Here is a 67,238-nt window from a genome sequence, read left to right on the forward strand (position 1 = left end):
TGAATCTGGATTGGGCAAATCTGATTCTCAGTATCACTCAATCTTATTTATTGAACATTTACTCTGGGTCAGACACTGTACTAAGTGCTTGGGAAAGTACAATATTACTATCACTAGCAGATGTGATCCCTGTCCTCACAGAGCTAATAATCTAGCAAGGAAGGGAATCAGTAAAATAAATTACAGGTCGAGGAAGCAACAGAATTTTATGATATGTATACAAGTGCTACTAGGGAGCAGATAGAGAGTATCCAAGTGTTTAAGGAATTTGAAAGGGCTGAAGTAGTAATAGGGGAGGGAACAAGATGGGAAAATGAGAGAGAACTTCAGCTATCAATCAGTGTTCTCCCATCCAATCAGGAGCTCCACACAAGAGAAGATATATTACTACCCAGCTTCACTGCCTTCACGGAACAGCTGACGTCTCTAATACTCTCAAGGCAAGCAGTATGAAATTGAGACAGAAAATCCAGAGAAGCAGCATGGCCTAGAGGAAAGGGGCCTAGTCTGGGAGTCAGAGGACTTGGGTTCTAATCCTGGCTCTGAGACGTGTCTGCTATGTGACCTTGGGCAAGTCGCAACTTCTCTATGCCTTAGTTACCTCATCTGTAAAATGAGGATTAAGACTGTGAGCCCAATGTGAGACAGGGACTGTATCCGACCTGATCTTCTTCTATCTACCCCAGAATTTCATACAGTGCCTGGCACATAGTAATAGCTTAACAAATGCCATAAAAAAAACAGGTTTCAATCCCCATTTCACTGGATTGAAAACAAGGATGGAAGTAGAATGCCATTTAAGGAACAGGCAGGATCTGATCAGATGCATTTAGCTCTTATCCTGTTGCCATAGACCCAGTATAAACACACAATATCAAATCACCCACTTACCTTCCTCTCCCCCTTTTCCCCCAAACCTCAGACTTGGGCCAGTTTCCTAGAATTCTCAACTTGTTTTTTTAAAATTGTGCTCCCTGGGACATTTCCTCTGAGGATCATAACGTAAATGAAAATAGAAAAACCAGGAAAGAGATAAAACACCAAAGTGAAAGGATAACGTTCTCAGGCTCTGAGTTTTTTTTAATGGTATTTGTTAAGGGCTTACTCTGTGCCAGACACTACATTAAGCGTTGAGGTAGCTACAAACTAATCAGGTTGCACCTAATCCAGGTCCCACGAGAGGCTCCCAGTCTTAATCCCCATTTTAAAGATGAGGTAGCTCAGCTGCCTGTAGCATTCCCCACCTCCCAACCCTTTGTCTTGCCCCAAAAGTTAGGGCCACTGTCCCAGGAAAGAATTATCTCTGTGATTGAGAAGAAACTCTGCCCACCTGTCCAGCCAGCTGCAGAGTTAGTTCAACATGGCTAGCTCTTTAAGGAATGACACCTCTTTCCCTATTTGGTTCTCCAGAGGGACATTAATATTCCCCAAAAGCCTTCCCCTCATCTGCAGCATTGAGAGATCCATCTACTTTGATCTTGGCCTCAGAAATAGGAGGATTGAGAGACAAGAGCTCAAAGGATAAGAGGAAACTCAATATGCGAAGGTTGCACTCTCACATCATATAATAAGTAATGAAAATCTCTTCCCTTTGTTGCTATTATATAAAAAAAAGTGTAATATCTTTATGGGATTGGGGCTCCTCAATACTTTGCAAATGAGTAGCCTGAGCCATTCAGATTTCCTTATGCCTTCAGAGAGACTGGTAAGACTGGCTCATAAAGGGTTTTGATCTGGCAAGTACTTTATTCATGTGTATAAAAGAACTGCAGATCAACAGAGCAAATGAACAACCCAAAATAGCACTTTTCAAAAAATCTTCAGCAACCTGAGAATTAAGAAACTTACTTGGCTTTAACCTGTGGCTTTTTTCAGCGCTGGGTTGAGCAAAAATCATCTGAGAGTCATGACACTGCCAATCCCATCAGCTAGTGTAGACAGAGCGGACAGGTGGACATTAGATGGCGGGGATGAAAAAGTCAATTTTGTCTAGAGACTCTGAAATGGCTGTGATACCTGGAAACCTTTCATCCTGTCAAAGTCAGCTTTTCTGCCACCTCTCTACAAAGATCAACATAGCCCTCTCTGTGCCAGTTTTGGTTTTCAAGACCACCACTCTTCATTTCCATCGCCTTTATCTTTTCCAGCAGCCCCGCCGCTATGCCAACGTAAGTGCCAGTATCGGATCATACCGTTAGCTCCAGCTTTCGTATCTCAGAGGAGAGAACCCTTTCGAAAGCCCCTGGGCTGGACTTGGAATGAGGTGGGTAAAACAAAGGAGAACTGGTAACATCAGAGAATCTTTCAATGGAAAGACTTAGCTATTTTCTGTTCCGTGGCCCTAAACCTTCGGCCACTGGTCTGTCGGTGATATGTGCTGAATATCTACAGTAGACAAAACACTGTGCTGAGCACATGGGGGAGTTGAACAGAAGCAAACTACATGGCCCGTGCCTTCAAGGAGGTTACAGTCAAAGGGTGCGGGGATAGAGAGGGAGGCATGTGGAGACACATAATGTTGATCTAAGTATCGATATAGACATTAGTGTTGAGTTTGGGTACGATGTATATGGTTAAGGTAGGCTGTACGACAGCTCATTTTGGAGTGGTGCAAATTCATCGGGAAGACTTCCTGGAAAGGCTAGGTTTTGGGGAGGACCCGTTTCAAGATTGGGAAAATTTCCCTGGTCTAGTATCCAGCCAACCCAACCTTGAAGGCAGCAATAATCACCCAATCACCCACCTCGCACCACCTCAGATCATCCCTGTGATTCCCAAACTGAGTTGGGAAACATTTTGCGAAACACTTTGATCTCTTCATTGTTTGTTTTTTTTTTCAAACTCCCAGGCTGTTTGGCTTCAGAGTCCCATAAAGTCTGAGAGAATTTGATTTCAAAATGGACAAGATAGGGTCAGCTGACTATGACAGGTCAGGAAAGGTATTTCTATTTTAGCAGAAACAACAACAATGAAACGCCCCCAGGCCCTTTCCTACACCATAGTGTGGTTTTTGTGGGAAGATCTCGGTTCTCCCACAGGCCTGTGGCTATGAATGTTTCACTTCATTTTTCAAAAATTAAAACTAAAGTTCCATCTCCTTTCACCAGAAAGTATTTGTCCGTCAGAACCAGGTCATCCCATAAATGGATAGTAACAATTTCACTCTCCATTCCCGATTGGAGAAGAGGGTCACTTAAATGAGTTCATGGGGTGGTTCCTGGTTGACAGGCTTCCGTTCTAGGATGGCCCGGGCACAGATGGTACCTGGGTGGCACTGGGGAAGGGAGTCCTGCTTAAGGGTTTGGGGCTGGCTTTCCACTGAGGCCTGTCCGTCTTTCCCTATGGGAGACTCTGTCATAAAATAGTAACTGCCTGTGGAATTCTTGAAGTCAATCAGCTCTTTTATTGGCTTCCCAATTTCATGGGAATTTAGCTAGGACTTGGATTTTCTTTTCCCCTGGGACTTCAATCTGGGTGCAAGAAATAAAAACTCAGTAGTTTGCAGCCCGATCCATATCCGCGTTCATCAAGGTAGTTACTGTGTCTCAGATTCCTTCACCTCCAGCAATATGGCCTGTGGAGTGATGAGTGTTAGGTGTCCGTATCTGCATTAGCGGTATACAGCCTACTAATGGCGGCCTGAATATCACTAGATCTGGATGCTGCTTAATTACCCTGTCACTGCAGCGACTTCCTTCAAGTCTGTATTGAAATTTCCCTGGACTCCTAAACTCAATTCACATAAACTGAGCTGCTTTGGCAACCTCGAAGAAATGGAGTCCTTGTAAAAATCAGACGTAGGAGCAAGGAAGTTGGCAATTTTTTTCATTAGTTTCCTAGGGCTCATTGTTCCTATTCAAGAAACTTTATAGCTACAGTCACCTACAGCTAGGAGCTGATGTTTATGGCCATGCTATCATAGTTATATAAAGTGCTTTCTTTTTTGTTACTAACAAACAGAAATCTTTGGATGCCACTTAAGAAAATTGATTCAGGATCTAAAAATGAATTCTTAATCAGATTTTACCGGTCAGCTTTCTCATGAAGAGCTATAAGCTGCTGGCTAGGAAAATGAAAAAAAAAAAATCCCGTTCTCTATTTCATATATCAGACAGAGTAACATGAACCTTAGACGAACAACAGGGAAGTAACTCTGAAAGTATGAAGAGCTATTTCCGAAGAGTTTGGACTTGCTGAAAAATGTATTTGTGTGTTTATTAGACTGGAGAGCTGCAGGATATAGTGCTGGAATTTAACCTAAACAAACAATCCCTGCCATGAGAGTTGACTATCAAACGTAAAAGGAGCATAGATTCGCAACTCGGTCACACACAAGGTCTCGTACTACATCCGGAGCCATGCAGCTCGACCGAACTTTATTGACTGCGGAAGGTGGGAGGAGGGGGAAGATATAGGTGATGGGCGAGAGACACCCCTCCCTGAGGTGCAGTCCTAAACAGAGTTTGCATCAGAATGTTAGGGGGAGATCTGGGTGATGGAGATAGAGGCAGCCTGGTATTTGGAAAGAACATGGGACTGGGAGCCAGAAGACCCAGCTCCTATTCACAGTTCTGCCACTGTCTGCTTTGTGACCTTTGGCAAGTCACTGAACCTCTCTGTGCCTCAGTTTCTTTATCTGTAAAATGGAGATAAAATATATGTTCTCCCTACCAGTTCGATAGTGAGTCCCGTAAGGGATGAGGAATGTGTCTAATCTGATTCTCTTGCATCTACCCAAGTGCTCAGCACAGTCTGCATAGCAAAGCCCTTAATAAATACAATAATTCATAAAATCACTGGAGATTCACTGACTGAGACAGAGAGAGTGGAAGAGAGGTAGAGGGAAAGACAGAGAGAAAAAGAGAGAGACCAAAAAGGAGAGTGATGAAAGGAGAGGGAGCAAGAGAAGCTTACATTTTATGTCATAGTAATAATAATAGTAATTTTGGTATTTGTTAAGCACTTGCGATGTACCAAGCACTGTTCCAAGCGCTGGGTAGATACAAGGTAATCAAATTGCCCCACAGGGGGCTCACAGTCTTAATCCCCATTTTACAGATGAGGGAACTGAGGCACAGAGAAGTTAAGTGACTTGCCCAAAGTCACACATCTGATAAGTGGTGGAGCCGGGATTAGAACCCACGACCTCTGACTCCCAAGCCCGGGCTCTTTTCACTGAGCCATGCTGCTTCTCGTCATCATTTCTGCAAACTCACGTGTGTCAACTGAATTCAGTACCAAATTTCCAATACAAAGTACGGATCTCAGCAATCGCATTGAAACTCAATGCCTGGGAGAGTCTTTGTGATAGGCCAAAGGAAGGGTCATTTTTATCTGCCTCTGCCCATTTGACTGTAATGGTCTTGTAGTCAGGGATTATATCTCTTACATCTATTTCACTCACCCATACACTTAGTACACCGTTCTGCACACAATAGGTGATCAATAAATGCTACCGATTAAAACGGACATCTGAAGATCAACAGCCAACACATCCCGGCTATTGGCTGACTCCATCCCCGATCCCAGTAGTCCACAAAAGGATGAATTTATTTGGGGTGATCACCCATCCTGATTTTAGACACTCTGATCTCATCAACCCATTCGGCTCTCAAGGCTGTGTTAGCAAACACGGTGAGTACAATGCTGCCATTAGGATCTAAGGTTGCTGTTGTGTTCCTGGCCTCTACACCTTGAGATTTCCATCTAAAATGATGTTTGCAATTTTGCATTTTCCTTCCCCATTAGAAAAGAAACTCCTTGAGGGGAGATCAGGGTCCTTGTTGGTTTTCTGGGTCTTTAGAGGAGCCCAGATCTTCTCACAGGGAGGAACCAAGCCCAGTTGGTGTCTACCAACTGGACTGTATTGCATTTTCTAGGCATTTAGTACTCTTCACACAGTAAGCACTCAATAGCTGCCACTGATTGATCGATTAAGTCGAGGGGTCAACAAATTCCAGCCACCAGAATTTAGAATATACATGTTGACTACCACGATGAATGAAAACCTTGTTAAGGAATTGAGTGAGGGTAAGGCTGGGACTGTGGCTGGGGCTAAGGGTAGGGGTAGGAATGAAGTTGGGACTTGGTGTCGATTGGTTCTGTCAAAAGTTGGGTTGCCAACGACTCTATATTAGACAAATGATTTGCCTTCAGTCGACTGTTCGTCGGTGATTTTCTACTTTCCCTTACTTGGTCGTGGTTCTACACACTGCAGGGGCTTCATTGCATATATTGCTTATTGATTGACTGACTAATTAAGTTAAAATACATGTAAAAACTCAAAAGTCTCAGGACCTTTAACCTTAGATATGTTGATGAATATATTTGGTCCCCCTGGGACTTGTTTTGACTTTCTTAATTTCCAAGAGGTTTTAACTCCGTCAGGAGGCAGACCCACTCCAAACATCAAACAGTCCACAGGAGTGACCTTCCATCCCTCTTCTTCTGTTGTGGCGATCACAAACAGAGCCCAGGATAATCTCACGGACAGGGTTGGAGTTAGGGGTCTGCAAGATTTTGGTTGACTTTGTTCCTCTGGTTGGGGAGGGAGCTGGGGGGTTGAGGAAGAGAAGACCCCTGAGGTGGGTTCCTTCATTCATTCATTCAATCGCATTTATTGAGCACTTACGGTGTGCAAAGCACTGTACTAAACACTTGGGAGTGTACAATATAACAATTAACAGGCACAATCGCTGCCCACAACGAGCTTACAGTCTAGAGGGGGAGGCCGACATTAATATAAATAAATTGCATAAATGCGTATGAGTGCTGTGTGGCTGGGAGACAGGATGATTAACGGGCAAGTCAGGGTGACACAGAAGGGAGTGGGAGAAGAGGAAAGGAGGGCTTAGTTAGGGAAGGACTCTTGGAGGAGATGTGCCTTCAATAAGGCTTTGAAGGAGGGTTGATTGATTGACTGATTAATTGATCCTTACCATCCCCCCTCTCTTCACTCAACACTAATCCTGTTCTGTCCCCGCACCTCAGGGCTTTGGGCATTCTAGGAAAGGGTGATGTGAAGTAACTTATGGCACACTCACAAGGGAAATGAGGCTAAATAATAATCAATCAATGGTATTTATTGAGCACTTGATATGTGCAGAGCACTGTACTAGAAAACTCGCTTGAGAGAGTACAACACAACAGAATTAGCAGTCACGTTCCCTGCCCTTGTCAAGCTTACAGTCTAGAGACGAGTTAACACCCTAGAAATGAGTTTACAGTCTGGATGTGTGGGGCAGTTTCAGGGTGAGGGATGTGAGACCAGGCTGATGGGGCGGGGGGAGGGAGGAGAAGAACAGGAGGGAATTGTTGGGAAATAAATGTGAGGATAGGATCGTAAGGGTAGTGATCTCCTCATCTTCCCTGACTAATCCTTCAACTCTCCACCCTATTTTTCTGTTTTCCTGCATTGTCTTAGTCCGACCTTAAGGACTTAGGTTCTCACCCTCACCCCCTGCACTTATGTCCATATCCTTATTCTGAGTTGCTTCCCCTACCTGTAATTTATCTTCATGTCTTTCTCCCCAGACAGATTACAAATTCCTTGAGGACGGGGACTGAGACTACCTACTCCCCTGTAGTCCCCCAAGTGCTTAGTAGAGTGCTCTGCGCAAAGTAATCACTCAATAAATACCACTGAGGGATTGACTGATTGAGCTCCCTTTTCCTACCTTCGACTTCTTGCTCACACCCTATCTGTTATCCTGAACCTCTCTTCTCTTTCACAGTTCTCCGCATCTTCAAAGCCCTTCTGAAATCACGTCTTTTCCAGGAACCTTTCCGGGATCAATTTCTCTTCCCCCCGGGCTATATCTCTCCAAACACCTCAACAACTCCCCCACAATTTAAGCACTAACTCATATAACAATAATGATTATTATGGTATTTGTTAAGTATTTTCTATGAGCTAGACACCTTACTAGGTGCTGGGGTGGATACAGCAAATTGGGTTGGATACAGTCCCTGTCCCACATGGGGATAACAGTCTTGATCTCCTTTTACAGATGAGGTAACCGAGGCACAGATAAGTGAAGTGACGGGCCCAAGGTCACACAGCACACCAATGGTGAAGCCAGGATTGGAACCCATGACCTTCTGAAACCCAGGCCTGTGCCCTACCCACTATCCACATTTACTTCTATTGCTGGTTCCTATCTGTAAATTATTTCCTTCTAGGTCCTCCAGCTAAGTTGTAAAATCTCTGATGGTAGGAATCCTGTCTACTAAATCTTTTGTACTCTCCCAGGTGTTTAATAATGTTGGTATTTGTTTAACGCTTACTACGTGCAGAGCACTGTTCTAAGCGCTCGGGTAGATACAGGGGAATCAGGTTGTCCCACGTGAGGCTCACAGGTAATCCCCATTTTACAGATGAGGTAACTGAGGCACAGAGAAGTGAAGTGACTTGCCCACAGTCACACAGCTGACAAGTGGCAGAGGTAGGATTCGAACCCATGACCTCGGACTCCCAAGCCCGGGCTCTTTCCACTGAGCCACGCTGCTTCTCTATAGTGTTCTGCACAAAAGAGGTGCTCAAAATATATTAATGATTAATCACTGGGGGAATCAGCATGGCTTAGTGGATAGAGCATGGGCCTGGGAGTCAGAAGGACCTGGGCTCTAAGCCCAGCTCTTCCACTTGCCAGCCTTGTGACCTTAGGCAAGTCACTTCAATTCTGTATGCCTCGGTTATCTCATCCGTACAATGGGGATTCAGCTATTTCCCGGTAATGATTTGGGGTCCTATCAGGTCCCAGGATCCCTGACAAAGCTAAGTCAACTCTACAGAATTAGCAAACAAGTTCCCTGCCCATAGCGAGTTTAGAATCCAGATCCTTCTGACTCCCAGGCCTATGTTCTATCCACTAGGCTTTGCTGCTTCTCAAGCCCCTTCTGAAGCCACCGGCTACAGGTTCTGCTCTCCACGCATCCGGCTCACATTCACGCTCTTGAGCCCGGCCTGGGCTGAACCTGTGGGTTCCCAAGATCCCTGCGTTACAGTGGTGCGGAGAGGGAACTTTGGGTGGGAGGCAACCTTATCCCCTGCCCGGATTGGGGCCTAGAAGTCCTCAGGGAGAGGAGAGAGATGTGCTGCATTAGTCCTCTGGGAGAGAACCAGCTCCAACGGCTTGGCTGGCAGCAGAAAATTGGGCTCGCGTGGCTAATCTGGACAGGCTTTCTACCCCAGATTGGGCCAGCCAAACCTTCGAAGAGTCGTTGATGGAGCCCTCCGTCCCCTCTGGGTGAGGCAGCGGGGACCAGGGCTGCCTCCTACCCTGAGGTTGACAGGCAACAAGACAAAAGTTTGGAGGAAGGGGGAAATTAGAGCTGTCAGGGCCGGGCCGTTGGGAAGGATGAATCACATCTCTCTAGAGCGGGATCATTTGGACAGAGGCGCTGGCCCGGGCCCTCGGCAGCCCGGTTTTGAGTGATGGGAGCTCACCCGCAGCTGGGGCCAGAGCCCGGGCTACAGCAGTGCCAACGGCTTGGAGGGGCTGTTTCCCCCAGCAGCCTGCTCACCGACTATTAATCCCCGAGATGGAGCCCAGAGTGCGCGAGGAGCAGAGGTCGGGAACGGAGGGCGGGGAATTTCCCTCCGACGCCTTTCCCGGAGGGAGGGCTGGCAGGGTTTCTCCCAGGACCGGCCAGATATCCCAGGAGAGAAGATCATTTGGCATTGGAAGCCCGCCGGACTCCATGCCTGCTGGGGGCATGAAAATGCAAACCCACTCGTGCAAACGAACACACGTATCCATCCAGACACACGTATATGCGCACATTTACACAATCTTCCACGTACACAGTTCCATATCGTATTGCAAGGTCCTTGAGTGCAGGGATTATCAGTCAGTCAGTCGTACTTACTGAGCGCTTCCGGTGGGCAGAGCACTGCTCTAGGTGCTTGGGAGAGTACGATATAAAGGACTCATTCCCTACTCACGGCAAGCTTAGTCTAGAGGGTTTGTGTCTACGAACTCTAGTATATTGAATTCTCCCAAGCGCTTTATACAGTGTTCTGCATTCAGTAAGAACTCAATAAATATTACTGGTTGATTGATATGCAGGCACAATCACACGATCATTTCATAATCATTCATTTGGGGGATTCAATCATATTTATTGAGGGCTTACTGTGTGCGGAGCACAGTACAAGCGTTGGGGAAAGTACGATACACATTCACATATATTGCAAGCTCTTTTAGAGCAAGGAATTTGTCTGCCAACTCTGTTGTATTATAATAATAATAATAATAATGTTGGTATTTGTTCAGCGCTTACTATGTGCAAAGCACTGTTCTAAGCGCTGGGGTAGATACAGGGTCATCAGGTTGTCCCACGTGAGGTTCACAGTTAATCCCCATTTTACAGATGAGGTAACTGAGGCACAGAGAAGTTAAGTGACTTGCCCTCAGTCACACAGCTGACAAGTGGCAGAGCTGGGATTCGAACTCATGACCTCTGACTCCCAAGCTCAGGCTCTTTCCACTAAGCCACGCTGCTTCTGCATATTGTATAGTTGCTTAATAATTACCATGGTTGCATTGATTTGCACTCACAGAAACATTCACAGATATAGGGAAACAGCTTGGCATAGGGGTTCGAGCATGGGACTGGGAAACAGAAGGTCATGGATTCTAATCCCGACTCTTCCACCTGTCTGCTGTGTGACCTTAGGCAAGTCACTTCACTTCTCTGCTCCTCAGTTACCTCATCTGTAAAGTGGGGAGTGAGACCGTGAGCCCCACAATGGGACAGGGACTGTGTCCGCCCCTATTTGCTTGTTTCCACCCCAGTGCTTATGAAAGTGCTTGGCACGTAGTTAGTACTTAACAAATAATGATAATAATAACAATGTTGGTATCTGTTAAGCACTTACTATGAGCCTAGCACTGTTCTAAGCACTGGGGTAGACACAGGGTAATCAGGTTGTCCCACGTGAGGCTCAAAGTGTTAATCCCCATTTTACAGATGAGGTAACTGAGGCACAGACCATCCTTATTATTATTACTATAATTACAGTCTGCCCTCATTTAAACAAGCATATACCCATACTGACCCAAACACAGACACACACAAACAAACATACACACACACACACACACACAGAGACAATCTCTCAAGTTAATCCTTTGGACCCTGAAAACATAGATAAAAGTTGATATTTGAATTCAATTCTAGAAAGAGAAAAAAGATGGAAACTGGTTTGCTAATGTCACACATCATCTGGGATCTTCAGCATGTGAAATATATCACCCAGAAGACAAGAATGAAACTTTTAGGGAGTTTTGTTCCACTCTCTGGATTAGATGACCAGAAGTCTCTAATGGTGAATGACAGTTAGAAGACATGATCGCAATAACCACTTCCCTTCATAAAGTCTTCCCAGATTTCTCTCTCAGCTCTAGTTCTTCCAGGCTCTCATTTTGCCCTTAATACTTCTGGATATATGTGTATATATAAATATATATACACATATATATGTATGTATATATATATATATACCAAGTTAGAATTGGTTGCATAGCTACATGTATCCATCTCTAAGTTCGTATTTATATGTTTTCAATCATATTTAATGAGCACTTACTATTTACAGAGCACAGTACTAAGCACTTGAGAGAGTACAATACAACAGAGTTTCATTTTCTACACCTGATTCATCTCGCTAATAAACTTGTACAGTATTTAATCCCCATTTTACAGAAGAGGAAACTGAGCATCGGGAAGTTAAGAGACTTGTCCAAGGTTAACCCAGTAAGCAAGTAGCTAGACCGGGATTAGAATCCAGGTCCTCTGATTGCTAGGCCCCTGCTTCTTCTACATTATGTCCGAACATGCTAAGAATACAGATAAAATGACACTGCTGCTGATGATGTTGAGGGAATCTTGTCAGGAACAACAGGAGGGCCTAGGTTCTACCTCTTCAGGACCAAGACCCTGTCCAGAGGAAGTGTTTATAATGCTAGTGGCTCATTCATTCAATCGTATTTATTGAGCGCTTACTGTGTGCAGAGCACTGTATTAAGCGCTTGGAAAATACAGTTCAGCAATAGAGAGACAATCCCCGCCCACGTAAGGCTTCCGCTTACATTCTCTCATCTCCTTAACTGCAGCAAGCAGTTTCCAGCTCCTCCACTTGTCTGCCGTTTGACCTAGGGTAAGTCACTTCTCTTTGCCTCAGTTACCTCATCTGTAAAATGGGGATTAAGATTTTGTGCCCTTTGGGGGGCAGGAACTGTGTCCAACCTGATTAATAATAACTGTGGTAGTCGTTGAACGCTTACTATAAGCCAGACGCTGTACGTGTTTAGCACATTCATAAGAAGCAGAGGCAGGCAGCCGAAGAGCCCGAAACGAAGTCCACGTTCGCCAGTTTCGGGCAGAACCGTCAGTGGAATACTGGTGCCCTCATCCCCAGACCAACACTCCATCAGCTAGACCGATGGCAGGGGAAGAGTAGGCCCTTGTGAGTTAATTGTGGAAGCTTTCTGGGGGAGGTGGAATTTGAGAAGAGTTACCCTTGAGAACCTGGCCCGAAACGATGTCAGAGCGACGTTCATGAATTCTCACGATTGCTCAGTTCTCCCTAGCACCAGAACTGTTGACAAATGTTCAGGGCACTGATTTGCTGGGGGTCATCATATTCTCTTGCTTGAATATACCATAAGTGGAGGAATTTTTTTATAGTTGTGCATTCTAAGTCCAGGATGACGTGTATAAAATAAGGAATTCAACATCGTTGAATCAAGGGGGAGAGAAAATTGAGCATATGGTTTTGAACCAGGACCATATTCCTGATTTGGGGCAGAGATGTTATCATGAATGGGCTTCAATACTACTCACCTGTTTTTTTAAAAAATCAGCTTAAATATGTCCCTGAAAGTGGGGGGAGGGGGGGAAGCAGCATAACTTAGTGGGAAGGAGCACGGCTTAGAAGTCAGAGGACCTGGGTTCTGCCCCTTGACAGCTGTGTGACCTTGGACAAGTCTCTTAACTCCTTTGGGCCTCAGTTTCCTCATCTGTAAAGTGGAAGTTCAATACCCGTTCTCCCTCCAACTTAGATTCCATCGCCCAGTCGATAATTGATAATTACTGAGCACTTACCATGTGCAAAGCACTGTATTAAGTGCTTGGCAGAGTATAACAGTTAGCAGACGTGTTGCCTGACCACAACGAGCTTACAGTCTAGAGAGAGAGACCGACCTCAATTTAAATTAGAAATTTATAATATATAATTTAAAGAAATGATTTAATTAAAAGCTCCATGAGGGAGAGGGACTGTGTCTGACCTGATTATGTTTCATTTACCACAAGGCTTAGTATAGTGCTTGAAACACAGTAAGCGCTTAACAATTACCACATTTCATTACTAATTATTATTAATATTATTGGAAGGAGCTGTAGATTCAGCTTGCTAAGTGACTTGGTGACAGAGACAACTCTTTGATGTGTTGACTGAAGTAAGATGATTTCCTGCTCCCTCGAACTCCTCCCCTACTCCCTCTCTCCTTCCTCCCGCTCTTCCTCTGTCCCCCGGAGCGACAGATCAGTGCTTGTGATTCCTGACAGGAATCTCTTCCAAAGGGAAGATGCCGCCAATTTTCAAAATCCGATATTTGACTTGTCTTTTGTCCTGTCTTTCAAAGAATCCATACTTCTGATTCAGCCTTTCTTTGTCCTGATTAAGTTGTAATCATCCTGGAGCAGACCAGACTCGGAAGCCCCCTCGCCCCCCACCTCCCCGGCCTCCACAGAGACCGTGTTTGTTTCAGACCCAAATGCGGCTTTGTGCTCGCTCGCAATCGCGAAAGGGCTCCGGTGATCAATGGCGAGACCGATCAAAGCCGCCCCGATAGGCAGCGCCACTTGCCGCTCGTTGATATAAAAGGTGTTTTATTTCTCATCCTCTTTTTGTCACTGAAAGAATGCTTCCTACGTGCGGATTAATTAAAGTGTAAACATTAAATATTGATTGATGCATTATCAGCATGGAGCAGCAGCCTCCACTCAGATTGATTCCTGCGGTGATTTATTGTCATATTTGAGGAGTCATTTCACGTGATAACAAAGAGAAATCGCCTGTGCCCTCTGTCTCTCCGACACCGTTTCCCTCCTTCCCCTCTCCACCTCCTCTTATTCTTCTAGGTCCAATAACTAAAACATCTTCATCTTACCTGTCTGCAGAAGAGGGCAGAACTGGATGATTTCTTTTTTCCTGGGCAATTACCAAATCAATTAACAGTTTAGCACCGGGAATAACAAATCTCCCCTCTTCTTCGGGGTATTTAGGGCTAAGGCAACACGACCAATTAGTCAGGTCTTCGGAGGTGGAGCTGAAGACACTTCAAGCTTAAGACAAATAGATGAGGAATTCCGTAGAGTGTAGAGCTGACTAGCTCATAATAATAATAATGATAATTATCGTACTTGTTAAGCACTTACTATGTGCAGAACACTGTTCTAAGAGCTGGGGTAGATACAAGTTAATCAGGTTGGACACAGTACCTGTCCCTCCCATGGAGCTCACAGACTTAATCCCCATTTTACAGATGAGGTAACTGCGGCAAAGACAAGAGAAATGACTTACCCGAGGTCACACAGCAGACACGTGGCAGAGCTGGAATTTAATAATGTTGGTATTTGTTAAGCGCTTACTATGTGCAGAGCACTGTTCTAAGCGCTGGGATAAACACAGGGGAATCAGGTTGTCCCACGTGGGGCTCACAGTCTTAATCCCCATTTTACAGATGAGGGAACTGAGGCACAGAGAAGTTAAGTGACTTGCCCACAGTCACACAGCTGACAAGTGGCAGAGCTGGGATTCGAACTCATGAGCCCTGACTCCAAAGCCCGTGCTCTTTCCACTGCGCCACGCTGCTTCTCAACATTTATAATGTTGGTATTTGTTAAGCGCTTACTATGTGCAGAGCACTGTTCTAAGCGCTGGGGTAGATACAGGGTGATCAGATTGTCCCACGTGGGGCTCACAGTTTTAATCCCCATTTTACAGATGAGGGAACTGAGGCTCAGAGAAGCTAAGTGATTTGCCCTCAGTCACACGGCTGACAAGTGGCGGAGCCAGGATTCGAACCCCTGACCTCTGACTTCCAAGCCCGGACTCTTTCCGCTGGGCTACGCTGATTCTCCAATTCAAACCCATGTCCCTCTGACTCCCAGGCCCTTGCACTATCCACTAAGCCATGCTGCTGCTTACTAACATCAAGTGTCCCGGTCACCGAAATGGGCCACGAAAGAGAGAGGTAGACCTTTGAGGGCCCGTTAGAATCAATCCATAATATTTATTTAATTAATCATATTTATCGACTGCTTACTGTGTGCAGAGCCCTGTACTAAGCACTCAGGAGAGTACAGTATAACAGAGTGGGTTGACACGTTCCCTGACCACAGCAAACTTACAATCTAGAGGCTCTGGGAAGGCAGTGTTGCACAGTGGGAGAGCTGCAGCCCTGGAAATCAGCGGTCCCCGATTCTAATCCCCTCTCTGCCACCTGTCTACCGTGTGGCCTCGGGCAAGTCACATAACCTCCTCAAGCCTTAGTTCCCCATCTGTAAAATGGGGATAATAAGATCTAAACCCTTCTTCACACGGAAACTGTTGGGAGCAAAGTAAAGTAGCTAATATCAGGTGCTTTGGCAATAAAAGCACTAAATAGAACTTCTTTCCCACTCTAGACTGTTCTCCCCTTCTAGACCGTGACCTCACGGTAGGATTGTGTCTACCAACTCTGTAATATTGTACTCTCCCAAGCGTTTAGAACTCTGCTCTGCACCCAGTAAGCCCTCAATAAATACGATTGATTCGTTGACTGATTGGTTCACAGCTCTGTACTAAGTGTTCGGGAAAATCCAGGACAATAGAGTTGGTAGGCAAGATCCCTGCCCACAAGGAGCTGACAGTTTACGGGAAGTAGTGGGTTTTGAGCACCACTGTATAGTCGGAGAGGGCCCGCCTTTAGTGGTCAGGATGTCACGGGGCCCGGTGCTGACGGGCACCCTGACCCCTCCCTGAAGTGCCATGTGACCGATCGTCCAGCTGCGGCCCCGAAGAGTGGCAGGCTCCCCTTTGGTCATGTGCATACTCCGGATTGTGGTCAGAGGGCTAAAATAAGTCTATAGGCCACTTGAACTTCTGAGGTCCCGGTACCCAAAGAGGACAGGAGGAGGGAGAAGGAAGGGGAAGCTGGACTGAGTTACCAGCTTTCTAACCTCGTCCAACTGTCCAGTTTGGGCCAGTGCCAGACGGGGACTTCACATCGCAACGGTGGCTCGTGGCGGTAGATTGGCACGGTGCACCCCCAGATGACCTTCAAGTTATCTGGCACCTCAAATAGCTCCTTACAAATGAGTTGCCATCTTCATAGTTGGACACACTTGCACCCAGAGAGTGTGGAGCGATGAAAGAGAGTGTGCGCTTGCGACTAAAGATCCATTAACTCGACCGAGTGTTAATGGGAACAGTAGCTAAATTCCTCAGTTCTCAATGTTTCTAACGAGGTCGGAAGTAAGCCTGCCAGACCCTTCTCAGTCTTTTTCGTGGGTTCCTCCTCTGTTTCCCACCCCCTCACTGTGGGAGTCCCTCAGGGCTCAGTTCTGGGTCCCCTTCTAGTCTCCATCTGCACCCACTCCTTTGGAGAACTCATCCACTCCCACGGCTTCAACGACCATCTCTAGATGGACGTCTCCCAAGTGTACCTCACCAGCCCTGACCTCTCTCCTTCTTTGAAATCTCACATTTCCTCCTGCCTCCAGGATACCGCTACATGGTTGTCTCACTGGCACCTCGAATTCAACATATCCCAAACGGAATTTCTCATTATCACCTCAGCAAGTCCTCTCTTCCACTTAACTTTCCCCTGACAGAAGGCAACGTCACCAATCCTCCCCATCTCTCAAACCCGTAACTTGGGCATCATCTTTCATTCCTCCCTTCCTTTCTTTCAACCCCCATATTTAGTCTGTCACTAAATCCTGTCAGTTGTTCCACCACAATTAATTTGAAGTTCTGCTCCTTCCTCTCCATCCAGACATCCTCCACCAAGGTCTAAGCACTTGTAATATTCTGGAATGACTGCTACATCAATCTCCTTACTGATTTCTCAGTCTCCCCTTTACAACCAATCAATTAATCAATGGCATTTATTGAGCACTTATTGTGTACAGGGCACTGTACTTAACTCTTGGGAGATTTCAGTTTCTCAGAGTTGGTAGATACGTTCCCTGTCCACACTGAGCTTACAGTCTTGATGGGGAGACAGACATTAATATAAACGGGCTGTCTCTCCAGACCATACTTCTCTCTCTGACTGGATAATTTTTCTAAAATGCCATAGCACCCATCTATCCAGTCCTCAAACGCTTCCATTGGCTGTCCAATCTTCACTACATGAAGCTGAAATTTCTGATTGACTGCTTGTAAGTACTCATTCAGCTCTCTCCCTACTACTTATTCACTGTCTTCTCCCTGCTCTACTTTGTTCATACTCTTCCCAGCTCTGCCACTTGTCAGCTGTGTGACTGTGGGCAAGTCACTTCACTTCTCTGTGCCTCAGTTACCTCATCTGTAAAATGGGGATTAAGACTGTGAGCCCCACGTGGGACAACCTGATTCCCCTGGGTCTACCCCAGCGCTTAGAACAGTGCTCTGCACATAGTAAGCGCTTAACAAATACCAACATTATTATCTTCATTCCCAGTAGTCTTTATTCTCCCCTTTCAGAGGCATTCGAAATGCCTTCTCTAGCAGCAGAGGATAGATCACAGGCTTGGAGTCGGAAAGTCACGGATTCTAATCCCAGCTCTGCCACTCGTCTGCTGTTTGACCATGGGCAAGTCACTTCACTTCTCTGCGTCTCAGTTAACGCATCTGTAAAATGGGGATTAAGACTATGAGCCCGGGTGGGACAGGGACTGTGTCCAACTCAATTTTCTTGTATCCTCCTCAGCAAGGCACAGTGCCTGGCACATAGTAAGCTTTTAACAAATACCATTATTATTATTATTATTATTAAGCAGCTGTAGAGTGAATGTGTAAGGATGAACTGGAGTGGAAAAACTACTCTCTAACGCCTTCGTCAGGCCCATCCTGGGCCAGGGTGAGCTCTGAGTGTGTGCTCCTCCATCCCCTCGCCTTCTCCCACCCCGACAGCAAATGGAGCTTTTATTCCGGAACCTCTCAATGTCAGAAGAGTGATGGATTCCCATATTAATCTATAAGGGATGGAAGTGTCACCCAGCTCACATCCTTTAGACGAGATACGCTCTGGGGGTTCTCTGCTGGTTTGATTTTGGTGATGTTTTCCCTTTTCTCCCCACCCCAAATGAAGTTCACGTCAGTCCACACACTAATGTGCAAACTACATTGCTTCTCATCTCCAACATTCAGCACATGTCAGATTCCTCGCCTGCACCCGGGAAATATGGACTTGAATAACGCCTCTGCATGTGTGGTAAGCTACGGCGATAATAATAATAACAAAAACCATAGTGATAGATGCATTTGTTAAGTACTTACTGTGTGCCGAGCATTGGGGTGGATACAAGTTAATCAGGTTGGACTCGGTCCCTTTCGCACATGGGGTTCACAGTCTAAGTAGGAGGGAGAGAGGTACATTATACTAGCTGTACAAAAATAATAACCTAAAAATAATATTCCCCAGGGAATCAGAAACTTTTACTCTGGCATAAGCATCTCTTAATAATAATCCTTGGAGTTGATTTAACACATTTTAAAAAGTCATCTTGATTATCTAATTATATCATCAAATCATCCCAGTAATGTAGGGAAAAGCAGGGATTATTATCCCCATTTCACAGCTGAGGAAACCGTGACTTTCCTGAAGCCACCCCTTAGACCACCGGGAGAACTGAGAGCGAGACTAGAACTCAGGTGTCCTGTCTCCCAGCCACAGGTTATTTCCCTTAGGAAACAGGGCAATTTCTAAGGTACTTGTTGAGCCGGCTTCCTTCTAGTACGTTCCATTTAAATCAAGAGCAAACGAAACATTGCCCCATTTCGCTTTAAGACAGCAACAGTCCTGAAGACACGTTCCCCTTCCTTAATGCTGAGCGGCACCTGGTCTTCTCAAACCATAAATGAGGGACAGGGCGAGAGGTGAGAGACCGTCCGAGCAATGCAGGGGGTTGAGACTGTAACAGCCAGCAGTAATGTCGGATACAGTTTCACCCAGGAGGTTTCTCCCTACCGATGCAGCCGTAGACCGGACAACACACCTCCCCCAATCATTCCTAGGAAGAAAAGTGATCATCGTGTTCTCCCCGAAGCTGAGGGTTTCACTAATTCCAACACAGCAAGCTGCCGTCGGCTCCTTCCAGCAGCCAATTACTGTCTGGTCTTGGAGAGCGGCAGGTCTTCATTCAGAGCAAAAATGACTGATGCTTTTTCGGTTTTTTTCGGTGATAAGTTATAGGGTTAGGCATTTTTCCTGAGCTGGAGCCAGAAGACAACTTGAAAATACAAATTGTATATATCCCCTGATTGTGGCTTCAATCCTTTCACGTGCTTGCAGAGGGCTTCAGAAATGAATACCTTGAATAGGAAATGGCGATATTTTTTCTTACAAAAATGGCATCCATTTTTGAGGCAACAATTACAAGTTGCCTGGGACTGTTAGTGTGTTATTTCCTGAAATTGTAGGTAATTGATTGAGAAAAGGTAGAAAAATAGTTTTGAAGTTAGTTAAATGCATATCATCTTTATAACTACTCAAATCATGTTATTTTATAATTCCTCTAAATTAAATATCTTTGAGAATAAATGCAAATTAAGGAACAATAAATTATAAGTTCTCAACTGACCAGGGCCTGATTATATATATTATAATTAACCCCTCTTTTCTTCACATAGTATTTATCTTAATAATCATCCTATGTCCATTAGCATATCTTAAAGGGTTTCGCGATTCTAAGTACAGTCTCGAATATAGGAATTATGTTCTGTACCAAAGGAGCAACACCAAAGGGAAACCAAATGGAATTAATTTTAGAAGGTTTTTTTTTTTGGTGGGGGGGTGTAAATCAAAGACACTGGAAATCCGATTCTTCGTTTAGAAGCCCGACTTTACATTGTTTACTCTTAATCTCATATCAGGTGTTTCTAGTCAAAAAAGTGTTTCCTGACTGTTGTATGCCTTTCCTCTCAGTATCCTTAGGAATACCATCTCTGCTCTTTGCAGACTGGTCAAGGACTCTGAAATTTCCTCTCCAGAAAACATTTGCCTTGCGGGTACCAAATTTCTTGTCAGATAGTCTTCAAAAAAAAAAATAGCTAAATGTGGAACAGGAAGAAGTTCTTTAATAGGAAGTGGGATGACCTAGGGCAGCCGAAATACATTTTCATCTTTGTCAACTGTGTTATAATAGAAATTAAAATTTCTGGGACCTGTCATCTGCTTCAACTACCTAAGCCATAAATAAGACGTGGCAAACTGGAGCTGAGCCCACGGTATCTTAAGGGCTAGTTATCTGTAGCCTTTTTTTAATTTATGGCTTTTTTTATCTGCTAATGACACAGAAGAGTTCAGGGGGTACAGCCTGTCAGGAACACAAATAAACGGTATGAATGGTTTTCCCTGCTTCGTTCCATTTATTTCTCGGCGCGGTGTCAGAGTTGCATCAAGCTCTTCCTGGGCTTGAAATCCTCTGGGGTCACAGTGTTTAAGTCGTTTGATGCAGCAAGTAATCCCAGCCCTGGCCATTAGAGCTGCATTTTCTAACTGTCCCTTGGTAATTGTTGTGAGGACTTAGACAAGTAAGACTATCCAAAGGCATCACTAAGGTCAAACTGTGGTAGAAAGTGGCCTGATTTTTATCCTGGAGATTGATGTTGGAATCACCTTTATTTCGATTCAGCAGCTGGGGTTATAAAATGTACTAGCAAACACCGATAACATGTTAGATCAGGCTACGGGCGAACTAGCGCTGTATTTTATACGCCCTGTATGTGGAGTTTTGCCTAATACGACGATAAATCAGGGCCCAGATGGGGCTGTTTGGTAAATTTTAATGAATGCTCCAAGTGCTAAAAAGCACAGGGGTTCCTGACTGAAGCCATGTTTGTCCACCAGCTCTGGAAAGAGTTTGGCTACATCTTAGGATGCAGTTTTTGTCTGCAGACACAAACTTGTCGGAATTCGGGACCAACGGCCCCGTCCTGCTGCAATGAGCACAAAGGGGATCTCTCTCTCTGGTCTATCCTGATTTTCAAGCATGAGAAAGGGATGGACAGACCAGCTTTGTTGTTGAATTCTACTATCCCAAGCGCTTAGTACAGGGCTCTGCCCACGGTAAGCACTCAATAAATACCATTGATCGATCGATTGATTCTGCAATAACTCAAGTGGTGGGGATTTTTCCAGAAGGGACTCTGTCAGGTAAGACAAGAACAGGCTCTCCTTGAGAGCCGAATTGCTGAGAAGAACCCACCATCACAAAACAGTTCAATTGGCCCCCTTCTACCGGCAGACCACCTTTAGTGGTAACCCACTTCCTTTTCTGGGAAAACTCTGCCCATTCAGGGGCAGCCAAGCAGAATCTCAGATAAAGACAGAAAGCAGAACCCTTCACAAACACCTTGGGCACTTACAGTCACTCACTCATAGCCCTCTGAAACATATCAGTTAACATACTCTATTCTTTAAGCACTTTCTTTTTTCTCCTATCTGTGAATTAAGCACTTTTTCATACACCTACTCTCTTTTTTCTTATTTGTGCATTAATAATAGTAATAAACAAAACACTTATCAAGCATTTTATAAGCGGCAAAGCACTGTTTTAAGCATGGGGCAGTCACAAAAATAGTCCTATCGGACACAGTCCCTGACCCACACAGGACTAACAGCCTGAAAGGTAGGGAAAGTATTTATCAACTAATCAGTGGTATTTATTGAATGTTTACTGTGTGCAGAGCTCAGTACTAAGTGCTTGGGAGAGTACAATACCACAGAGTTAGTAGACATGATCCCTGCTTACAGACTAACGGGGGGGACAGAAGTGAAAATAAGTTACAGATAGAGGAAATGGCAGAGGTAAGTTCATTTGAGAGATGAGGAAATTGGAATGTGTAAATTCATTTTTTCCCATCTCACAGATGAGGAAATTGAGATCTAGGGAGATTAAATGAATTGTCAAAGATCACCTAGCAAGTCAGTGGAAGTTCTGGGGACTAGGAACCAAGGTTTCCTGGCTCCCAGAGCTGTGTTCTTTCCCATAGACCCTAATGACTCCCTATTTATTTTGTGCTTGTCTCTTCATCAGACTGTTAGGACCTGGAGTGAAAGCAATGTGTATTTTACATCAGTTGTACTTTCCCAAGTCCTCAGTAGAGTGCTCTGCATGCAATAATATCTATTGAAAAAAAAGCAAAACAACAGTATTCATTCTAAACGGATACTATTTCTGAAGGTTGGCAGAGCTGGAGATGATTTCAGCCTCCTAGGAAGCTTCTGGAAATCTAACTTCCAAAGAGTCTGTAAGACCTGCCATTAATAATAATAATAATAATAATAATAATGATGTTGGTTTTGTTAAGCACTTACTATGTGCAGAGCACTGTTCTAAGCGCTGGGGTAGATACAGGGTAATCAGGTTGTCCCACATGAGGCTCACAGTCTGAATCCCCATTTTACAGATGAGGTAACTGAGGCACAGAGAAGTTAAGTGACTTTCCCACAGTCACACAGCTAAGTGGCAGAGCTGGGATTCGAACCCATGACCTCTGACTCCCAAGCCTGTGCTCATCAATCCCAGCTCTTTCATCATCATAGGCAACTATTCACTGAGGGATTCCCATTTAGCAAATGTGATTAAGAAGATGCTGCTCTTACCCAATAACAATTTGCTTGCTATGTACCAAGCACTGTACTAAGCACTGGGGTATACACAAGACAATCAGGTAGGACATAGTCCCTTTCCCACACGGGGCTCACAGTCTAGCTAGGAGGGAGAAACAAGTATTGAATCCCCATTTTAAGATGAGGGAAGTTTGGCACAGAAAATTTAGCTGACTTACCCAAGGTCCCACAGAGAGCAAGTGGCTGGATCGGGATTAGAACCCAGGTCCTCAGACTCCCATGAGACTATTGAAAGTGACACGTACTGTACAGTAACTGATCATCAAAAACAGCCTTCTCCTTCACATCCCAATTCTGTGCCCTTACTTGCTTGATTCATCGACCAGAACCAAACACTGTGTTGGGGGGAGGTGGGGGAGAAGAAGGATAGCCCTCAGAACATCTTATTCAACAACATCCTCACCCCTCAGTCCACTCTCTTTCCACCTCACCCTTCCTCCTCTACCAAAAAAAAAACAATAAAAGGTCAGAGGAGAAAGTCATGTGCAGAGCTAGAAATGTACATACTCTCCAAGGAAGAGGTGAACTCTGTCTACCTTAAATTAATAATGTTGGTATTTAAGTGCTTACTATGTGCAGAGCACTGTTCTAAGAGCTGGGGTAGATACAGGGTCATCAGGTTGTCCCATGTGAGGCTCACAGTCTTAATCCCCATTTTATAGATGAGGGAACTGAGGCACAGGGTTAGCCATGTTCTTGTCCCAGCTTCCAGTTCAGTGTATGAAGAAGTGCTCGACATTGCAAATAATAGTAATAATGATGATGGTATCATTAACCAAATATGCAAAGTGTATATCCTGGATGAATCACCCATTCTATGCAGGACAGAGTTCACTTTGCCTTGGTAAGAAGTACAGAATAAGACAGAGAAAGGATTACTTGGGATGGGATAGAAAAATGGGTTAAAAAATAGAGAGCATATAGTAAATTGATTATCAATCAATGACATTTATTGAGCTTACTATGTGCAGAACATTTTACTGAGCACTTGGGAGAGTACTATACTTTTGAGCTGATAGACACAATCCCTTCCCACAAGAAGCTTACAGTCTAGAAGAAACCGCCATTCCTGTTCTGGAAGCTGAATGGGGAATTTTGAGTCTCACGATCCAGGTTCAGAAGTATCAGCAATGTTCTGCCCTTGCATCATGGCTGGCAATTTCTCCTGCCTTTAGCTCAACACCTATCAATTTCTGCACTCTTCCAAAAAGGTCCTTGTGAGCAGCAAATGTGTCTACCAACTGGTGTACTGTACTCTCCCAAGTGCTTAGTACAGTGCTCTGCACACAGTGAACATCGAATAAATAGCATTGGTCGGTGGTTAGACTGCCCTCCTGCGCTAGTAAACATAGAATCCATAAGCAAAGTTGTTGGTTTGAAGGTTTCTCCAGTAGAGTGAAGATGCGGGAAGAAGAAGACACTAGAGAGACCCGAGAGGCCGGGAAAACGGTTCTGTGATTTGGTAAAAATATTTATGCTCCTCTTTGCAAGGTGAAATGGTTAAGCCTCCTCATTTCGCTGTAGACAAATCGTAACGAATGGCAGGATGGAAGCCGATGGTCTCATGGTTCGTTCCTAAGGAAGGGAAGGTGTGTGAGGAGGAGGAGATGAGGGGTGGTCTTTGATGTTAATCATAATAATACCTGAAGCAAGAGTAGAATTCTTATTCTAGCAAAGCCCTTTCACATCAGTGATTTCAGTTTTACCTTCACAGCATCTCTGTGGAAAAGGGTTAGACAAGGAAGTAGCATGGCCTAGTGGATAGAGCATGGCCCTGGGCATCAGAAAGACCAGGTTTCTGATCCTGGTTCTGCCACTTGTCAGCTGAATGACTTGAGGCAAGTCACTTCACTTCTCTGTGCCTCAGTTTCCTCATCTGTAAAATGGGGATTAAGACTGTGAGCCCCAGGTGGGACATGGACTGTAACCAACGTGGTTAGCTTGTATCTACCCCAGCACTTAGTGAAGTGCCTGGCACATAGTAAGCAATTACCAAATGCCCTTAAAAAAACCTTATTTTTGACATTTTACAGATGTGAAAACTCAGGTAGGGAGAGGTTAAGTGCCTTGCCCAAAGCCACCCACCTGACCAGCCACAGAGCCAGGATTAGAATTTTGGTCTCAACTCCCATATCTGTGCTCTTTCCACTAGACCACCTTCTTGATAATTAATGAGCAAGCTCAGCAAAGGGGGTGATTCAAAAAGTCATCTAACAAAATATAGGCAGCTCAAGAGATTGAGCTGGACAGGTCAATCCTGGGAAACAGGACCTGAGTCTAAGCTATCTAACCTGACTAGGCCTACATAGTCACTGATTTGATTCACAGAAATCCTTAGAGAGTTTTTGTTTATAATCAGGTTTTTCCAACATAAATCTTCAAGTACACCGGTGTTGAGGATCCCCAGCTGAAAGATCCATCCCTTGACACTGCCCCCCTAAGACATCTGACCCAATTCTCCCTCCCCGATCCCAAAGGTGTCACCCCAGGAATTGGTGGGACCCTCCGGGAAGAGCATGAGGAGAAATGAGTGAAATGGCCTTGGAAAACTCAGCGCCCTTGGGAAGAGCCTGCTAAGAGGGAGGGTCCGGCCTGTTATCTCTGTCATTCTCCCTCCCCCGCTCTCACAGGCAGGTGCATCTGGGAGGAAACTTCAGTGGGATGTGTGGGCTGGGGAAATAGGGAGGGAAACTGGGGTAATTTTGTCAGGCTCTGGTGAAAGGGGAGGCAGGTTTTCAACAAACCTTAGCGTCTTCTGCCTGCAGCTGCTGCCCTCCTCAGTTCCGTCTCCCACAGCCTTTGTCTTCTTTCAATATCCCCCCTTCTCTTCAACAGGCAGGTGTCGAAGGTTGTGGCATTACACAAGCCACAGGAGGACATCAAAGCAGTCCCTTCACAGAAAGTGCCATTTGGAGAGGGAGCACAGGGAAGATCCGAAAAATCCCAGAAAATGAAAAGACTCCTGAAGACGATCTCCTCTAATCCCCCAGCATCTGACAGGATTCGTGTCTCCCCGGGTAGATTGGAAGATCCTCGAAGGCAGGGCTCATGTCTACTAATAATTCTATTTTGCTCTCCCCAGTGTCAAGTGCTCTGCACACAGTAGGCATTCCAATACGACTGATCGACTGACCGATTGAAAGCACATCAGACTATCTGTGACGTGGTTGGGGAGCTGGGAAACGGTGAGTCTTCTTGAAGAAGAGAGGGCTGGACACGGTTCTTTCCAGGAAGAGATCCTACCTGTTCACCCCTTGAGGGAGAGACCGGAAGGGAGAATGGGCAAAACACACTGGTATAATGAATCCCTGCCCAGGATTTAGAGATTAGGGCCCCATGAGGCTCCTTGGGGTGTGAGGGGCCTGTTTGGCCGGGGGTGGGGGAGCGGCACTCTCTAGCTAGATCTCCCCACTTTGCCTGGCTGCTGTTAACCAGCTTGCAAGTCCCCTCCCTCTTCACAGCCATGTGCTCCAGGGACAAAATGCCAAATCTGGTCAAAAAGGGCAAAGTGAGGAGGGAACTTGCAGTCGAAGCTTGTACCCAGAGAAGATCTGTGGGGATTTTAGAGAGGTCTTTCTAGGGGGACCCCCCCCCCCCAACCTTCTGGTTACTTTGAGGTGTCCAGAGAGGGAGATCCAGGAAAAGAAGTCACGCTTTCTGTGTCCCTGATTTTTGCCTGTCTGTGCTAATGATACAGGTGTGTGTTGGGGGCAGGCTGTGCTCTTCAGGCCAACTGGGACCTCCTGCCTCCCAGGCCCAGGGGAAAGAACAACACAGGGGAAGGAAAGAACCGGGGAGAAGGAAGGTGGGTGGAACAGAAGGAATTAGAAGAGAAATGGGATGAGCTTCTTGAACACCTAAATTTCCCGCCCTTGGCCTGCTCCCCTTCCCCACCCACCTTCCTCGGAAAGTTAAGCCGGAGAGCAGAAGTCTGCTCCGAGTGTCCATCCAGAGGTTAGTAATAATACTGGTGGTATTTGTCAAGTGCTTACTATGTGCAAAACACCGTTCTAAGTGCTGGGGGGATACAAGGTGATCAGGTTGTCCCACGTGGAGCTCACGGTTTTAATCCCCATTTTACAGATGAGGTAACTGAGGCACACAGAAGTTAAGTGACTTGCCCCAAGTCACACAGCTGGCAAGCGGCAGGGCCGGGATTAGAACCCATGGCCTCTGACTCCCAAGCCCACGCTCTTTCCACTGAGCCACGCTGCTTCTAGTACAGTGCATAGCTTTAGTGCAGTACCTGGCACGTAGTAAGCGCTTAACAAATACCACAATTATTATAATTATTAGGACTGGAGCCCCCTTGGCCCATCTGGCCTATTCTCCGCTGTCATTCACACGGGGAAAGAGTGAACAGGTGCATGGAGTCTGCTCTGTTTCTGTCTGGGCACTGAATGCCCAATATTTTGCAAAGGCATTGAGTTTTCCATTCTGAAACGAGCTTCTCCAGTTGGCTACGTGTAGAAGTGTTGGTTCCCCTCTGGAAACAGGTCCACCGGGAAAGTCTTGGCAGGCAAGGAGCGCACCACGGAACGAAACGTCGAGCGCTGGAGAAGAGCTCCATGTGCCCCGGGAAGTGCCAAATGCCTTCGCAGTCGGGTCGAGCCAGGGGACCTCTAGCCCCAGCGCCCCCGCCCTGAGCCCAGATCCCTGCACCCTCAGACCCGGCCCAGCTCCGTGCGCCCTTGCGTGCCTTTTGGTACGTTCCAAATTGGTGCAGAGGATGCCCTATTCGAAAGTAGGAAGCAGGTCCAAATGGAAGTGAATTCACTCTGGCTCTCCCCATTCTCCTCTCTATAGTCGGATGCTCAGGGTGCTTGCTGCAAGAAGACAGATGTTGGCATTCACGCTTACTTCATTTTAGTTGTCATCACCAAAAATAAAGAATGAGGCCCATTTGCTTATCTCTGACCATGTCCCATAATCTGGGAAAGACAACGATTTGACTCCAGGACTTTTGAGCCAGAAACAGGAAAGTAATGAAATGTGACATCTGCATTCCTCCCGAAGTGTTTAAGACATTGCTCCACCCAAGTCAGTGCTCAATAAATACCATGAATTGTATTGTAAATACAATTTGTATTTGTATTTATTGATTTGTAAATATTTTGGGGAGCTCTGCTTAAACTGTGGGCCAGCAGTATCCCATTTTCCTTCTGTTTGTTTCCTTATTTAACATAATTAATAATAATTATGGTATTTGTTAAGCATTTAGTATGTGCCAGGCACTATTCTAACCACTGGGGTAGATACAAGGTAGTCAGGTCATCCCACCTGGGGTTAATGGTCTTTATCTCCATTTTACAAATGAGGTAACTGAGGCCCAGAGAAGTGAAGCAGCGTGGCTCAGTGGAAAGAGCACGGGCTTTGGAGTCAGAGGTCATGAGTTCGAATCCCAGCTCTGCCACTTGTCAGCTGTGTGACTGTGGGCAAGTCACTTCACTTCTCTGTGCCTCAGTTACCTCATCTGTAAAATGGGGATGAAGACTGTGAGCCCCACGTGGGACAACCTGATTCCCCTGTCTCTACCCCAGCGCTTAGAACAGTGCTCGGCACACAGTAAGCGCTTAACAAATACCGACATTATTATTATTGAAGTAACTTGTCCAAGCTCACAGAGCAGACAAGTGGCGGAGTAGGGATTTGAACCCATGACCTTCTGACTCCCAGGCCCGTGCTCTATCCACTCTGCCATGCTGCTCTGAGAAAGGGGCAGGTCGCTGATAAACTGGGGCAGTTGTCTTCCCTTTTTTGTTCTGTCGTATTTTACTCTCCCGAGCATTTTGTTACAGTATTCTACACAGAGAAAGCATTCAGAGCCAACCCACAAATTCACTTGCTACCATCAGTACTGCTTAATCCCCGGGCTGTGGGGAAGAAGTTTCCATCTCCTATGCTCACTTGTCAACTACCTCTCGAGCTGCAGAGGGTAAACCAACAACACTTGGACCTGCAGAAAGATCGCCCATAGGGTAAGCCCTTCGTGTATTTAGTACTGCCTATGTTGCTCTTCACGGGTCACAGAGGGGAAGGAGACAGAGAAAAACAAGATCCTGAAAAACCTTTGAGGATGGAAGGAGGGAATAGAACACTGGAAGATAAGGAAAGACAACTTCCGAAAAAAGCCGGGTTGGAGTGTTGGCTCCGAGTGACTTGCTGTGGGACGCTGAGGAAGCCAATTGGTCTCTGCTCCTCAGTTTCTCTATCTGTGAAATGGGCATGATTCCGCAATTTTGGGGATGACGCCTGTGTTCCGTTGAGGTATCTCCCTCTAAAAACCCAGCTTCACCTCCTCTCTGATCCTCTAATCAGATCACGACACTCCCTGCCTGATCCCACTAATCAACCTGTGACAGTGGTGTTCCATGACATTTTTGAATTAGTGTCACATAAAGCTGTTCATACTGGCATTGGGAGGATTTGAGTGTGGAAATGACAGCTTTTTGTGCAAATCTGAAGTAGGAACAAAGCATTCTTTTTTTTTCCTTTATATCAAACGCTCCATCCCATCTCTCCAGTGCAAATAAATGTGTTTTTCCCCCATACAGGCTATTGCACTGCTGCAGAATCACTGAATGAGTTCCTCAGAGAAGATTGGCCAGGTGTGTGGCTGTTGAATCCCACTTAAAAACGTTTTGTAATTTTGCCTTCCCTCTGGGCTAACCTTATAATAGCAATTGCGGTATTTGTTAAGTGTATACCATGTGCCTAGCACCGCTGTAAACTCTAAGGTTGAGGTAATCAATCAATGGTATTTATTGGGTGCTTATTTTGTGCAGAGCACTTTACTGAGCACTTGAGAGAATACAACAAAGTTAGTAGACATATTCCCTGCCCACAGTGAGCTTATGATCTAGAGGGGGGAGACACACATTAATATAAATAAATTATAGATATTCATTCATTGATTCAATAGTATTTATTGTGCACTTACTGTGTGCAGAGCACTGTATAAAGTGCTTGGGAGAGTACAATATAATTCTAAACAGACACATTCCCTGCCCACAATGAGTTTACTGTCTGGGGGTGGGGAAACAGATTAATCTAAATAAATTCATTAAAGATATGTACATACGTACTGCGAGGGGGATGAACCAAGGGAGCAAGTCAGGGAGATGCAGAAGGGAGTGGGAGAAGAGGAAAGGGGGGGCTTAATCAGGGAGGGCCTCTTGGAGGAAATGGGCCTTCAATAAGGCTTTGAATGGAGGCAGAGTAATTGTCTGTAGAATTTGAGAAAGGAGGGTGTGCCAGGCCAGAGGCAGGACACAGGCAAGGGGTCGGAGAGATAAATGAGATCGAGGCACAGTGAGAGGGTTGTGTACAGAAAGGTTGTGGGGCTGAGGGTGGGGTGAATGCCAAGTGTCCAAAGGGTATAAATCCAAGTCTTTTGGGGGTGGATATTGTATCTCTTAAGAGCTTACAACGTGCCAGTCACTGTTCCAAGTTCTGGGGTAGATTCAAGTCAGTCATGTTGGCCATAGTCTATGTCCCACATGGGGCTCATAGTCAATCTCCATTTCACAAAAGAGGTAATTGAGGCCCAGAGAAGTGAAGTGACTTGTCCAAGGTCACAAACAGACACGTGGTGGAGTTGGGATTAGAAACCAGGTCCTTCTGACTCCCAGGCCCATACTCCTTCCACTAAGCCGTGCTGCTTCTCTAGGGAAAGTTTATAGAAGACAGTGCGACATAAGTATATCAGACACAGTCCTATTCCAAACGAAGTCCATGGTCTAAGGGAGAGTGAGAACAGGTATTTAGTCCCCATTTTACAGACGAGGAAACTGAGAGAAAGAGAAGTTACTCGTTCCAAGTACTGAACGGAGGTTCCAATCAGACACAATCAGTAGAACACGGGAATGGCAAATGGCAGATTTAGGAATCCTTAACCTTGGACAGAGGTAAGGATGCATTAATCTTTTAAGAGCTTTCCCAGCCTGAGGATCCAGTGGGATCCAATGAGAAACAGCATGGAGTAGTGGATAGAGCTCAGCCTGGGAGTCAGAAGGTCCTGGGTTCTAGTCCTGGCTCCACCACTTGTCTGCTGTGTAACCTCAGGCAAGTCACTTCACTTCTCCGGGCCTCAGTTACCTCATCTGTGAAATGGGGATTGAGATTTTGAGCCCCACATGAAACAGGGGCAGTGTCCAGCTTGTATCCAACCCAGCACTTAGTGCAGTGCCCGGCACATAGTGAGCATTTATAATAATAATGATAATTATGGTATTTGTTAAGTGCTTACTATGTGTCAAGCACTGTTCTAAGCACTGAGGTAGATAGCTTGTCAGTCAATGCTTGTCAGCTGTGTGAATTTGGGCAAGTCACTTAACTTTTCTGTACCTCAGTTTCCTCATCTCTAAAAGAGGGATTAAGACTGTGAAGCCCATGTGGGACAACCTGATCACCTTGTATCTCCCCCAATGCTTAGAACAGTGTTTTGCACAAAGTAAGCCCTTAACAAATACCATCATTATTGTTACTAGTAATCAGGTTGTCCCACATGGGGCTCACAGACTTAATCCCCATTGTACAGATGAGGTAAATGAGGCACAGAGAAGTGAAGTTACTTGTCCAAGGTCACAAAGCAGACAAGTGGCAGAGCCAGGATTAGAACCCAAGTCCTCTGACTCCCAAGCCCATGCTCTTGCCAGTTGGCTACGCCTAACAAATACCATCGTTATCAAAATCTTCTGGAGATTTTATGGGATGCCTTATTTTCATATTTTGAAGATATCACTTTCCTATAAAATCCCATATTCCTCTGGCAAGAAGAGGAGATGATACACGGTGAGTGGTAGTCAGGAGAGAGCCACAGCTATAGTCTGCAGGTGTTCTTCACAGGGGAAAGTTGGAGAGAAGGGAGACTCCCAGCTGGTAAGAGTTTATAAGTCTATCCTGGATAAATCCCATAGGGAACGGTGACAATTCATCCCTTAGATAACTGCATTTCATTTTGGGAAGCCTCAGCCTTGAAGCTCATTCTCCGGGATTTTCCCTACAGATTTTCCCCTGGATGAAAATATCTCAGGAAAATACTCAAAGTGCAACTTTCACTTTCTAAAAAAGCAATACAGATTGGTACTCCCTCCTCCCCACTCCCATCCCTCTTTACCCACCAAACCTGACTTCTTCCAGAGATAATAAAGTTCGTATAACTTCTCCGGGGACAGCAAACTCTCAGGGACTGCCCCAGAGTGAATAATCCACTCACAGTTCAACAAAGGATACTAGATTGAGATTATTAAGAATTCTCATGCCATGTCAGAATAATAGCTCATCTAAGCCTGAGGAAAAGAAATATGTTCCAAGAGGAGAAGTGGACATTCCCCTAACCCACAAAGGTACAAGATAATGAATAATTTTAGATAATTGCATTAGTATAGACCATTGCTTTTCAACCTTTTTCATTTAGAGCTTCACTCAGATGGGACACTAGGGTGGGAGGCTTGTTCTCCGCCCAATATTCCTGAAATTGCTCCAGGGGGGAGAAGTGAACAGCCATAGACCCAAAATGGAATACTAAAACAGCACTAGTGGGGCCAGAGCCAACTAACAGTAAACAAGCCCTTCCTTTCCACTAAAGGGAGCTAACTGTTATCTAAAGCCAAGCAGTAAGCAAACAGATGGCTCCTCTGGCTTCCTTAGTAAAGCAAACATTACAAGTGTTTTAACTAGGGGGTTAAAGCCAATACCACCAGAAGCCCATGAAGTATCTGAACCGGTATCGGGACCTCTAACTGACTAGCCTCGAGTCTCCAAAGACAGCCAAGAAGAGCTTATCGATCAGATTTTCGAATGCTTACTGTGTCCAGAACACTGTACTAAGTGCTCTGGAGAGTACAACATAACAAGAGACACATTCCCTGCCCATGAAGAGCTCACAGTCTAGAGGGGGAGATGGACATTAATATAAATGAATTACAGATATGTACGGAAGTGCTGTGGGCCTGAAATGGGTGGAGGGAGGGTTGAATAAAAGGAGCAAATCAGGACAACGCAGAAGGGAGTGGGAGGAACAGAAATGAGGACTTTTTCCAGGAAGGCTTCCTGGAGGAGATGCACCCGCAATAAGACTTTGAAAATAAGAAGAGTAATTTTCCGCTGGATATGAAGAGAGAGGGAGGATGTTCCAGGCCAGAGGCAGGATGCGGGTGAGAGGTCGGCACTGAGGCAGATGACATCGAGGTACGGTGAGTAGGTTGGCATTAGAGAAGAAATGTGTGCAGTCTGGGTTGTAGTAGAATAGTAGCCAGGTGAGGTAGGAGGGTGTAAGGTGATTGAATGCTTAGCAGACAAGGGTGAGGAGTTTTTATTTGGTGCAGAGGTGGATGAGCAACCACTGGAAACATGAACTAAACATTTTTGTAGAAAAATAGTCCAGTCAGCAGAGTGGAGTATGGCCTGGAGTGGGAAAAGATAGGAGGCAGGGAGGTCAGGAAGGAGCCTCTTACCATAATCAGTGTGGGCTAGGATAAGTGCTTATATTTACATAGTAGTAGTTTGGATAAAGAGGAAAGGGCAGATTTTAGCAATGTTGTGATGGTTGAACTGACAGGGTTTAGTGATAGATTAAGAATGTGGGTTGAATAAGAGAGATGAGTCAAAGATAATGCTAAGGTTATGGGCTCGTGAGACAGAAGGATGCTAGTGCCGTCTATAGCGATGGGAAAGTCGGGGAGGAGAAGGTTTGGGTAGAAAGATAAGTTCTGTTTTGGACATGTTAAGTTTGAGGTGACAGCAGGACATTAAAATAGAGATGTGTTGAAGGCAGGAGGAAATGCGAGACTGCAGAGAGGAAGAGATCAGAGCTGGAGATGTAGATATGGGAATCATCCTCATAGAGGTGGTAGTTGAAGCCATGGGAGTGAACGAGTTCTCCAAGGGAGTGAGTGTAGATGGAGAATAGAAGGGGACCCAAAACTAAACCTTGGGGGACACCCACAGTTGGGGGGGGGGAAGGCAGAGGAGAAGCCCACGAAAGACTGAGAATGAGCAGCCAGAGAGATAGCAAAACTAGGAGAGGACAGTGTCAATGAAGTCAAGGTTGGCTAATGTTTCCAGAAGAAGGAGACGGTCAACAGTAATGAAGCCTGCTTACGTTCCCTGTTACAGGACTGTTAGTCAATCGGTCAATGGATCCACTGATCCATGGTGCTTTCCGAGAACCTAATAGAATAGAATATTGCACTGAATTAAGTGATTGGGAGATTACAAAGCCATAACGTTAGTAGACAGAGTCCTCACCCTCAAAGAGTTTCGAAGGACTTTATCAGAAGACCGAAACAGAGTATGGTGGGGAGCAGGGTAATGGTATAATCGATAGAGCACGGGCCTGGGAGTCAGAAGGTCATAGGTCTCATCTCGGCTCAGCCACGTGTCTGCTCTGTGACCTTGGACAAGTCACTTCACTTCTCTATGCCTCTGTTACCTCATCTGTAAAATGGGGATTGAGACTGTGAGCCCCACATGGGACAGGGACTGTGACCAACCCGATTTGCCTGTACCCGTCCCAGTACTTAGGACAGTGGCTCACACATAGTAAGCACTTAAATACCATTATCATTATTATTACCTCCATGGCCAGTGAGGCATTCCTGACTTGACTGCCTCCCATTGGAGCGGAGTCTTTTTTGTTTTAATCCTGCAGGGCAGAGGGTAGAAAGCTCTTTCCAAATGAATCAATCATATTTCTTGACCGCTTACTGTGTGTAGAGCACTGAAATAAATATTTGGGAGGCTAGGTAGCTCTTACCAATCAATTAATCATCTTTATTGAGCTCTTACTGCGTGCAGAGCACAAATAAATGTTGGGGAGAGTACAACAGAGTTAGTAGATGTTACCTGTCCACAACAAGCTCACAGTCTTGTCCAATGTCTGGTAAAATGAGGCAGAATCATTCTGAAAGAACATTTCAGATCCCTGCAGCCAGCGGGAGCCGGTGAGAGATTAGAGGTTTACTCCTAATCCCAGCCAAAAACAGCGAAAGGATTTCCTACTTCTATGGAAACTGTGTGTTCCAGGCTTCTGGGTCTTTCTCATGGAACTGTCCATGTGGCCCTTCTAGCCAAACTCCACAATATATCCTTTACCTTCCCGAATTGCTTCTGAGTCGAGAAACCACGCGGTTTAGATTCTGTACAGCAGTGGCTTTAGCTCCCAGCCATTCCACCTTATCGTTTCATCCTTGATCACTGATCTGGGTGAACCTGACCACATTTATACCCAAGAGGAAATGAAAAAAAACCCACCAACTTTTTCCTTCCAACTATTTCTATATCTCCTTCTTTATTATAGAAAGAGTCTGATTTTAATTCTACTTTCACTTCTTCAAATATCCTCCCATTCGCTTCTTGGTAAGCATTTTCCAGGCACGCTCATAAATTGCAACTAAAGATATAATGGCTTCTTTCGCTTCAGGCTAGGGATTAAACGTTTTAATAGTGTAGCAAACTTATCAACAAAATTTTTTTTAACCATGAAAAGATTTTATCCTCCTGGCTTGTGACTTGGAGAATTTTACAAGTGGGGTCAAGAACTTGTCATAGATTTTGAGACTTGAATTTGAATCTTGCTGACAGCCACCAAAAGCTCCTATAATACTCACTACATTATGCTCTGAAAACACACACATTATTGTGATCGCTCTCACCGTTCCACTGAGCCGTTCAATATCGTCCTGGCCCCGGAAAGGTTTTTAATGCAGATATTAAATATATTCATATCACCACTTCAGGGAGGCTGTTAGTCGTGTCTTTTTTTCTCTGGGGTCTTCAAAACTATTTGCTGCTGACATACACTATTAAAAATAAACCTGCCCTAAGGAGCTAGTCATTTTAAATATTATTAAGACTAATGTTATCATTTAAGTAGTGGCAGTGATTTTGCAACTGCAGAGATGCCAGGTAGTGATGGAAACAAGATAGCAAGGGATAATCTTGAATGAAAATCATTTTATTGGCTATAATATTTCACTTGCACATTTATTTAAGACTTCTATATTGAACCACTATTGATGCCTTCTGCAAGACCTAAATATCAATGTGATGAGTAAATACCATTCCATAGCAGCAACCATAAGCGGTACTGGATCTGGATAAACAAACAGATAAACATGCCCTAACAGAACTCCTTTTCTTCCCTCCCAAACCCTGTCCTCCCGCTGTCTTTACAATCACTGTAGATGGCACCACCATCCCGATCCCTGTCTCACAAGCCCGTAATCTTGATGTTATCCTCAGCTCGTTTCTCTCATTCAATGCTCATACTCAATCTGTCACCAACTCCTCTCGGTTCAAGCTTCCCCAAATTGCTAAAATCCACCCTTTCCTCTCCATCCCAACCGCTACCGTGTTAATCCAAGCACTTACCCTATCCTGCCTTGATTAATACACCAGCCTCCTTGCTGATCTCCCTGCCTCCTGTCTCTCCCCACTCCTGTTCTTACTTCACTCTGCTGCCCAGATCATTTTTCTAACAAAAATGGTCAGTCCACGTATTCCCACTTCGTGAGCCTCCAGTGGCTGTCCATCCACCTCTCCATCAAACCGAAACTCATTCCAATAGGCTTTAAAACATTCAATCACCTTGATCCTTCCTTTCCTACCCCCCTGATTCCCTATTACAACCTAGGCCTATTCACTCTTCCTCAATCTCAGCTATCTCACTACTGACCTCTTACACACAGCCTACCTCTGGCCTGGATCAACCACTCCCTTCAGCTCCGACAGACTATCGCTCTTCCCACCTTCAATACCTTATTGAAGGCACATCTCCTCCAAGAAGCATTCCCCTACTAAGCCCTTCTTTCCTCTGCTCCCACTCCCTTCTGTGTCACCTTTGCACTTGGATTTGTGCCCTTATTCACCCCAACCTCCTCTCAAAGCACTTATGTACATGTCCATAATTTATTTATGTATATTAATGCCTATACTCCCCCCCCCCCAGATTGTAAGCTCACTGTGGGCAGGGAATATGTTTACCAACTCTGTTTGCTCTCCAATGGCTTCTTCCCCACTGCTTTCAAACATTTCCATGTCTCCCCGGTCCTAAAAAACCCTCCCTTGACCCCATGTCTCCCAGAAACCACCCTCTCAAAAGTCACAAATGAACTATTTCCTGCCAAATCCAACAGCCTCTACTCCATCCTAATCCTTCTCGACCTCTCAGTTGACTTTGACACTATCAACCATCCCCTCCTCCTGGAAACATTGCCCAACCTCGGCTTCACTGACAATGACCTCTCCTGGTTCTCCTCCTATCTCTCTGGCCATTCCTCAATCTCTTTTGTGGGCTCCTCCTCTGCCTCCCACCAACCTCTTACCTGCATCCTGCCTCTGGCCCGGAACACCCTCCCTCCTCAAATGTGACAGACAATTACTCTCCAGGTCCTTGAAAACCTTACTGAAAGCACATCTCTTCCAAGAGGCCTTTCCTGACTAAGCCCTCTTTTCCTTTACTTCCACTCCCTTCTGCTTCACCCTGACCTGCCCTCTTTATGCATCCCCAGTCCCAGTCCCGCAGCACTTATATACATATCCATAACTTATTTATTTATATTAATGTCTGTCTCCCCTTCTAGACTGTAAACTCATTGTGAGCCGTGAATGTGTCTGTGATATCATACTCTCCCAAGCACTTATTACAGTACTCTACAAATAAGTAGAAGCAGCGTGGCTCAGTGGAAAGAGCACGGCCTTGGGAGTCAGAGGTCATAGGTTCAAATCCTGGCTCCGCCACTTGTCAGTTGTGTGACTGTGGGCAAGTCATAACTTCTCTGTGCCTCAGTTACCTCATCTATAAATTGGGGATAAAGACTGTGAGCCTCACGTGGGACAACCTGATTACCCTGCATCTACCCCAGCACTTAGAACAGTGCTCTGCACATAGTAAGCGCTTAATAAATACCAACATTATTATTATTATTATAAGTGCTAAAAAAAATACCGGTGATGACGATGATGGCTCCTTTGTACTTTCCCAAATTCATGCTTAAATGGCATTGATTGCTTGTTGGATTGAAATCTCCCTAACAGTGTGTGTGAATAGCTACAAGAGAAGACTGCCAAGGCATATTGTATTCTCCCAAGGGCTCAGAACAATGCTCCGCACCTTATTAAGTGTTCAATAAATACCACTCAATGATTAATTGATTGTTATTCATGGTAGAAATTTGGCAGGAGGGAGTGCCTGCTATATTGGCACAGATGACCTTTTGCAGGAATATTAGTGGTGATTCTGGAGTGGTTTGGGTGGGGGTTTTTTTGCCAATAATGGCCTTCATCCATCCATTCATCAGTAATAATGATTGAACACCTCTGTGCAGAGCACAGTATTAGATACTTGGGAGAGTACAAAAGAAGTAAAGGAAATGGACCCTGCTTTCAAGTTGATTACAATCTAATGGGGTAGTCAAGCAGACATAAATTGTTTACATACAGTGGGAGGAAGAGGAAAAATGTAAATACTGTTATCAGCAAGAGTGCTGCTGGAAAATCAAATATGGAAAAAATGTGAGTGGAAAAATGAATAAATAAATGGAGTACCAACTTCCTCTCAGGCCAACAGAATTACTGTGCCTCATTCTTGTTTCTCTCACCACCAACCTCTTGTTCAGACCCTCCCTTTTGCCTGCAACTCCCTCCCCCTTCACCTCCAACAGACTATTCTCCCTCTTCAACACTCTTCTGAAAATATATTGATCTTTCATCTACCCCAACACCTTTCACAAATAACCCCTCAGCACTTCCGAGTCACTTATACACTTGAGTATTGTAGCATTTATACTCCATTTCTCCCCCTTTAATGTATTTCACATTTTATTTTTCCCCTCTAAATTCCAGGTTCCTTGGGGGTCAAGGATCATGTCTACTAACCCTGATGTACCCTCCCAAATGTACAGCACAGTCATCTGACACAGTAAGCTCTGAATAGATATAATTAATGATTGAATTCAAAAACAGATACCTGCGTAAGTGCCGAGAGTGGCTGTTGGGGTGATATGACTGGGGCAGTGGAAATGGGATGAGTACCCCTCCTTGGAGAAGGTGTGTTTTGGGGTGGACTTTGAAGATGGAAGGAGCTGAATCCAACAGATTTGAAGTGGAGAGGTCTTTCCTTCACGAATGTGTCAGGGTCTCAGGAATGAACCTGCAATCTCAGAGGTCTCCAAAGCCCCCCAGGTATTACACCTTTCGGCAAGCACCATGGAGCCAAAGGAGTGATGAGTGTGGGAAGAAGAGGCCTTGAAAAGTTCCTGGAAAATGAAAAAGGAAAAAGAAACTTCCTGCAAAAGGGCAAGAGCCCTTTGCATTTGCATTTTCTCTTTGCATTTTGCATTTTCTCTTTTAGAGAACTGGCATGACCTACTGGAAAGAGCATGGGCCTGGCAGTTAGAGGACCTGGGTTCTCTAATCCTGGATCTGCCACCTGCCTGTGTGATCTTGGGCCAGTTAACTTCTCTGTGTCTGTTTCCTCATCTGTAAAATGGGGATTAAATGCTCTTCCTCCTACTTAAACTGCAAGCATGAAGAGAAGAGGGATAGGGATTGTTTGTCACCTGATTATCTTTTATCCACCCTTGTGCTCGGTATAGTGCTTGGCATATAGTAATCACTTAACAATACCATCATTATCATTATGATTTAACTCCTCCAAAGGGATTATTAACACCTTCCACAGAAGTGCTGGTGTAGATAAGGCCAGGAGGGTCCATCTAACACCAAACAGTTGCTGATGGATTACATTTTCACCAGGAAGAAGCCCTAATTCTATTATCTGGAGTCCACTCATACTCAATATCTGAATAATTGAGGTTCAAACCTAGCCTGATTTAGACCAATGTTTCTGGCCAAAAAATAAGTAACCCTCCAAAAGTCACGATATTCAACAGCATTTTCAGTGCTTGAACTATATAGTTTGCATGTGAAACCCAGTCTCAAAGTGCAAAAGATAGAGGAACTTTAAGTTCGTTGTGGGCAGGGAATGCCTCTGTTTATTGTTGAATTGTACTCTCCTAAGTGCTTAGTACAGTGCTCTGCACACAGTAAGCACTCAAATACAGTTGAATGAATTAACTTCTTAGTACTTCACCAGCACTTGGACCAATGATAGGCTCTGTGCTGGGCAAATGAAACATAGATTCGAAGAATCCCAAAGTTAAAAGGAACTCTAATTCAGAAATGCTATGTGGTCTGAGGTTAGGTGATAAGTAGGGAGTTGCTTGCTACCCAGACTCTGAACGTACCCTCTAGGCAAGCCTCCAATGACCAGTCTCCAAGCTCCAGCTCCAAAGTCCGGTCTTCGTGCCCCACACTCCAACGGCATCCTCCATATCCACTCTTTGAATCCAGCCTCCAAAACCAATTTCCACTATGTTAAGCACTTGGGAAAGTACAGTTGAACAAGAAACCCAGTCCCTGCCCTCAAGGAGTCTACAATCTCCCCCTAGTCCTTGATATGGGCAACCTGCCCGTTGAGAGGAGGAAAGAAGGCACCTTTGTATCTCCGTCCTCAACCTCCTGGCTCCAGGAAAGGCTTCAGCAGAGTAATGGTTAATTAAAAGAGCATGTTTTTAAAAAAAAGTGATTAAAATACGTTTTTAAAAGCTTATATAAAAGTGCCCGATCATGGAAACAAAGGACATGAAAAGAGGCCATTGAAGTTAGTCCAGTGGTAGCATGCTGAACGTGGATCATATGTGTTTGATTATGCTGCTCAGATGGTTTGATTAGGTTTGGCAAACTAAAAACTTGTCTCATTACTAGTCATTTTTACCTGCTGCATTTGCATATATATATATGATATCTGTTATACTAATTATATCTATTTTCACAGGTATAGACAGACATACCCCAGAGTTGTGGCGCCCATTAGCAGATCAAGCAAGCATGTGCAGCTGTGTTTTGATTAGAGGAAAGGTTTCCTGGCACCCGAGAACTAAAATCACCTTTTAGGGTATGACAGGCGCATCCAAGCATCTCGCAAGTGAAAATCAGGGGTTTCTTCCAGGAAGGAATGAGAACAACGACCACAAAGAATTAAAAGTAGAATAACCTTTAATGGTTGCAACTGTGAAAACTCAATCACAGTTATTCCTGCCACTGGCGAGGGGCCATCATCTGCTCGAGCCGGGGAGCAACGAGACCTGCCTTGAGTCCGGTAGATCCTGAGGTCACAGTCCACCCAACCCCAGGATCCAGGTTGGAGAAGCGGTTGGAAACCCCAAGGAGGACCCCTCATCCCCCCCTCTGGCCCGGACCTCCCCCGGCTCTGCATATCTGATAGATCACCATTCTCTCCATCTTCAAAGCCCTACTAAAAACACAGCTCCTCCAAGAAGCTTTCCCCGACTAACCTCTCACTGAGAAGTAGCGTGGTCAAATAGAAAGGACACAGACCTGGTAGTCAGGGGACCTCATCCCACCTCCGCCACCTACTACTACAGGACCTTATGCAAGTCACTTAGTTTCTCTGTGCCTCAGTTCCCTCATTTGCAAAATTAAGATCCAAACCTGTTATCCCTCCTGGATAGACTGTGAGGCTCATAAGGGACATAATTATCTTGCATCTACCATAGGGTTTAGAACAGTGTTTTTTCACATAGTAAGCACTTAACAAATACCACAATTATTATTTCTCCTCCCCTCCACCCCTTCTGAATCATTTAAGAACTTGGGTCTGTACCCTTTAGGCACTTGGTTACTCTACCCCACCCCCAGAACACATACATCCTTAAACTTGGCTGCCTCCCCTACCTGTAATTTATTTTAACATCCATCTTCTCCACTAAACTGTAAGCAACTTGAAGGTACCAACTCTCAAGAGCTGTTCTCCTCAGTATTCTCTACAGTGCCTTCCACCCCCATAAGCCTTCAATAAATAACACTGATTGATTGATTGATTGATTGATTGAACCTGAAATTTCTCCGGACTGGGCTAGCCCGATTTACCACTCAACAGAGGGTAATGGTTTTGGGAAAGGTTAGGGGTGTGATGGAAATGGAAGCAACCAGGCTGAAGGAGAATTTGAGAGAGAAAAAAATACTGTCGCTATGGGGATTTCAGCACATTTGGGCATTAAATGAAAAACATGTAATTTACCTGCAATGAAATCTACAAATGAGCTTTATTTTTGAGGCAAATAGTCGGATACTCGGAGAAGCCGCGTGGCTTAGTGGAAAGAGCACGGGCGTGGGAGTCAGAGGTCGTGGGTTCTAATCCCGGCTCCCCCACTTATCATCTGTGTGACATTGGGCACTTAACTTCTCTGTGCCTCAGTTACCTCATCTGTAAAATGGAGATAAAGACTGTTAGCTCCATGTGGGACAACCTGATTACCTTGCATTTACCCCAACACTTACAACAGTGCTTGGCACATAGTAAGTACTTAACCAATATCGTCATTATTCTTTATACTTGTTTGGTAGTAGGGCTGCAGCTTCTTGTAGATACTCCCTCTCCTAAACTTGGTCATGAACTTATTCCCAAGTGCTTCTCTAATAGCAATAGGGATAGTATTTATTTTATTTTTTAATGGCATTTGCTTAGTGCTTACTGTGAGCCAGGCACCGTACTAAGCAGTGGGGTAGATTCGAGACAATTCGGTTCGACACCATCCGTGTCCCACAAGGGGCTCATAGCCCTACTTTGCAGATGTGGCAACTGAGGTTCAGAGAGATAAAGTGACTTGCCCCTAGTCACACAGCAGACGTGGCAGAGCCTGGATTAGAACCTACGTTCGGCCTGTTCTCTTACCACTAGGCCATGCTATTTCACTAAGCATTTATTATGTACAAAGCACAGAAAGAATTATATGGATGAGCTATACCTACAATACCTGGACCCCACTGGTGTCAAAGGGAAATCTGCACCAGAGGCCACTAGAAGGAAAGAATGTGCTGAATTGCTACAAAGGGATTTGAATAGGCAAATATTTATATGAGGAGAGAATCTTAGAGACATGGACACCACATTTCAATATTCTTCCCAATGCAGCTTCTGCTGCTGAAGATGAGACCCTTCAAAATACACACCCTCCCACCATACAGCCACATAGCACTTGTCCCAACTATGGAAAGCAGTGCATCCTAGTCAAAAGAAATTCCGCCTGGGAGTCAGAGGACACGGATTCAAATCCGGGCTCTTCCACTTGCCTGCCATTTGACTCTAGCCAAGTCGTTTCACTTCTCTGTGCCTCAGTTTTCTCAGTTGTAAAATAGGGATTCATCACCAGTTCTTGCTCCTACGTAGACGACGACCCCCATGTGTCTAACACGATTAACCTGTATCTACCCCAGCGCTTAAAATAGTGTCTGACACGCAGTCAGCACTTAACAAATACCATTAAAAAAAGAAAACTATTGAAGAAGTCCCTGAAATGGTGGACTGACGACTAAGGATAATAATAATAATAGTAACAATGACCATGATATTTCTTAAGGATATTTTAGGTCTTGAATATCTAGCTCATCTGTTCATGTAGTCCTACATGTCATCTCCCATTAAATCCATTGGTAGTAGAGTTCAGAGTTGATGCTATCAATGGTGAAACAGCGTCTGAGAGTGTGTTTTTGGAGGAGAAATCACTTGCATACGGTTCCCATGAAAATACAGTAGTGTTCTCTATCTCACCCCTCATCAGTCAAGTGAGAATTAGAGTGTGTTCTGTCATTAGACTGTAAGCTCCTTGTAGGCAGGAATCGTGTCTGCCAAATCTATTGTGTTGTACTTTTCTAAGCACTTAGCACTGTCAGTCTCTCACCTAAGCTTCCTACCCAAAGCAGCAAACACTGAACAATGGCTGAGTAAATCCAGAATTCATCTGAAAGCACTTCAAGTTGTAATAACATTAGCGGGGGTCACCTTGGGTCAGAGCTTTGGTCCATATGGTCTGATAGTCTGCCTCCAGTACAGACAACAGGATGTTTAGAGGAACAGTATTATTGTTTATAATTATTATAAGCAATAATAACAATAATGATGATTGTGGTGTTTGTTAAGCACTTACTATGTGCCAGACACTGTACTAAGCACTGGGGTAGACACAAGATAATCAGGTTGGTCACCATCCCTGTCCCTCATGGGGCTCACTATTCTCTGTGATTAGTCAGTTAGAGCTGTACTGACTAATACCGCTAGCAATTACTTCTATAGGCCATTTCAGATTGAAAGAGTGTAGTGGGTTGTGCCATGGCCTAGTTTTAAGCAGTGTAGCCTAGTGGAAAGAGCAGGGGCCGGTGGCTCAGAGGACCTGGGTTCTAATCGTGCCTCTAACACTTGTCTGCTGTGGACCTGTCACTTAATTTTTCTATGCTTCACTCTTCCGATCTGTAAAATGAGGATTTAATATCATATATCATTTAATATCATATACTATCCTGTGAGGGATTCTTTCTGACCGGATTATCCTGTGTCTCTTCCAGAGCTTGGTGCAAACCTTGGCACGTAGTAAGCTTTTCACAGATTCAACAATTATTATCATTAGCCTACTTGATGCAACCATCTAGTGGGTGCAACAAGGAACGAGGAAGTTCCAGAAACCGGTCTAGGGATAAGAGGTACAGTGGCATCTTGATGACTGCAATCTCAAAGTGGATAACTCAGACATGCCGAAGCAGCCCCCGAAAAGTTCCCTCCAGCTGGGGGATGTTGGGAAGTGAAAGCACACTGGTTCTCCAAGCTGCAGTTACCACTCTGAACTAAGGAAAGGAGATTGTGTTCAGAAGGGAAAAGAAAGCTCTATCCTCCATCCTCCCATCCTACCCCCTGATCTTGAAAGGTCCTTGAGAGCGGTGTCTAGATCTATTTCTTTCCTGGATACCTTGATGAGTTTGGTGGGATCCCAATCTTCCAGCAGACTCTCTTTGGAACGGTCGTGCTCGATGAATACCGTTGATAGATTGATTACTTGATGGATTGATTGATGGCCCCTTCCAATTCCCCGTCCTTCCTCTCGGTGTCCTCCACCCAGTTCATACACACACATAAACACACATGCACACACAGACATATTTACCCACTCACGCACATACACACACATTTACGTGCTTACACGCACCCTTACGTAATACACACATATACATCCAGAAACATACACTCACTCACACACACACACAAAAACATGCATATACTCCCACTCATAAACACATACACACACACGCATTCTCCCTCCCCCATCTCTCTTGGATCAGCAGATTCCTTTATCACCATTTCTCTGATCTGACGATTTCAGATCATTCCTTCATCACATTTTCACTTAACCTTTTGGCCCCAGCACAGGCCTGGCCTCCGATCGCATATCACCCAGGGGACCTCGGCCCTTTCCCCACCTCCCTCTCCGCTCTGTTCTTCTGGGCTTAGGTTGCTGATCCTCTCCCGGCAATCTGCCCGACTACATGAAGGGAGATGTAGATCTTTTTATAACAGTTGTTTTACATTGATTCTAACCTCTCTCACCTCGCATTATAAATTTCCTCAGCAGAAAAAGCAACTCAGAGGTCATAGGATGAGGGGGTGGAATGACCCATCCCTCACCTAGAGGGAACTAGTGTGGTCTAGTGGAAAGTGGAAAGAGCCTGGGAGCCAGAGGACCTGGGTTTTAATATTGTCTCTGCGACTTGTCTGCTGTGTGACCTTGGGAAAGTCACTTCACTTCTCTGGACTTCAGTTAGCTCATCTGTAAAATGAGGATTAAATCCTCTTCCCTCCTACTTAAATTGTGCACCCCATGTGGGACAGGGACTGTGACCAATCTATCTTGTATCTACCCTAGCACTTAGTACAGTGCCTGGCACATAGTAACAGCTTAACAAATACCACTTAAAAAAAAAAAACTGTGTCACGGCACTAACCTCCTGAGCAAAGGGCTTGTTATACTCTCTTCTTCTCTGGATTTGTCATATGAGGTGAGGTCCACACTCCCTTCTTCTGCTGCAAGAGTCCTTGGCACTATTCCCCTTTGTAGAAAAATGAGTGAATTATCCTCAAACTTCTTGTTCAGCACACTATTTCTTTTGTTTTGTTCTGTGTTGCCTTGCTGTCTGTCTCCCCTGTTTCGACTGTGAGCCCGTTATTGGGCAGGGATTGTCTCTATCTGTTGCCAAATTGTTCATTCCAAGGGCTTAGTACAGTGCTCTGCACATAGTAAGCGTTCAATAAATACTATTGAATGAATGAATGCTTCTTGGGAGAGTACAATAGAGTTGATAGACATAATCCAGGCACACAAGGGGTTTACAGACTAGAGGACATCAGGTAGGACATCTATTCATAATAATAATAATTGCGGTATTTGTTAACCACCTACTAGGTGCCAGACACTGTTCTAAGCGCTGCAATCGATACAAATTAATTGGGTTGGACACAGTCCCTGTCCCATATAGATCTCACAGTCTTGATCCCCATTTTACAAGCTGAGGGACTGAGGCACAAAGAAGTTAAGCGATTTGCCCAAGGTCACACAGCTGGCAAGTGGCCAAGACGGGATTAGAACCCAGGTCTTTATGAGTCCCAGGCCCGGACTTTTTCCACTAGGTCATGTTGCTTTTTTAGGCCATGCTGCTTTTTTAGGCCATGCTGCTTCTGTGGTATTTAGTGCCTATGTAGAATACTGTACTGAGCACTGTGAGGATACAGTATAGGTACAATTCCTTTTAGCCATTGGCATCTGAGCAATGATCACCCCAAGTCTCTAGGGACCAGAAAAAGTGCCCAACTTCACTTTTATGGACAAAGTGGTCAAGATAGTCACACTCCGTCAATCAACGGTATTTACTGAATGCTTACTTTGGGGAGACCACTGTACTAAGTGCTTGAGAGAGTACAGTGTACTAGAATTGGTAGACATGATCACTGACTGCAAAGAGCCTTTACTCTTCACCGAAGGACCATCATTAAAATCAAATACAGATAAGTGAAATAATAGAGCATAAGGCTATGTACAGAAATACTTTGGGACTGAAATGAGTAACAGTCTTAAAGGATGCACAGTCAAGTGCATAGTCAACATAGAGGGGAGGGCGGATTGGGGAAATCGCTGCTGATTGTAGCCTCACCTTCGGCACCATCTTCAAACTGAAGGACAACTCTACAATGACTACTCACTATTGCCTCGGGAGGGACTATTTTAATAGCATTTTTCTTAGTGGGCTCTCTATCTTTGGAAAATAACACTTCTCTAAGAATAGGAAGTATAAGGAGGATAGTGCAGGCTCCTAGAACAGAAAGGGCCAATCCATTAAGACATTTTTGTTCAGATAACCAGTGATTCTATGAGTCCCCAGGTGGAATGCATAAAAATCTTATTTATAAAAGAATAGCAATGTCCTTGTGCCTCAAAACCCAGCTTCAGTGCATGGCTCCAAAGTTGGTTCTGGTATCTTTCTTTCACTTCCTTCCAAGAGACAAGGGAAGGAAGGGGGGAAATCAACTTTTAGAATGTTCCTGGAACAATATGGAAGTAGAAATATTCACCTTGCCTTTTAACATTTGAAATGTCAATTTTACATGGCAAATATTGTAGCGTAAAGAGTCCTAGGCCTGGAAGATAGACCGCCTGGGTTCTAATTCTGGCTCTGCCGCTTGCCTGCTGTGTGACTTTGGGCTAGTCACTTAACTTCTCATTGCCTCTGTTTCCTCTTCTGGAAAATGGAAATCCAATACCTGCTCTCCCTCCTACTTAGACTGCGAGCCCCATGTGAAACAGGGACTAAGTCCACTCTCTCTTGTATCTAGCTCTGTACAGTGCTTTGGTACAAAATAAATGCTTAACAAATACCACAATCATTATTTTTATCAGATATCTGCAAAGCCATTCAGTGGTAATATTCTCTGTTGCTTGAACTGGGATCTTGGGGAAGACTGTCCTTTCCAGGGAAATTTCCTGATAACCAAATGACATTTATCCCGGAATTTTCCCATGAGATCTCAGATTTCCCAATCACTTATGTGGGTATTATCCACCAAGGTGGATTATCTACATCAACTCTTTCACTCTCTCACCTGTTGGGGGATCCCCTTCCTTCTGATCTTCACCCCACAGTGGGGCATTTCCAGCACACAATAGTGACCTCTTCAGGCCCCACTTACTTGGAGCTGGTTCTTATTATGTGTAAGCACTGTTCTAAGTGCTGGGCTAGATACAAATTAATCAGTTTGGACACAGTTCCTGTCCCACACGGGGCTCACGGTCTAAGTAGAAGGGAGAAGAGGTATTTCATCTCCATTTTACAGCTGAGGACACTGACACCTAGAAAAGTTAACTGACTTCCCCTAGATCATACAGCAAGCAATTGGCAGAGCCGAGATTAGAACCCAGGTCCTCTGCCTCCCAGACCTGTGCTCTTTTCGCTAGGTCTTGATGTTTCATCGGCATCATCGTCAACATCACCGTATTCATTGAGTGCTCATTCTGAGCAGAGACCGAATCTCCCAGGCCACGTTTTAAGCCACACAATATTCTTTCCTATACGCCTGCTGCCCTAAAAATAAAATTCAGATTTCCTAAGAAATGAGTGACAAGCTGAGGGACTCCATCGTGACAGGTGCACACACAAACCCAACGCCCATCAATCGGTGGTACTCACTGAGCACTTACTGTGAGCGGAGCCCGGCCCCAAGCATTTGGAAGAGTATATTCAACCCCATCATCCAACCAGGTCCTAGGACTACCTCCCCTGTTTGGCATTATCCATTGTCCTGTATTATCTGTACAATTTCTTCCCCCCATTAGCAGGGATCACTGGGAACTGATTGAACTGTGCCTCGTCTGACTGAGCAGACTCCCCAGACCAGGTAGCCTCCGAGACCCGTGACTGACTCCCTCTAATAACGGAGAACAGAAACTGCCAACCTCCACTCAGATCCACCCCCATGGATCCCCTCGTACTGGTAACAGCGGCAGGATTTGGGCGAACTTCCACTTTCTAAAAGAACTTGAGAAAAGTTTCCCTTTGGGGAGCTGGAGGGGAGTCTGAGTATTATATTCTTCAGCGTGGGCTGGCAGCTGGTTGTGTCTCATCTGTGTTATAAACTCTTATGTACATACCGTAAAGATGTCCACTTCACGCTCTGAGAAGCAGATTCATTGATCCCCGTGATATATTCTCCTCCTTGGCAAAATCCTAGGGCTCGCCACATCTCTCTTTGTTTGCTCTGGTTTGGGTGTCTGCTTGTAAATCTTGGTCGTTGCATGCCAATGAGAGCGAGGTCCGACGTGGATTATTTATTAATAGGGTTCACCGGCGTTCTCCTGGAGATTGATTGCTCCCGACGAGATTTAACCGAGACCCTATAAGTCAGTGGAAAAGTGAAAACCAGCCCAAAATGTGAATGGGCCATCCCAACGTCACAGGTTGGGTTGGGGGGCGGGGGAGGAAGGGCGTGCCCAGCAAGAAGGACATTTCTTGCCTGCCTGTCCTCACAGTTTACCAAGAATGTGTTTGGGGGGGCATTGCGTGGAGAAGGCAGTGATTACTCCTGGCACAGAATATTAGGATGAAGCAGTTACAGTCCCTTCCCCCTTCCAAGTGGCTGTAAGATGTCGGCTCTCACATTGGCCAGTTTCGCTCGACTTTTTATTTTTCTTCTCTCGCTCCAGGGAGGCGAAGGAAGCGGGCGATCAATAGAGTGTCTTGCCTGAAGTTGCCTGCAGCGGGTCCTCTCTCAGACTGGACACTGATTCTAACTATCAATAGCAATAAGGGGTCATCTCAGACAGAATTAAGGCTCTTTCTTCTGGGTGGCTGTCTGGCCATTGCTGATAAACATCTTGGCCACGGGGATGGTGGCAAATAAACCATGTGGAGTCTGAAAATTTTCCCCAGTCATGGTTCCTATTGATATTCCCTTCTCCCGTTCAGGATATGTAATATGGCTAATTGACATAGGTTGGACCAGAAGAAGCATCATTAGATTTTATTCAAATGAGTTTTGTCGCTAGAGGGGAATTCTACAAGCTCCCGTTGGCTCTTTCAGGGGACAAAAAAAGCCACGGATAGCCGTTCCAAATTGAATTACTTGAAGGGAGCTGAGGCCCATCTTGTCCTTTTGGGTTTGGGGAGAGGAGATAAAGACGATCTGCCAAACTAGCTTCCTAAAAAGCTATTTTTTCTGCCTTTTTAAAAATAGTTTGAAAGCCAAAGTCGAGGGGGAAGTGAATCTTCCCAGTCTCCACAAGGAGAATTTCCATTTATCTTAACGCTCATCTCCGTGGGGGGTTCAGTCTGCGAGAGGTCGGTGATGAGAACCCGCCCTGAAATAGCTGACAAACGGCACGAACACACAGGGGACATTTTTCTGTTGTTGTTGCAAATCCTGACAGAAAAAAAACCAAGCAAACAAAAAACCCCATTCCATTTCCTCACAACAAAAGGGAGGGGGCAGGGTGGTGACTGGCCACAGTTTTGACTGCAAACATCCACCGAAAGAGTCTTTTTGAAATCGTTGCCTTGAAAGTCAGGCCAGGAGCATAACAGGTGGCGTCTCTTGACCTGAGGGACAGTCTTCCTTCAGAAAGAGGAGCCCGCAAGCCAACAGGGTAGCATAGAGATATGCAAATGGCTTTGCAGGAGGGCATTATCATGCCTATTCCATTTTATATATTTTTTCTGGTATTTGGAAAAGTGCTTACTATGTGCCAGGGACTGTGCTAAGTGCTAGGGTAGATGCATACTTAGATACACGTATTCTTATATGGTTCCATGAAGAGCCAGTGGACATAAAGTCTCTGGCTAAGAAGACAATCGTTCCCTGAAGAATTGTTTTCAACAGACTCAGGGATTGAAACTGCTCCTCTCCCTCTCTTCTTCCACTTTTTCCAGCTGATTAGCCTATCTCAATAAATTGCTATATCATGCAAGCATTCGATTCTCCACCCACCTCCCTAATGCCGTATCCTCCGCTTTGGCTCCTATAGAGTCAGTTCTTCTATTTAGTAGTTGTAATCTGACTGTCCTGGAACTCACTGATTAGCAGCTGTCTCTCTCCCCTCCTAGACCGTATGCTCCTTATGGGCAACAAACATGTCTAACAAATCTGTTACATCGTTCTCTCCCAAGTGCATAGGACGGTGCTCTGCTCACAGGATGCAGTCAGTTAATACAATTACTTGATTGGTTGATTGCTGCTCAGGAGTGCAAGGGAATCTGGGGAAGCCCCCATGGCCTAGTGGAAAGAACGTGGCCCTCGGAGTCAGAGGAACTGGGTTCCAGTTCTAACGCGGCCACTCATCTGCTGTGTGACCGTGGGCAAGGCAGTTAACTTCCCTCTGCCTCAGTTCACTCATCTGTAAAATGGAGATTCCATGTCTTTTCTCCCTGTTACTTAGACCGTGAGCCCCATGAGGGACTTGATTATCTTGTCTTTACCCCAGCACTTGGTACAGTGTTTGACACATAGTAAGTACTTAATAAATACCGTTATTATTATTATCACCATTATTTCCAGACTGACAGTGGGGTGAAAAGCCAGGTCCATAATCAGTTCCACATCCCTTTCTGGTCCTTAATATTCTACAGACCTCCAGTCTCCGCACCCTTTCAGAGGAAAACGGCCCAAGATGAATACACGATCCCGAAGGGCTTCCCAAACACCCGTCTCATCAGGGTTAATGGGTCAAAACAGTCCCCATTAAAAAGGACTCTAAAGGCTGCTCTCCTCATCCTCTAAAAGGCTCAATCAAGTCTCCCACCTCAGTTACCTCGCTCATGCTCTTCCCCCTTCCTAGAACTTGCACCCCACCAAGTCCACAAGACCAAAGTTTTCCCCATGACCAAAAGTCCTCTAAAATGCCACTTCCTTCAGAAAGTCCCCCCTAATCCATTCATGACACTCCAGTCGCATCAGAGCATCACAGCCATCCTTTCCTCTTGCAAATTTCAAATCCCATCCTCGGCACTCATGAACAGATGGATATTTTGATTTATTAATATATTACATTTATAGAATTGTCCATATAGTCAGTTTTTTAGTCAGCTGCTTTGTCCCACTGTGTTTGTCCTGCTCCCTGCTTTAGCCTTGTTCTTCACTAAGTATACATCATTCCTGTCTGTCTTTCTCATTAAATTGAAAGCTTCCTGAGGGCGGGAAATGGGTATCTCGCTACTCTTGCACTCTCCCAAGTACTTAGTACAGTGCCGAGCACTCCACAGGTGCTCGATAAATTAGATGGATCGATTCACTGATTGTCAATCTCCAGGAAACTGAACCGCGGGATTCAACTCACCATCGACAACCTGCCACGAATCCAGAATTGACAGTGCCTCTATATCCCTATTGCAGCAGGGAGGGCAGAAAACAAAATAGATCAAGTCAGGTTTAATCCTCCAACCACCAAGGGGAACAGTAGAAGCCTTGTTGCAACACTGTGATCTAGTGGAAAGAACACGAGGCTGGGAATCAGGAGACCTGGGTTCTCATCCCGGACCTACCACTTGCCTGCTGTGTAAACTTGGGCAAGTCACTTAACTTCTCTGGGCCTCGGTTTCCACATCTGCACAAATGAGGAAAAGATACCTGTTCTCCCTCCCCGATGAGAAAAGGACTGAATCTTTTATGCCTCTAGCATATCTACTCCAGGGCTTGACATGCAGTAGGTGCCAGCGCTCTGCACACAGTAAGCACTTAGTAAATATTAATATTTGATTAACAAATACTATTATTGCTGTGATTAAAGTAAGGTTGGGAAGATGCACTAAGCTGCAGTTGTCCATCACTTTCAGAGGAAGCTGAAGTGAGATGAAATTGGCCGGTGTAAATAGGCATTTGGTTAGTGCCAGTATCTTGGCTATGATGCAAGAGAGCTTTAGGACCAAAACTGCCAAAGCCAGTCCTAGCCCAAATGTCCCCTAGCACGGACACTTTAAAAAACCAACTGAGAACATTAAAAACCAATTTTCATCCAATGGATTGTGCAAGCTAAATATCCCGAGTGTGTGACTGTGGCTGAACGGCAGAGGAGGCATATCCTGACCGGCATCCGTGCGGGAGAGGAATCGGTGAACCCAGACGTCAAATCACCTGCAGCTCCACCGAGCGGGTGCCTCCGCACCCAGCTGGATCTGTTCAGCCGTGTCGCGGGGCTGGTTCGGCCACAGAATTTGCCCTCAGAGTAGTCCCCGACCACAGGTCGGCAAATGCGAGTCCTTTTGAACTGGCAATCCTATTTAATGGCTTGTAGTAGGAGGAAGAAAGGGAGATTAGAGAACTTGAAAGTTTTGTTAATATAGAGAAACCACTCTTAAGGACTGACTGTATGTCCCCTGTGGGCAGGGATCGCATCTACCAACTCTCTTGTGAGCGGTCCACTACTAACGCTCAATGTTGAAATCCAGCTGGATAAAAGGACCAATCATCAAAGAGCCTACTTTGATGTGGGAGACGCCTTCTCTCCACACAGGCCCAGTGCTTCTCCAACTGGGGCTAAACTTTATCTACCTCTGCACCTCATGGACTGAAGTCATTCCCAGTTCTCCAACTCTCCCCACACCTCGAGAATAACGCCTAACCCCCAACCCTTCAGTCTAACACAGCGGAAGGAAAATAAAAACGAAAATGCTCAGCTCTCGGTTTAAGCTGTCCACGTCAGTTTTCCAGAGCTGCCCGGTGAATTTAAAATAAATAAAATAGACAACATAAACTTGGATTTGATCAAACTGAAGGAATGCACATTGGCAGCCAATAGCCATTTGCGGTATATTGACAGCTAACAGTTACAACTCCTTTAGTTGATTCTGAAAGAGAGCCAGAATTGGCAACTGGGAAAGGCTCAGAAAGATGCAGAAAAGAAGAGAGGATTGAAATGACTTCGAGGATGGTCACACCCAAGGATGGGATGCTACTGTTGCACTGCGAGATTGTAAACTCCTTGAGGGTAGGGATTAGGTCTACACTGCTGCTAGTAGTAGTAATAATAATATTGATAAATGATAATTAAGTGCCTAGTCTGGGAGAAGCTATGTGCTAAGCACTGGGGTAGATATGAGATAATCAAGTCAGACACAGTCCCTGTCCCCCATGGGGATCATCTGTTGCACTTTCCCAAGTGTTTACTGCAACATTCTGCACCCAGTTGATGCACAATAAATACTATCGATCGATTGATTGATTGATTGGGAGGGGAGGGGAGTAGAGGATCAAAAAATAGTAATAATCATGATATTTATTAAGCCTTTACTAAATTAATTTATTGTATTTAAATGTATTTATATTAATGTCTGTCTCCCCCTCTGGACTGCAAACTCGTTGTGGGCAGGGAATGGGTCCGCCTATTATTATACCGTACTCTCCCGAGTGCTTAGTGTAGTGCTCTGCACACGGTAAACGCTCGATATATACGTTTGAATGAAAGAATAAATGAATGAATGAATGTCAAAGCGTGGAGGAAGATAGAAGATAATCAGAGCAGGCGCAATCCGGGTCCCACGTGGGATTTACAATTTAAGAAGGAGGGAGAGGGGCATTTTATCCCCTTCTTACAGATGAGAATGTGGAAGCCCAGAAAAGTAAGTGACTTACCCGAGGTCTTCACAGCAGGCCACTGGCAGAGCCGGAACCAGACCCCTGGCTTTCTGACTTGCAGTCCTGTGCTCTTTCCCCTATGCTCTTGGGGCAGATGCTTACTTAAGTGGTTGGAAGAGGGGGAAAAAAAGGCAAGATACACACCTTTAGTCCCATTTAAAAAAGAGCGACCTACTTTGCTATCCTAGAACGTAATTTTTTTGGTATTGTTGGTCCAGAGCCGAGAACCCCCCCCAGAAATCTCGACAGTCCGCCTCGTACGGGGCTTTGCACATCCCGGCTGCTTAATAAATGATATCGACTGATCGATTTGCCCCTGAGCCATCTAACGCATATTGTCCCCTTGCTCCCAGCTGAGCCTGTCTTCTTTTCTCCTTAAACCTGAAATCTGTTAAGTGGTCCGAGAGCGTGTATCCACTGACACGAATCTGCTAGAAGAACGCAAAAGGGAACCGATGAACTTGGGCCACCGGTGGCGTTAAGAAAAAAGGGAGCTGCCAGTGGCCTTGAGGGGAGAGGGCAGGGATAATCCACGGGAAGGGCTTTAACGGGGACGGTGCCTCCCCGCAAAAGCAGGCCGTCTGAAAGGATGACCCTCTGTCCCGACTGTGCCTAACCGTGGGGCTTTGCTTGGGGCCTGAGTTTGCTGAGCTCACCTGGAAGCCCAAGCCTCCGGTCCCTCGACTCGGCTCCCCATTAACGACTGGTGCGGTGGAGCTGCGAGTCGTTTTCAGACCAGACCCGTGAGAGGGTGAAATCCACTGGGAAACACTTCTAAACCCGGTGCTGGACAGGGATGCGGGGATGGGTGAGGTGGGGACGGGAGGGCTGCGATGGAAGTGCGGGGAAAGGAGGAGAGGTAACAGTGAGGATCCGGAACGGGGACCCCGGAAAATCGGATCGGGATCTTAATGTCAGTGTGAGTCTGGGTGGAGCAGCGAGAAGAAAATCACGTCTTTAGGATGCTCGCTTTGAAAGATAACCGCTTCCGTTTGGAGACAGCACGCAAGGGTTACTCCCACTGTTGAGCAGGGACTATTTTAAAGGCACATAAAGGCTTTTGATCTCTACTTACATTTCCTCAGATAAGACTGCAGAGAGCCGTATGGTCGTTTTCCCGCTTTCAAGGGGGAGATGAGGAATGAGAAAGAGAAGACGGAGAGACATTAAGAGAGAGACAAAGAGAGAGAGGGAGGGACGCAGAGAAGGGAGACAGAGGGACATCGAGACAGAGGCAGTGGGAGAATGTTTTACTTAAAAGCCTTATTCCCGGGGATTGAAGTAGGAACTTCCAATCGCTCCAGAAACGGAGTAACAGGCAGCCGCCAGGTTGGTGTCATTCAACACCTCTCTCCTAAGAAAGATGCTCCCTGAAGGTTGAAGGGAAAAAAATCCCGTAGGTTTTCTTAAGAAGAGGAAGGAGAGGCTACTCCCCTCCAGTGTGAACTGTGCCATTTCCCTAAACATTAAAAGGCAAACGGAGCATCCTGGTTTATCCCATTAATCTGGTCACCCTTGGGCACAGGACTGATAATGGGCAGGACTACACAGTCCATCAATTAAAGGTAGAGCAGATAAATTGGGAGCTTCATTCGGTTTACAATATGTTTGTTCAGGATAAGAACCAAAACGTCTTTTCCTGAATAATAATACTAATAATGGCGACGCAACAAATAAAAGGAGGCCGACCGGCCACAAGACATCATTTCAGAGCGAGAAAACTTTCTCCTGCAGCCGATTCAGTCGGGGACGGCTTTTGGCCGGTCCCTAGAAAGGGACTTTGGCTGCAGATGTTGCTAGGAAAATAAAGTTCCCAAATGCAATCGGGACAAATGACCGCCCGGTCCTGTTGCATTTGAAGATATTTACTAGATGAAAATGCGATCGCCAGGGAAGTATGTCTTCGAGGGAAAACTCCTCAGAATAAGAGTTTATGCCCAAGCCCCCCCACCTCTTCAAACACAATAGAGGGTTATAACAAAAAGACCTATTGGCGAGTTATCGGGTACTCATGAAGTTTTGCTGTGTCATTCTGGAGATTCTATTTCCATTGTTCTGTTCTTGTGCTTCACCGGGCGCATTTCTCCGTTCGCGTGTATGATTACAACGTTCAGAGAAGGATTTTTTCCCCCCCCCCCCTTAAGGAGAGGAGAGTTTTCTCCGTCACAATATCGGGGGACATTTTTTAGGACCTTTCCTCTGAAAAAGCTGCCTAGGCGCGTTAGATGATATTTTCCCGAGCGGGTACGCTCTATAGATCAAACAACAGTAAATGCATCCAAATGGCAAGTGAGACGGAGAAAAGCCGTATCTGGAGACTTCGGGGACACCGGGTCTAAACGGCTGGCATTTTGCTGCAGCGCAGAGGACAGAGGTGAAGTCGTCCGACTCTTGAAAAGGCAGGACCACCGAGGGCCGGAGCCGGCTGGCCGGCGGTCGCCCACTGGGGTGGGACGGTCCTTCTCCAAGTCCCTTTAGCCGGCCCCCGGAGCGCATTTGGAGACGGGAGGTTCCCGATGGGAAGGGGAATTTAGCCGTCCGATTCTCACCGAGCCGGGATCCGGAGGCTCGGGAGAAGATGGGGAAAACACTGTGCCGGAGCCGGCTTTCTCAACTCGAGTCTGCCTTTTAAGCGGCGTTGGCCAGATTTCCCCTCGGAGATGGGGAGGAGGAGAGGCCGTGCAAGAGGGGAGGTGGGCTCTGTGGCTCAGTGAAGCTCGGATAGAGGGCTCGGCTGCGCTGATAAGGTCTGTGGCTTGGGGGAGAGCGGAGCAGAAAATGTCCCGGCCACTGCAGCCTGCAGGATTGGCCTCGGGAGCCGGCAGGGAGTGGGGGGACCTACCTGAGACCCTACTTGGCCTTCCCCACCTCAAGGCAACTCATTTATAATGCAGGAGGGTCGAGAGGGACGCCTCCTCCCTCCAGCCCCCTCCCCAGGAGACCCTCCTCCCGCGATCTCCTGGAAACCCCCTCCCCGACCGCAGTAGCCCCGGAGTGACATTATGGAGGAGAACGTTTCCAGATTTGGGAGGAGACCAGTTTGGGAAGTGTCCCGTGCATCAAAACCACCGTCCCCCACTCGAGTTTTGCAGGGTGCCCTGAGGGGTTCGAAAAAAGAAAATCGTCTCATACAGAAGTGGAGCAAGGACTACCCCGCGAATCGCGCCCAAGAGGAAAAATTTTAAAATAACAAAACAAAAAACGAAGCCACGCAGGGGGTCTCTGGCTTTCATCCCCCCCCCCCCCCCCCTTTGCTGCTCCGGGAGGCTCGTTCTTCTGGATTTTCTAGCTGTGTCTTTCCTGCGGGAATGTCACACACACACACACACACACACACACACGCACAAACCTGTGCACACACAAGCATACCCATGTACACACACGTGGACATACAAACTTGTGCATTCACCCCGGTGCTCACGCACACACCTGTGTACATACACACAGCCGCCTTTCCACACCCCTAACCGCCCCCCCCCCGACTTCTCCCCCCAAGACACACCCACAGATCCCTGTCCACACAGCCGGGTTTTCAGAGAGATCCGCTTCGCTTTTGAAAACGAAACATGGTCACCGCGGGGGTGGGGGGGCCGAGGTTCGGAACGAATCGGCCCAGGGATCCGGCCGGTTGGAGGGGAGGGGAATCTGGGGGAGGGGGGAGGAGGAGAGGGGGTCGGTAGCAGGGTGGAGGGAGCTGATTGATGGAGGGCGAGGGAGACCCCCTCCCCACCCCCCGGGGGTGCTGGGAGTGGTTTGGGGAGGCTAGTTACCTGGGCAACTCTTCCTCCCCCCCCCCCTTCCCCGGGCCTCGGGCTGGGCCTGGAGGCGATGGGGAAGGGGACGGCTTAGGGGGGACAGGCCTTCTCTCTGCGGGCCGAAATATCGTGGACAATCGGTGGAAGTCGGGTGGTTGTGGAGAGTGGGCCCCGGAGGTGTGGAGAGAGGGGAGGATGAGGGAGCTCTGAGCCCCCCAACTTTTGTCCCGCTTTCTCTGGAGGCGACGGCCTGGAGCCTGGGGCCTGAGGCCTGCCCCTCGGCCTCGCTTTTCCCTCTCCTTTGAGGGCCCCGACGACCCCCCCACCCCCCACCTACACAACACACACAAACACACACACACCGGGCAACAGTGGGGGAAGCCGAGTGCGACGCAGACCAATCGCTACCCCCGGAAAATCTCGAGGGAATGTGGAGGGTGGAGAGAAACCGAGGGTGGGAAGGGCGGGGGGGGGGGAGGGGGGTCAAGATTTTCAACTTTTTATTTTCAAAAAATCAACTCCATTCCATCGGCGTGGACCCTCATCTCCCCTCGTTTCTTCCCCGCGCCAGCCAAGCCAGCCAGGGCGCTGGGTACCTTCTCCCTGGGCCGGGACCACCCCCCTATCCCCGACCCCCACCCCCCACCCCCCGGGACCCTCGGGCGCGGGATAAACGCGCTCCCCACGGCCTCCGGACGAGGGACCGCGGACGCCCGGGTGAGTCCTCGGAGAGGGGAGAGGCCAAGCGGGGCTGGAGACCCCCCCCCCCAAAAAAAAACCAAAACCCAAACCCGTATACCCAGGGCGCAGAACCCCCAATCCTAGGCGACCCCTTCCACTGGCCGGTGGGCATCGGCCCCCGGCTGGGGTTAGAGAGAGGGAGAGTATGTATGTGTGTGTGTGTGTGTGTGTGTGTGTGCTTGTGAGTGTGTGTGTGTTTGTGAGTGTGTGTGTTTTTCTGGCTTCTCCGCCCCCCCACCAGCTCCGCATCGATTCTCCCGCGCAGCTGCCTCTCTCTCTCTCTCTCTCTCTCCCTCCCTTTCCCCACCCCCATCCCGGCCCCCCGGGATCCGATTTGCATCGCAGAGCGGTATAGATCCTGGATCCCGAGGCGTGAAAGTGAGCAGGGAAAAAAAATCTGCCGGGGCAGAGACCGGGGAATGGGAAGGGGGGGTGGGGGGCTGGGGGTGGAATCGCTCCCCAACTCTTTTGCTACCCCCTCCTCCCCCAAAAAACCCCAACGACCAAAAAACAGATTCCGTCTGTCCCTTTCCACCGCAACTTGAGGCTCACACACGCACCCTCTCACTCGGCACAGACGTCTCGGGCTCTGCGTTGGTAAACACTCATAACTTCTGCCGGAGACAATGGCACTTAATTGATGTATTGCTATCAACAACAATAAAGACCGATTCTTCTCTCCCTACAAACATCACCCCTCCCCCTTCCTCCTATTCTCTCCACCCCCTCTCCTTCAGTCCCCTCCCCCACCTCCCCCGCAGAAAAATTAAAAGGGGGGTTAGGGTGAAAACAAACAATAAATTAGCCAACGATGCCGGATTAAAGGCGAGTGGCCCGCCTCGACGCCGGAGAAGGGGATTAGGAACGAAAAAAGTTTTTAAACTTCGGTCCGTCCATTCCCCGCCACATCATGCGTCCCGGCAAACTCATTTGCTTTTTTTTTTTTCCCCCATCTATAAACTGAGAAGAGCACCTGGTTTGGGGTGCGCGCTTTCCTTTGCGCTCTTTGGTTTCCGTATCCAAATTGCGTTCTGCTCGTCCGACACCAAATTACGCGCGTGTGAAAGGTTTGGGGCGAGTCTGCTCTCGATCTATGTGGAGCCCACATTTGCGAGAGGGTTTGGGGCAGGAAAGAACTCGGTTGCACGGGAGATTCGAGTGGGCTGGGGGTGGTGAGTCTGGGACCCGGACGAAGTCGTGCCTTGCTACCGGATAGAGACCACCCCCGGGGGAGCGAGGAAACGTTTGTGTCCCCCTCGGTGTGTACGACTATCGATGGAGGGGCACGTGTTTTTTGGTTGGTTTTTTTTTTTTTTTTTTTTTGCATCTGCAGGCGTGGACACGTGCTTGAAAACCGGAGTGTGTCTGCGAGCGCGAGTACACGTGTCGGTGTATGTGTGTGTGTACACGCCGCCCGCTTGGGACCCGCACCCCTCGCCGGGTTGGAGAGAGGGGAGAGAGAAGCGGATAGCAGGAGCTAAGTAAATCTATCTCTGCCGAGGGATCTCTTTAAATATTCAGAGAAATATAATGGCATCTGAACACCATCTATAGAAACGTTATTATCTTCATTCATTATCATCATCCTCCCTGATGGCTTCGTTTGTCTTTCTATCAACCCCGCATCCCGGTACCAAACGCGGCCGGGAGTGACGGGAGACCGTACGGGAGAGAAGCGAGAGACCCACCGAGAGAGATAGGAAGGGAAAGGAGAGGGAGCGGGAGAGAAAGAGGGGAAAAGACAGAAGGGGCCAACAAACTGCGACCAAAAAAACTCACAACGACAACCCGAAGAGAGATGACAGGGAGGCGTTGGAGGGGAGGGGGCGGGAGGGCGAGAGGGGGCAGAGGCAGAAGGACACAGGGTAAAAGAAAACGACTACCAAAATAAGATAAACTAAAATAGATGAAATGAAAAGCCAGGAAGAAACGGAGAACGGGAAGACCTAAAGACCCACCGCGAGTACACCGAGAGAGAGAGAGAGAGAGAGAGAGAAGGAAAAGGGGAGAGAGAAAAAAGGAGAGCAAATAAAGAGAAACAGGAGAGAGAAGAGGAGAGGGAGACGCAGAGGAAGAAGGACGGGCCCGGGAAAAGGAAGGAAGGAAGAAGGAAGGAAAGAAGGAAAGAAGGAAGGTCTCTTCTTCGGAAAAGCGGGAGGAGCCCGGGGCTTTCGCCGCCCCGAAGGTCCCAACCGCGGCCGGGACCAAGTTCCATCCCGGGAGCTGGGAGTCCGGGCCTCCCGCTTCCGACCTGGGGCATCTCTTATCTCTGCTCCCCTCCCACCTCCAACCCCGGGATTCTTTTTCTTCCCTTCCCTCGTCTCCCAGATTTTCCCGGCTGATTTGAAATGGAAATGAGCTGTGATCTGATCAGCCCACTCCGTTCCCCCCCCCTTCCCTTTCCCTTTCTTTCTCTCCCTTCTGCCCAACTGGGAAAGTTTGGTCGAGGCGGCCGGGAAAGGGATCGCGCAGCCCCGGGCCTGGAGTTCAGTAGCCCGGGACGGAGGGAGGGAAGGAGGGAGGAGAAAAAGGACCGGAGGAGGGAGAGGAGAAAGTCCAGCCGGCGTCCAGGCCCCGGGGAGGGCAGAAGGGCCAGGGCCGATCCTCCACCGAGGACGCCTCTCTCGTCCCCTGTCACCCCGGGGGAAGATGAGACTTTGGGAGCCGTCTTTCTCCCACCTTTTCCTTTTTTTAAAACCGACTGACACCCCCGACAGCCACTCCGGGCTCCCGAAAAAGTTTAACTGGAGGGGACCAAGTCGGACAGACCCGCGGTCCCGGCCCGCAGACCCTGGAAAGCCCCGGGGGCAGCCCCCTAAAACGCCATGCCCTCTGAAGCCCCCTGCCCAGAGGGGCGGGCGCGGGGGGGAGTCCTCTGCCCGGGATCCCTGGAGCAAGGGAGCGGGGGACAGACGGACAGACAGAGAGACGGAAAGAGAAGGAGGAGAGAGAAGCCGCTTCGGGAGGTCCCAGCCGGTTAGCTCCCCGCCCCCTCGTCAGCCTCGCCGACTCCGGGGAGGAGCTGGACTCCAGCTCCGGCCCTCTTCCTCCTCCCGCCGGAGGCTCCACGCCTTCTCCTCCTCCTCCTCCACCTCCTCTTCCTCCTCCTCCTCCTGCTCCTCCTCTTCCCCCTCCTCCTCCTCCTCCCCCTCCTCGTGACGCGGCCTCCGGCTGGGGGGGGGGGGGGGGGAGGGGGCGTTTGGGGGCGGGACCGGGTCCTCCCCCTTATCCCACGGGCCCCGGGACCGCTTCTCCCGAAAACTTGGGCTGTAATTGTCCTGGGAATGTGTGAGGTAGAGAGGGAGGGCGGGAGAGAGGAGGGGAGGGAGAATTGGGAGAGGAGGGCGGGGGGGGCGGTGGGGGCCGGCGGGGAGGGGACGCATCTCCCAGATCTTCCCTCTCCTCCGCACCTCCGAGGGGCCGGGAACGGGGTGCGGGGAGGGAAGCGGGGAGACCGGGAGAGGACGAGCCGCTCGCTCTCCACCCGAGCTGGAAAATTAAGTCCCGGGTGGCTTTTATATTTGACCCCCCTCCCCTTTTTTTTCCTCTCTGTCCTTTTCCCTCCGATGTTTTCCGGTCGTCTTTAGGGGGGAAAGATAATACTAATCACGATGGTATCTGTTGAGCGCTTACTATGTGCCAAGCACTGCAACGTGGGGCGGGTGGGGAGGGGGTGCGAGGGTACCGCGGGCCCTAGGAGGGGGCATCCAATTCCCCTTTCTGATCCCTGGAAACTTTTCCTCCCCGACCGGCTAGCCGGGGGCTGCTGACGGGCCCCCGCCGAGCGGTCCCCGCCGAGCGGTCCCCGCCGACCGGCCCCCGCCGAGCGGTCCTTCCCGACCGGTCCTTCCCGACCGGTCCTTCCCGACCGGTCCTTCCCGACCGGTCCTTCCCGACCGGTCCTTCCCGACCGGTCCCCGCCGTCCGGGCCCAGCCGGGCGGGCTCCTCTCCTGGAGCTCCCGCGCCGTGAGCGTCCGGAGGAGCGCACCGGGACACGGGGAGAGTTTGGAGCGCCGACGCTCCCCCGCCCTCTCCGTAAACACATCCCCAGACCAGGGAGGCGATGTCCGGGGGGCGGTCTGGGGGGGGGTGTGGCGTCCAGGGGGCCCCAGGGTCCCGGGGAGGGGGCGAGGGAGGGAGGGAGAGAGGGAGGGAGGGGGGCCCCCGGCCTCTCCGTCCCCCCCGGGAGGGAGCCCGGCCGGTCACTCAGAGGGTTAAAACCCCGGTGCCCGGTCCGGTCCGGCCGGAGCCGGCCCCGCCGGCGGCTCATTGGGCAGCGGCGGCGGAGAGACAGGGGTCTGCAGCAAATCACCGCCTAATTGATTAAGGCGAGCGGGGTTCGGAGAGCGCTGGCCCCGCGCCAGCAGCGTTTCGCAGACAGACAGAGCCCCTCTATGATTAATCGCGATGCGTTATCGATCATCATAATTATAGCGGGACACATGCGCGCTGCGCGGAGGGCCGGGGCGCCGGGGAGGGGGGTGGGGGGTGGGGGGGAGGGGAGGGGGTGGGGGGTGGGGGGGACCGCCGCCGCCGCCGCCGCCGCCCGCCGCTCGATTTCCGTAATTTTGAGAAGATTTTTTTTTAGTAATTTTTTATTCTGCCCCAGCTGATGTGTGAGCCAGCATGTCGCGGAGGAAGCAGGCGAAGCCCCAGCATTTCCAGTCCGACCCCGAGCTGGCCCGGCTACCCCGGCGAGATGGTGAGTGGGCAGCCCGCCGGGCCCGCACCCGCACGCGTCCCCCCCGGGCCCCCCCCGCCCCCCGCACACACAACCGCGCTCCCACTCCCACGCCCGCTCCTGCCCTCCCGCACCGCTCCCACGCGCGCCCGCATCCCCGCACTCACTCACACACCCGCTCGCCCCCCCCCCCCAGCCCCCCGCACCCTCTGCCCTGCGGGCGCTCCCGCAACCCGCTTCGCTTTTGCCCCCCCCCCCCACCTCGCTATTTCGGGGGGCGTCGTCGGGGCTTTTTTTTTTCTTTTTGGTTTTGTTTCTTTTTCGTCGGTTTTGCGGTTTTCGCTGCGAAAGCCGACGATGCGTGTGCGCCTGTCCTTTATCTCCTTGAAAGCCCGATCCCCCCGCGTCGGGAAGCACAAACCCCAGTTCGCGCACCCCTTCTCGGGCTGGCCCGGATTGCCCGGGCTTGGGGGGGGGGGGGGGCGAGTGGGCAGAGGACTTGGGTGGCCCTTTTTTTTCCCGGCCCGGGCTGCTCGTCGGTGGACGGCCTGGCCCCGGAGGAGCGGGATGGGCAGGAGGAGGCGGGGACCGGCCCCGACCCCCATCCCCCAAACCAAGCCCCCCGAAACCCTCCTCCCGCCCCCAGGCCCGGGAGGGGACCCCGCTCCTTCCAAGCCGCGGCTCTGGCCTCCGCGACCCCTCTCAGCTCCCCGTCCCGGCCCCCGGAGGGGAAAGTTCAGATCGCATGGCCCGGGGTTGGAGAGTGGGAGGAAGGACCCGAGACCCTCACCCCCTTTTTTTTCCCTCCCCCCCTCCAGGGATCCCCCCCCCCCCTTCATCCAACTCCCTCCGTCTGCGGGCATCTGCCCCGGCGGGTCGCGGGGGAGGAGATCTGGGATGTGAGATCTGGGATCTGAACTTCCAAATTCCCCTCCGGGGCAGAGGGGCTCGTCTTGGGGGTCCCGGTCGGTGGGCGATCTGGGGAAGACCCCCTCCTCACCTCCCCCTAGCCCCTGCCTCCGCGAGAGGAAAACTCCGGGAGGCGAGATGCCCCCGGGCCGGCCAGGTTTGCAGGTGGGGCAGCCCGGGCCGGTCCTGTCCCCGATGGAAGCCTGGCTCGGGGGTCTCCCTCCAGCTCCCCGACCCGGGGGCAGAGCCTGAGAACCCCCCCCCCCCCCCGCCCCCCACACACTTCCCCGGAGCACGGCGAGGGGCGATGGAGACCCGACCTCCTTCGCCTGCCCGGTCCGGTCCTTCCCCCAAATTCCCACTTTTTCCCGGACTGCCCCCAGGGAGCCGGGCGGGAGAGGGATGGGAGGACGCTGAGGACCGCAGGCTGGACGTCCCCGAAAGACCTCGAGGTGGCCCCAACTCCGGCCCAGCTGGGCCGCCCTCCCCTCCCTCCCTAAACGGACTTTCCATCGTCCCCAAACTTGTCCGCCCGGAGAGTCGGGTGGACAATCCCCGCCGGCCCCGGCTCCTCGATCCCCGGGCCCGTTAGGATCTGCCCGTCCCGGCCCGCGGGGGGGGGGGGGGGGGAGGGGGGGATCAGGGATGGGGGAGGTGGGGGATCCAGGGACAGAGGAGGGGGCAAGTCCCCACCCCCCCCCAAAACCCGCTTCCATGGTTCGACTTGGGGTTCCCCGGCCATCCAACCCCCCCCCCATTCCCTGGCAGGGCCCGGAGTCGGGGAGGGGGCATTCCCGGGACCCCCCCTTCCCCTTCCGACCTGCAGACCCCAAAGAGTGAGCGGGGGTCAGCGGGTCGCCTCTTTTCCAGCGTTCCGCTCTTTTCCGACCGTTCCTCCCTGAAATATATTCGGGGAGAGGGTCCCCGGTCGAGGACCCCCTCCACACGCCCGCACATCCTTTCGATCTTTATTTTGGAAAATGAGTGGGAGAGAGGCCGAGCGTCCCCGGGCATCGGTTCGACCGCCCGTCCTCCCTCCGCGCTGCGGGAGTCTGGCGGGCCTCCCGCAGCATCCCGCGGCTCCCCTCTCGTCCACCCCGTCGCCCCCCAGCCGGGACTGGCAGAAAGACCCCCCCCCCCCCTTCCCCCTTAAAGTTTATTTGAGCGCTACGGTAAGTTACTACAGTCGATAATTAAGTCAGGTTTTCGTTTTGGCCAAAGCTCGCTCACCGTCCCGAGAAAAGCAGTAAACTCTCAGAAACACCATAGGAAACCTCTCCGCTCCCCCTCCCCTCCCTCCAGCACCCCACACCCCCACCCTGCCTCCCCCCTTACACTGGTAATGGTTTTAGGTTATGACTCTTTTACGTGCTCGAACAATAAGTTCTGTCGAAGTTGCCCGGAGGGGAGGTTTTGTAATAGTGTTACAGGATTTAGTACGTTGTAATAATATTAGTATACAACTAATCCTGCCGATCACCGAATTAAATGAGTCCTTTACGAATTCGAAATGGTTTGAGTTTGGTTCTTTTTTTTAAAATCTCAGTTTAGACTTCATATTCATCGGATAGAATTCTGTCAGAGGGTCTCGGGATTCTGCCGTGAATTCGGTGACCCCCCACCCAGAAAAAAGCACGGATGCTTTTAGGTTTTGTTGCTTTTTGTCCGTCCCCCCCCCCCCACCAGAAAAGAAGCATGGCTGTTTTTAGGTTTTGTTGCCTTTTGTTCCGCCCCCCCACCCCATTCACTAAGTCGATTGAAATTTTGGGAGACAAACCTACGTTTGATTCATGCTGTTTTCCCAAGTCTCGTGGCGGACCGAATTTGTGGTGTTCCAAGATTCTGTAACATTTACAAGATGGGATCAGTACGGTGTCATGCCCGTAGCCCGCCTCCCCATCTTGTCACCGGCATCTTGATCCTAAATCTTCCTCCGGATAACTTATCGAGGAAACTTTCCTAGGCCGTGCAGGATCTGCATAGGAGAGTCGATTGAGAAGAGTAAGAGAGTGCGTGCGTAGGTATGTGTGTAGGTGAGCGTACAGTTGTGTATGTCCGTCTGCGCAAGTTCAGGGAAGCAGCTGTTTAGAGGTGAATTACTGTAACTTCTTTTTTCCAAGTTTGAGAAAATAGGAGTATGTTCCAAATAGAAGTTTCATGTTCGATCCCATATAAGTCAGCTGGTGAGGGAGGAAATCACTCCATTTAGATCTTTAACTCTTCTGTGAAACAGAAATGAGATTTTTCACTGTAACGGCATTCAACAAGTCACCGATTGCTAGTAGAGAGATGGACCGGCCCTCGGTGGGATTATTTAGTTGGGTAAACAATTCCGAGGAGGAACAGGATCGAGTCATTTCATTTTTTTAAGCTTTTGGGGATTGGATTTTAGCGGTTGATTCGTTAACTCCACCTTTTTTCCCCCTTGGGTTTGGTTTCTGCGTTTCCAACGGCTGCCCGGCCTAATCGTATTCCACTAGGTTGGCAGAAAATGCTTTTGGTTTACAGTTTTCCCAAGGAAAAGACTATCTTAGAAGCAAAATTCAGACGGTCTGAGGTGCAGATAAACTATCTACTTGGCCTCCCGTATATAAAATCAAAAATCGATCCATCACTCTGTTTATATTAATAATGAAATTCTATTATTTACCAATGTAATTTACTCATTGCAAGCAGGCTAATGGGCCACACATTGATTGCTGGGTCCAAAAGGTTAGTGAGAACCGTAATTAATTGC

General features: G+C 47.7%; 1 protein-coding gene and 1 long non-coding RNA gene across 4 annotated transcripts in view; one reads left to right on the forward strand and one right to left on the reverse strand.

Moving 5' to 3' along the window:
• Positions 1–18,556: 18,556 nt before the first annotated feature.
• Positions 18,557–53,312, reverse strand: LOC114815031. Its single transcript, XR_005660512.1, has 5 exons — positions 52,915–53,312; positions 52,121–52,167; positions 48,944–49,186; positions 45,750–45,854; positions 18,557–18,612 (listed from the first exon to the last, which is right to left on the reverse strand). It is a non-coding gene; the product is annotated as an uncharacterized LOC114815031 (long non-coding RNA).
• Positions 53,313–62,141: 8,829 nt separating this feature from the next.
• Positions 62,142–67,238, forward strand: part of SALL1 (spalt like transcription factor 1) — a 17,096-nt gene continuing 11,999 nt past the window's right edge. Inside the window, exons 1-2 of one of the 3 annotated variants that reach the window (XM_029074858.2) lie at positions 62,142–62,203; positions 63,521–63,613. In XM_029074858.2, the coding sequence (XP_028930691.1) occupies positions 63,538–63,613 (76 nt within the window). In that variant the 5' untranslated portion in view covers positions 62,142–62,203; positions 63,521–63,537. Of the gene's footprint in view, positions 62,204–62,815; positions 62,947–63,450; positions 63,614–67,238 lie in introns of those variants that run through there. The other 2 variants (XM_039913423.1, XM_029074857.1) reach the window with 2 other exon arrangements.

The sequence above is a fragment of the Ornithorhynchus anatinus genome, chromosome 11 (genome assembly GCF_004115215.2).
Source record: "Ornithorhynchus anatinus isolate Pmale09 chromosome 11, mOrnAna1.pri.v4, whole genome shotgun sequence".
In the NCBI taxonomy this organism is placed as follows: domain Eukaryota; kingdom Metazoa; phylum Chordata; class Mammalia; order Monotremata; family Ornithorhynchidae; genus Ornithorhynchus; species Ornithorhynchus anatinus.